Source organism: Dipodomys merriami, unplaced genomic scaffold (assembly GCF_024711535.1).
Source record: "Dipodomys merriami isolate MVZ:Mamm:240054 unplaced genomic scaffold, mDipMer1.0.p SCAF_26, whole genome shotgun sequence".
Lineage (NCBI taxonomy): Eukaryota > Metazoa > Chordata > Mammalia > Rodentia > Heteromyidae > Dipodomys > Dipodomys merriami.
Window position 1 is genome coordinate 420,904 of NW_027204048.1, and position 72,089 is coordinate 492,992.

The 72,089-nt window shown below is 43.1% G+C and overlaps 1 long non-coding RNA gene across 2 annotated transcripts; it reads left to right on the forward strand.

The window, feature by feature from the left end:
* Positions 1–34,415: 34,415 nt before the first annotated feature.
* On the forward strand, positions 34,416–58,481 carry LOC138836854 (uncharacterized). Of its 2 annotated transcripts, none has more exons than XR_011375095.1 (6): positions 34,416–34,910; positions 41,792–42,146; positions 42,591–42,814; positions 44,099–44,203; positions 56,337–56,560; positions 58,331–58,481. It is a non-coding gene; the product is annotated as an uncharacterized lncRNA (long non-coding RNA). The 2 variants fall into 2 exon arrangements; XR_011375096.1 differs by having other exon boundaries at positions 42,591–42,709.
* The last annotated feature ends 13,608 nt before the right edge of the window (positions 58,482–72,089 follow it).

Here is a 72,089-nt window from a genome sequence, read left to right on the forward strand (position 1 = left end):
GCGCCCTTGGCTTCCTATGGGACTCTTTCTTTTTTCTTTTTTTTTGGGGGGAGGGGTCCGGTAGTGGGGCCTGAACTCTGGGCCTGGGCACTGTCCCTCAGCTCTTCAGCTCAAGGCTAGCACCCTACCACTTGAGCCACTGCGCCACTTCCGGCTTTTTTCTTTTTGCTTATGTGGTGCTGAGGAATTGAACCCAGGGCCTTGAGCATGCAAGGCAAGCACTCTACCACTGCGCCACCTTCCCAGCCCTCTTATGGGACTCTTATCTCCTCTTCAGCACCAGAAAATAGACAAAAGAAATGGTCATTGGTGGAACTGTGCATCAAATTGTATGAGCTGCAAACCTTGAGGAAGAAAAACAACTAAACTGTTAAGAAATGAAGGAGAAAGATGGAAACAGGCCAGACTCAATCTTCCACAGGCAAGGACTGTTAATTGAGATAGAGCAGCGAGGAACAGCCTTCCCACAGGCTTGGAGCCTGTCATAGCTGGGACAGGAGCTAGGTTTTATGAAGTCTGAGCAAGGAGGCAGAGCTAATGAAAAAGCCACTAGGTCAAGGGAGTGGAGGCGGGGGACTTTTTGGCTGGGCCCATGGTGGAATGCCTACAGCTGGGCTTAGAGTGATTGCCCTGCTGGAGTCAGGCAGTCGGCACTTATCTTTGGTGGGTTGCCTGGTATCTGTATGCACCTGGGAAAACAGGGTGGAATCAATCCTTCATATTCCATCTAGAAAAAGAATTGGACTAAGAAGGGAGCAACATGTTATAGCAAGAACAAAGCAGAGTCTTATCACAAACAAAAATAGTGGGCACTTGCTAGGCAAGCGCTTTGCCACTAAGCTACATCCCAGCCCAAAAAATTATATTAAGTGAAGTAAGCCAAGCCCAAAGAAACATAGGTCCCATGGTTTCCCTTATTTGCAATATCTAGTATATGTATGAGTCAAGCAGAAAAGGTCGGATAAGGTGATGTTAGGAAAATGAACCCTAAGATATGTATCCAAATCTCTTTTTTCTTTCATGCGATTGTTTCTAATGCAATTATAAGATTATTTCTTTGTTGCTTTGTAAGTTCCTCCCCCACAGTATAACCCCTGCTTTCACTGTATTTGATGTCAGTATAATCTGTGGAGGGGAAGGGGAAAAACAAGTCTCTTAAATAAGGATACAGGTGGACCCATTGCAACAATGAGCAGTACAAGTTGTTATGTCGAAAGTGAACTTTACAACTTTGGTGGGGTGGGTGGGGGGAGGATGGGAAGGGGAAACAAAGGAGGAGGCTACAATGCTTGATAAGAAATGTACTCATTATCTTGCCCATGTAATTGAAACCCCTCTGTACAGTATTTTCACAATAAAAAAAAAAGCCAGAATTTCACCTGTGGCTAAAGCTGTAAATTCAGTAACCTTGAGGGGTAAAAAACTTATTACAAATTCCAGGCCCTGATTCCAAACCCTAGCACTAGCTCCCAAAGTTTTAACATTTTAAAAAGTCAAAATTTCTGCTTTGGCTTAAATTGTAGATTCTGCTAGTCTTGAATTAAAAAAAAAAAGAATTAAAAATGAATAAGGTGGTCAGGCCCTCACTTCAAGCCCTGCAAGTGACAAAGTGGCAGAGCAGAATTCAATCCATCTGAGCATGATGTATGAACTCCCTCTTAATGACAAAGAACGTCTTACATAAGGTCTTAAACCCCTTTACAGTCTCAGCATGTCTGATTGTGGCAGGCAAGACCTGGTCCACTGAGTACAAACCTATGGGGATTCAGAAGTAGAAGTCCACTGGCCACCCAAAGCTGGTTCATGTGTTTCTTTGACCCCTGGCTGGTTGCTTTACTTTTTCAGTGCAGGTTTTATATCTTATTCTTAAAGTCTTGGTGTCTGTCCTTGAGGGCTGTTGTTTTTTAACAGACAAGCAGGCTTCACACATTGCATCACAGCTCAACCACTTGAGCTTTTTTTGTTGTTTGGTGCTGGCCAGATATCATGCTGTTGAAAACTATGGAGAGAGGAAGACACTGACATAGTGATGGGACCATAGATGGCCCAGAGATACACAGCTGGGTGGGAGGGGTGGAGAGACCCAGATGCACTCAACCTACTTCCTATGAGCTCTGTCTCACTCTCTGATCTCATAGGTGCCATTTCTATACCCTCCATGCTTATGAGCCCCATACCCTGTGTGAACCTCTGGCCCCTTATTGGTGACACACACATACATTCGTCACACACACACACACACACACACACACCCTTGTTGGTGACATACACATACATTCGACACACACACACACACACACACACACACACACACACACCCTTCCTAAGAGCAAGCCTGTCAAAGTAACAACCCTAACATTCGACACACACACACACACACACACACACACACACACACACACACACACACACACACACACACACACACACACACACACACACACACACACACACACACACACACACACACACACACACACACACACACACACACACACACCCTTCCTAAGAGCAAGCCTGTCAAAGTAACAACCCTAACAATCTGTTGTGAGGAATCCTAATTGAGCAACTATGAAAGGTCAGTTTCAACATGCCAGCTTGAGTTTATTGAATATTTCTCCTTTCTTTGTGTGAGCAACTTTGTAGCCAGTTGAAACAGGAAGCAGGCATTTTCATGTGGATAATGGTGTTAGCAGGAGAGGGAGGAAATACTGGTTGTTTTCCTGAAGTGTTGTGAAATGTGTGAGAACTGAAGTCTTTACTTTTTAAAGTGTTAAGAATTTCTCTCATACAACCTGTTTATTATTATTATCATTATTTTTATATTCCCTGCTTGTCCTGGAGATTAAACTCAGGGCCTGAACACACTGTCGCTGAGCTTCTTTTTTTATCATCAAGGCTACCAAATCTAGCACTTGAGCCACAGCTTTTAAATGGCTTTTTTGCTGTTTAATTGAAGAGAAGAGTTTTACAAACTTTTCTTCCATCCAGGGCTGGCTTCAAGCTGCAATCCTCAGCTCTCAGAATCCTGAGTCACGAGGCTTGAGCCACTAGCCCCCAGCTCAGAGCCTGATTTTGATAGAATCTTGGGGCCTGGAGATCATTGAAGAGGACTTGAAGGCAAGGGCAATGTATTCCCTGGTGGGAGGAATAGCAGATGGAACTGAGTATCAGTGTTGGTCCCTTAAAATATTTCCTAATCCCTGGAACTCTGCAAGGGTTCAGTAACATGGAAAAATGGGATTTGGTAGATGTAAATATATTAAAAGGAAACTTTATCACATTACCTAAGGTGGGCCTCATGATAAGCTACTCAGGGTCTTTTTTTTTTTTAAGAGAGGAATGTCTGAGGGAAAGGAGATGTGACAGCAGAAGCAGAGTTTCGAGAGGTGCTGCTATGAGCCAAGGAATATGGGCAGCCTATGTAGACACTGGAAGAGGCTCTGCATGGGTTCTGCTTTATATCCTTCCAAAGGGAGACTGCTCTTCACACACCTTGATTTCCTCTGAGAGCCCTTAAGAACCCTGTGGGATCCATTTTGAATTTGTCATTTCCAGAACTTGGAAATGTTGTTGTTTGATTGTTTTATGCCACTAAATCGGTAGTCATTTGTGACAATAGCAACAAGACACTGACACATCCATCTTAGGATCTTGCGTTCCTAAAATTTACTACAGAAAACCAACAGACCCAATCCTTTGGGGGCATTTGTGGAAAATAGATGCTCTTTAAGAACATTTTAAAGAGACCTACTATACACTGTACTTGAAGTAAGAACTATACCTGTTACTCCTCATAACAATTCCATACTCCAGCACCACTACTACCTACACCATCAGTTCTCTATTCCTGTGTAACAAATGCTTACAAACACTAAGCATTTGTTCTCACTCAGTTTCTGGGAGTTAGGAATCCAGGAGACGCTTAGCATGGGGGTTCTGAGTGAGGAGCTTAGGAGATAAGTGTGAAAGTTTCCACTGGGGCTAGGGGTCATCTCCAGGCATGACTGCTTCCTGCTCATGTACTCCAATCATCAACTGGAAGCTGCAGCTCCTTGTCCTAGGGCCTTCTCCATAGACTGCTCACACATGCAGTTGTTTCACCCAGAGCAAAGGGTGAAAGACAGACAAAGAGATCTCACTCTGAGGGCAAGAGCCATTTATATGGCAGTCTCAGAAATGATAGCTTTCATTTGTACCGTGTTCTGTTCACTAGAACTATGATCTAGATATGGCCACATCTGAAAAATGAAAGTTCAGATGATTGTTACAGTTGGTGCACTTTTGACCTGGGACCTACTTTAGAGTGTGTTCCCTTAAGGGGAACTGTTCAGCTAATGGCTCATGGGTCCTGAAATGAAGGGACATTCTACACCTTATCTATGCTCTGTCATAACCAGTGTCTGAATGAGTCTGTGCCCAAGAAACCTGGTTTCAGAGAGGTTGGGTGTGCCTGGCATAGTCTGGAACCGCCCCAAGGCGAAGGGTCACTGAGTGGGACAGGAAACAAAAGAGCACAAGAGAAAGGTAAGGGCCAATCATTCTGCCACATTGGGAATTTGGCAGTCATGACAGAACGCTGAGGCAGGAAGATCATAAATTCCAGTACAGCTTGGGCTACATCACCCAATTCTATCTCAAAAAGGAAGGGAGAGCAAGACAAAGGGAGGAAAAATGCAACGAAGGGAAAGAAAAGGAGGAACTAGAAAAGAAAAGGAAGGGGTAAACCTAGGAAAGAAGGGAGGTAATTAGAAGAACCAATAATAGGGGAAAAGTATATGTTAGGATGTGTAAATAATCCTCATGTATGAACCAACAATGATAAATGACAGCAACTAAATATGGAGAGTTTTTAAAAGAGAATAAAGTAGTAGGTGACAATAATTGAGAAAATGAAATACGGTTATAGAGGAACAGCTCTCTGAGATTCTTCTCTGAGTGAATTACTGTTCTTGCAGGAGAAGCGGCATGGTTTTTTGAACCAAGTCTTGCTTTGTAGCCCAGGTTAGACTGGAACTCACTATACAGGCCAAGTAGACCTCAATCCCTAAACCTCCTGCCTCTGCCTTCTGCATCTGTGTGAATATAGCTTTATTTACGTATCTCATTTTAATGTTGTTGCTGTTGCCAGTCCTGGGATCAGGACACAGGATGTAGGCGCTATCTCTGAGCTTTTTTCTTTTCTTTTCTTTTTTTCTTTCTCTCTCTCTCTTTTTTTTTTTTTTTTTTTTTTTTTTTTTTTTTTTGCTTAAGGCTAGCCCTCTCCCACTTTGAGGCATGGGGCTACTTGTGGTTTTCTGGTGATTGTTTCATGGACTTGCCTGTCAAGGCTTCCTTGAAACCCAGATCCTCAGATCTCAGTCTCTGGAGTAGGTAAAATTACAGGCGTAGACAACCGGTGCCCAACTCATTATTTTCCTTAAAAGACTTGTCAAGTAGAATAAAGTAGGCCCATAAACTATGGGTCTACCTCTGGGATAGACTTAGTATTTTATGCTTGGCCAACAGAGCTACATAAAAACTGTCATCTATACATACCCACTTGCACGCTGTATTATATGATTTATCATTTATTTGATTCTTCATTTATCAATGTCTACCATGGAGCAAAATCTTCAGCTAGACATTTTTGTTGTGTTGTTATTGGTCATGAGGCTTGAACTCATCCTGGGAGCTCTCCCTGAACTCTTTGGCCCAAGGCTAGCATTGTACCACTTTGAGCCACAGTGCCACTTCTGGTTGTCTGGTGGTTAATTGGAGGTAAGAGTCTCATGGATGTCCCTAACCAGGCTGGTTTTAAATCACAATCCGCAGGTCTCAGACTCCTGAGTAACTAAAATTGCAGGTGTTTTCTAGCCCCCCCCGGCTAGAAAACATTGATACCTCTGCTGAAACTGCATGCTAGAGGCTCACACCTGTAATGCAACTACTCAGGAGGCTATAATTGATCTGAGAATTGCAGTTCAAATCCAGTGTGTAAGAAAGTTTGTAAAAATCTTATTTCCAATTTACAAGCAAAATTTCTCCAGCAGACGTGGTCCAGGTGGTAAAATGGTAAGAGTGTCAGCTTTGAGCACAAAGGCCAAGGGAGAGAATGAGGCTCTGAGTTCAAGCCCCAATACTGGCACAAAATTCAAAAAGAAAAGAGACAAGTGCCAGTATCTCATGTCTATAATCCTAGCTACTCAGGAGTCTGAGATCTGAGGATCACTGTTTGAAGCCAGTCCAGGCAAAAAAGTCCACAAGACTCTCATCTGCAATAAACTATTCAGAAAAAGCTGGAAGTGGCACTGTGGCTCAAGTGGTAGAGTGCTAGCCTTGGGAACAGAGTCTAGAGACAGTGCCCAGGACCTGAGTTCAAGCCCCAGGACTGGCAGTAAAAAGGAATAAGCAAAAGACAGTTGAGCAAAATGAATAATAAGGGGCTGGGAAGATGTCTCAGTGGTAGAGTGCTTGCCTTGCATGCATGAGGCCCTGGGTTGGATTTCTCAGGACCACATAAGCAGAAAAGCTGCAAGTGGCACTGTGTCTTAAGTGGTAGAGTGCTAGCCTTGAGCTGAAGAGCTGAGGGACAGCGCTCAGGCCCAGAGTTCAGGCCCCATGACTGCCCTCCCTCAAAAAGTCATAATAATAGTAATTAATAAATGTTTATATATACCACAGTAATCAATTATAAATGATCAAAATTGAAAGAAAAATATTCACTCAGTATGTATATTATTCTCTACATATGTGTGTATATTTATATACACATATATAAACTCACATATATGTAAGTTTACATCCTTGTATATAAGCAGTTAGGTTTTTCTATATTACATGGATGTAGTTAACTATAGAGAATTCTTCTTGTGTAAATATATTTATATATGTAAACATATACACATACGTAAATATAAACACATATGTAAATATATACATATACACATATATAAGCATCTTACTAGGAAAGAAAGCTAACTGATGAAAGTACCAGAATGTTTATTTACTAAAAGGTTTTGAAAGAAAAGAGCTGACATATCACCTTAAAAATAACTTGACTTGGGCTGGGAAGTTGGCTCAGTGGTAGGGTGCTTGCCTTGCATGCATGAGCCTCTGGGTTCAATTGCTCAGCACCGCACAGGCAGTAAAAAGCCGAAAGTGGCACTGTGGCTCAAGTGGTAGTGCACTAGACTTGAGCAGAAGAGCTGAGGGACAGTGCCCATGCCCAGAGTTCAGCCCCCACAACCGATAAAAAAAGAAATAAATAAAAATAATTTGACTTTTTAAATTTGTCAGCTGTTGCTGTGGAGTTGTTGTCTAAGGGGGTAGGCACACAGACTGCACACATGCTATGTTTGTTGGTGACACCAGGACTTTTGCAGTTTGGATTGCTGAGGCTGGGGTGGAGGCAGATAGCTCTATTTTTCATTTGTCACTTTTGTTGGCTTCATCAATTTAGAAGTGGTCAAGAACTTAAGTTCCTAATGTTAATTTTTTTCTGATTATTCTTGTTATTTTTCTATTGTGGAAATACTGTACATAGGGTTTACAATTATATGGAAAAGGTAATGAGTACATTTCTTATCAAGCATTGTTGCCTCCTCCTTTGTTTCCCCTTCCCATCCCTTCCATCTCCCACATCCCCCCACACTCTCCCCTCTTGACTCCAGGCAAAGTTGTAAAGTTCGTTTTTTGACATAATGACTTGTACATCTCATTGTTGCAATGGATCCACCTGTATCCCTAGTTAAACTATTTGTTTATTCTCTTCCCCTCCACAAATTATACCAACATCAAATACAGTGAAAGCAGGGGTTATACCATGGGGGAGGGAATACAAAGTAACTAAGAAATCATCTTATAAATATGTTAGAAACAATCACAAGAAGAAACAAACATTTGAATCCTTATCGTGGGGTTCATTTCGCCTCACATCAACTTATCCAACTGTTTCTGCTTGTCTCAGACATATACTAGTTATTGCATATAAGGGAAACTATGGGAACTATTTTTCTTTGGGCCTGTCTTTCTTCCCTTAATATAATTTTTTCCAACTCTTTCTATTTCCTAACAAATGAGGCAGTTTAATTCTTTCTGATGGAGGCATAGAATTCCATTGTGTATATATACCACATTTTCTTGATCCATACATCTACTGAGGGGCATCTTGCTTGGTTCCATGTCTTTTTTTTTGGCTCCATATCTTATCTATGGTAAATAATGCTGCAATAAACATAGTTGTGCTGGTAGCTTTAGTATGGTCTTGTTTGGGATCATTTGAGAAAATGCCCAAAAGTGGAATTGCTGGGTCAAAGGGGAGCTCTATGTGGAGTCTTTTGAGGAATGTCCATACTACTTTTCAAAGTAGTTGACCAAGTTTACATTCCCACCAACAATGCAGTAAAGTTCCCTTCTGTCCACATCCCCTCCAGCATCTGTTGTTATTAGAGTTCTTGATTATAGCCATTCTAACTGGGGTGAGGTGGAATCTCAATGATGTTTTCATTTGCATTTATTTTATGGCTAGAGAGGTTGAGCATTTCTTCATGTTTCTATTGCCCATCTTTCTGTCCTCTTCAGAGAAGTTTCTCTGTAAGTCTTAACCCGCTTATTCATTGGGCAGTTGTTTCTTTGAGGATTTGTTGTTGGGGGATTTAATTGTTTGAGTTCCAGGTATATTTTAGGTATAAGAACCTTATAAGTTGTACTGATGTGAATTTTTTAAGTGTATGTATGTGTGTGTGTGTGTGTTTCTGTGTTTCTGTGTATTTGTCTGTAGAATCCCAGCATGTTAGTTTGGGTTCAGATCCCAGAATGTCATGTTTAAATGAAGGAGAAAGAGTGTTAAATGTCTTTTGCTTCCTTGTGGAGAAGGTTGCTGCGAAATGGCACTGTGTGTGACAGAGGTGCTGCTTATTACTCTGTAATGACTAATGCTGATGGACTGCTTACCCTGTCCATCTTGACCACTCCAGCACCAGGCCAGCACATTTATTCTCTTTGAGTGATGTGTTTTTCTGGTCTCTACAAGAGACTGCATTGCTATCCGAGTGTTTTGTGAGACCATTGTAATGTGGACAGTTCTTTCAAGCTTTCCACAAGCATCTGATCATTGCATAGCTCTGAAATAGTCTCAGAGAGAGATAGCATGGGGTCTTATCTTCTTCTTTTGTTGTTGTTCTTGTTTTATCAGTGGCAGGGGAGGATGTTGAACTCTGGCCTGGGTGCAGATCCTGAGCCCTTCAGCTCAAGGCAAGCACTCTACCACTTGAGCCACAGACCCACTTCTGATTTTCTGGTAGTTAATTGGAGTGTCTCATGGACTTTATTGCCCAGGCTGGCTTTGAACTGTGATCTTCAGATCTCAGTCTCCTGAGTTCCTGGGATTACAGGTGTGAGACACCAGTGTCCAGTTCATCTGTCTCTCTCACAGAGAACCTGAAGCCACCTCTGCTGCTCTGGGACAGTGGATGATGTGTGCACAGAGCTGACCACACAATGGAATTCTTTACAGTTTTTTTTCTCCTGTCCTCCTCTTTCTTTTTCTTTCATGCTTATACTGAGGCTTGAACTCATGCTTAGGTGCTGTCCCTTAGCCTTCACTGCATAAGGTTGCTGCTCTACCACTCAAGCTAAAGGAGGACTTTCAGCTTTTCATGCTTAAGTGGAGATAAGAGTCTCATGGGCTTTTTTGCCCAGTCTGTCTTCAAAACTCTCAACCTCAAATCTTAGCCTCCTATGGGATAAGGATTAAAGGCATGAACAACTGGTGCCAAGCTTCCTTTCTTTCTCCTCCTCAACCTTTTCCTTGTTCTCTGCCTTAGAGGAGGCAGTGGATCCTCTACGGAGGATCCACTCTGGCTTTTTGGAGGTGATTGGAGATAATTGTCTCATGGACTTTTTTCCTGTCTCGGCTGCCTCCAAATCATGATCCTCAGATATCTCCTGAGTAGCTAGGATATCAGGCATGAGCCACTGGTGCCTGGCTTTCTATTTTAATTTTATTTTAGTACTAGTACTGGGCTTGAGGTCTAGTACATGTGCTGTCCCTTAGGTTTTTTGTTTTTGTTTTTGTTTTTTTTTTGGATCCGATTGTGAGCCTGAACTCTGGGCCTGGGTGCTGTCCCTCAGCTCTTAAGCTCAAGGCTAGCACTCTACCACTTGAGTTGCAGCGCCACTTTCAGCTTTTATATTTTTGCTTATGTGGTACTGAGGAATCAAACCCAGGGCCTCAGGCATGCAAAGCAAGTGCTCTACCACTGAGCCACCTTGCCAGCCCTCCCTTAGGTTTTTTACTCAAGGCTGATAGTATACCATTTGAGCAACATGTTCACCTCCAGTATTTGGCTGGTTAATTGGAGATGATACTCTACATTCGGGAGCTTTTCTTTCTAGGTTGGTTTTGAAATGGGGCCCTCAGATGTCTGCTTCCAGAGTAGCTACGATTAGGTACATGAGGCACTGGTACCAGATATCAGTAGTACTTCTTGAGAGAGGCACATCATAGATATGAAAAAGAGGGGCATGAGTCATGTGATCATTGGATTGGGGAGAGTGTCTACCAGGGTATAACCAGGGAAGAATGGTTTACGAAAACAGGACAAAGCCTGTGACTGTGAGGGTAAAGGGATGGAAGGGATGCGAGGGCTGAGTAGTGGCAGAGATGAGGATGCTATGATGGATCCTGGAGGCCTAGGGTATCCTGAGGGCATTACTCCTAATGAACTAAAACACCCTTGAGCCTTGAGCAGAGTGGTGACATGACCACTTTTAACAAGCATCATCCTGACGTTCAGCCATTGAGAATCAGCTGCAGAAGAACACAGATGGAGGTACTTAAGTTACTCACTTGGCCATGTGAAGAATTGATACTAACTTTTAGTGTGAGACACACACACATACACACACAGAAGTTGGGGCTGAGGAATGGGGCACTTCCAACTTTACAGCATGCTGCCTCTTCCACCTCAAGAGATGCTCACTTCCAGGTGTGGACACGTGCACATGTGCACATGTGCTTGCGAAGAGACTGGTAGAGTTATGCAGAGAGTCCAAGAGAACAGATACCACAGAACAGAAACAGAAAATTTAGGACACCCCAGAGCTAATAGCAGAGGCGTCTACACCAGACTGAGAAAGGAGGGAAGATTAGCTAGAATGAGCTGCCAGGATCCAGACATAAATGATGAAAAGACATTAGTAACTGGGAACAAGTAACCTTAGGAGGAAATAGTGGAAGAAGTCAGGGCAATACCATGTGGGAAGCTCTGGAGTGAAATAAGGGAGAGTTTGGAAACCAGTCCAGAGTGTGAGCAAGGAAATGGAATGTCATCATAACCATGAGGGGAAGAACAAGTAGCCTAAGGAGAAAATAGTACAAGAAGTCAGGAGCCAACCCAGATGCCCCTCAATAGATGAATGGATCAAGAAAATGTGATATATTATGTATTATATATTACTTATATGATATATAATATGTATATACTGGAATTCTATGCCCCCATCAGAAAGAATTACATCACCCTATTTGTTAGGAAATGGAAAGCCTTGGTAAAAATTATGTTAAGTGAAGTAAACCAGGCCCAAAGAAACATAATTCCCATGATTTTCCTAATTTACAATAACTAGTATATGTCTGTGACAAGTAGAAAAGGTCATATGTACATATGACCAGATAAGATGAAGTTAAGTGAAATGAACCCCAAGATAGGGACACAAGTGGTTTTTTCTTTCTTGCTATTGTTTCTAACATATTTATAATGTACCATGTGTGTTTTTTATTGCTTTGTATGTTCCTCCCCCATGGTATAACCCCTGTTTTCACTGTATTTGATGTTGATGTAATTTGGGGAGGGGAATGGAAAAAACGAAATGTTTAAATAGTAATACAGGTGAACCCATTGCAACAATGAGATGTACAAGACGTTATGTCGGAAAACAAACTTTACAACTTTGGTGTGGGGTCGGGGGGAGGCCGGGATAGATGGGAAAGGATGGGAAGGGGAACAAAGGAGGAGGCAACAATCCTTGATAAGAAATGTACTCATTACCTTGCTCTTGTAACTGTAACCCTTCTGTACAGTATTTTCACAAGAAAAAAGCTTATTAAAAAACAAAAATAAAGTCAGGACCACACCATGTGGGAAGTTCTGAAGTGAAATAAAGGAGTTCCAGAGTGTGGGCAAGGAAAAGGAATATGGTCATAACCAGGAGGGAAGAAAACCTGAAATACATTCTTAATCGTAGGAGTGGCAGGTCCTTGTGTGGACAGTGTTGGCTTAGCGATCCTTTGTTTGGTCTCTGATTACTAGATATTTCTTGCCACCTGTAGATTAAGTGGAGTAAGCCGTGCTGTCTCAGCATAGCTTCAGGAGGGGTTTGGGGCCTATACTTGTCCTACATTGGGATTCAGCTGTTTCAGCATTTCCATATGACCTAGAGTCACCTTATGCAGGCGCCACCTTATGCAAGTAGCTTGAAGAAGTGGGTGAGCATGCATGGCCTTGTGAAGCCATCTTTGCCTCTTTTGCAATGCACTCTCTCAGCACTTAGCCTCTTAGAGCATCAACTACAATTTCTCATGACTCCGTGGGTTTACTGGACTTAACCGTGTTCTGATTCCTGCGGTGTGGGCTGAGATCACTCTAATGGTCCCATTGCACAGCCCCATTCACTTTCTTTTAGAACACAGAAGGCAAAACAATCTAACCCCAGCAATCAGAAACTTAGTTACAGTTGGCCACTAGCCAAAAACATACCATTTAGCCCAGGCTGTGTCGAGGCCACTTTACTTTTGAAATAAAAGCAGCATACAGCAGAAGTTTGGCTGTATTAGGTGATTTGTTTCACATCATAAAAGGAAGCTTGTAGTCCACAAACTGAATATAATTACAGAACTGACAGCTAGGAGGCAATTAACCCTTCTCTCATTTCCCCTTCCTCTCTGCCAGCTGCAAAGTGTCATTTTTTTGCTTTCCTTCCTTCTTGTCCTAATTGGACCATTGCAGTAGAGTGAAAAGTGGCCCATGAGAAATTAGAACAATGTCACCAAAGCCCCTTTGATCTCAGGGACACGGAGGGGAGTTTCTGCTCTTGGACAGGGAGGAGCTGGGTGTGGTGTTGGTGTCACAGCAAGATTGTGGCAGCCATCTTCATAGCTCCACGATTGAGGTATGTTGCTCAGTGTGTCTGTGTCTCCACCTCTTCCAATTCACAGGGCTCTGTTACTCTTATCTGAGGGGAAAATTCTATGTGACACTACGTATAATGGCAAAGAAAACATCATTCTGTGTCTGCAAAATGGGTTCCTTTCAAAGGTAGTGATGAACTGGCTTGGAGACCTAGGACCCAGAAATCAAAAGGATACAGATTTCTTAAAAAAAATAGTATGTTTACAGCTGTAACATATTATTTTTTTAAGAAATCTGCCAGTGACTCATGTCTGTAATCCTCACTACTCAGAAGGCTGAGATCTGAGGATTGCAATACAAAGCCAGCAGGGCAGAAAAGCCTATGAGAATCTTATCTCCACTAAACTACAAAAAAAAACCAGAAGTAGAACTATGGTTGAAGTGCTGCCTTGACCAAAGTAAGCTCATGGACCATGGTGAGGCCCTGAGTTCAAGTCCTGGCACTGGCATCAAAAAAAGAAATTAGCCAAGCAGACTGACACCTCATACCTGTAATCCTACCTATCAGGAGGTTGAGACCTAGAGGATTGAGGTTCAGAATCAACCTGGAAAGAAAAATCATCCATACTCAATTTCCCATTACCCAGCAAAACATTGGGCTGGAGGACTGGTTCAAGTGGTAAAATGTTAGCTGTGACCCAGAAAGGATCATGGTTCAGGGTTAGACCTGGCAGACAAAGCTAGGCATGAACCCCTGAGTTTATGCCCCAGTAGGCATAAGAGAAATAAATGTTCATGCTTGTTATTACTGTTACTCAGCAGGCAGAGAGAGCACAATCACAAGTTTGATGCCCTCCTACATAGAAATAGCAAGGTTCTTGAAAACAGAAGGGTCTGTGGGACATAGCTCAAAGTAGAAATGTAGGAGAGTCCTTGAATCCCATCTGTAGTAATGAAAAATGATAATCATGGTAAGAAAAGTTTAAATGGGATGGTAAGTATGAATGCCCAGCTTCTCATGGGAATTGTCCCTTTCTCTCTACATGAGCTCCTCAAGTGCAAACACAGGCTCAGCAAACAAGCTCCAGTCCTTGGCCTCCAGTCTGGGGCCTCTGGCCTCAGGTCTTCAGTCCCTGGACAATTTCTTGAAAGCAGTTACAAAGGATGCCAATACCCAAGATGGAAGGCAGGGGTCAGAATGTCACTTCCTTCCTGGCTTTGTTTAGTGTCACACTGAGTCTTTTCCTTGTTTATTCTACATGCTAGATTTGCTAGCTATTCGTTTTAAACATTAGAAAAACAACCACCAAGGAACAACCTCCTGCTTTTGGAGTTGAGAAGTAAGGAGAGATTAAGGGAAAGTTAGAGACAAAGTAACTTTTCCAAGTCATTGGCTAGCTCTCAAGATGGGGCTAGAACACAAATTTCCTCAATCCCAGCAGGAGTTTTAGATTGGTAATTAAGCTCCTCCAGAATTCCTTTCTCCTACTTAAAGATAATTATGGTCCCAAATCTCATTACATTAACTGCATAACTATTCCATCTGTATGCTTTTTTTTATTGTTGTTGGTCCTAGAGCTTGAACTCTGGGCCTGGGCAACTTGAGCCTCTCTGTGCTCAAAGCTATTCTCTGGGCTCTACCACTTGAGCCACAGCACCATTTCTGGCTTTTTGTGTTTATGTGGTGCTGAGGAATTGAACCTAGGCCTTCATGAATGGGAGACAAGCACTCTACCACTAAGCCACATTCCAGCCCCTCCACAGTGCCTTTTGATCCATCAGGGTTGTATTTCTTCCTTAAACTAACACCTTCAGTTTGTGTTGTTGCTGTGGTTTTATTTCTGTTGTTTGTTTCTGACATTGTCACTTGCTTTCTGGAAAACTGTAGAGGTTAATCATATGTGAGATATTTTCTGCCCTGCCACTGTGGTTGAGGCTATGCACAAATGCCAGCTTTATAGCAAGCTGTATGAGAATAAAAAGATGGTATATGAAAAATAAATACCTAGCACTTTTGTGATTTAATAAGCATCTTGTTCTTCAGCCTGCTTTATAAACTGATTGACTGTGTCATTTTCCTTATGAAATTCGATGTTCCTTTTTATTTTATTTTAAAAGGGACAATTTATTTAAAAGGGACAATTGGATAATTAATTAGATCAGAGTGTCAAACAGGCAATCTGTGGCTGAACAGTGTTAGTTTAGCTGCTTTGTGACTACAAAGTGTGGCTGGAGAGATTGAAAGTGTTGTGTGAGTTGTAGACTTTTGGCTGCTCCAGCATGTGGGTATTGCCCTAAAAAGTGTCTGACTGTGATTGGTGGTGGTCCTAGCATGTGTGTAGTCCACTAAACAATAATGGGCTGTGATTGGTGGTTGTCCTCTGACCTCTATCAGTTCCATGGTATACTTGTTCATTCATATGTCTTCTCTGCCTGGCTCATGAATGACATCCATGACCTTCACCTTTGTTTACTCTGTGCTCCTGGGATTTGCTGCCTCTTCCTCCCATCCTCATAACATCTCCCGCTTTTGAGGCACAGAAGAGGTCACCAGCCACTCATGGCCAATCCTAATTATTTCAGTAGGTTGAGATCTGAGGATCATGGTTCAAAGCTAACCCAGGCAGGCAAACCCCAAGTAACTCTTGAATTCATCTGAGAAAAGCCTGATGTGGAAAAGGAGGTCTGGTTCAAGTGGTAGAGTGTCAGCCTTGAGGAGAAAAGTCAATTGAGAGTTTGAGGCTGTGAGTTCAAGTCATAGTACTGGCATACCAAACAACAGTACTGTTGAGGGAGAGAGAAGAAAGAGCAGAGTGCCAGAACCTTCACTCAGTCACTTAAAGTATCCCGGGGCACTTTACTTGCATTACATGTCCTGACTCCAAATAGGACCAGTTTCAGAACAGTATCCAAAATAACCTGGATATGATTCACGGTAAACTAAGCTCATGAGTTTTAGGGTTTTGTTGCCTGAGGGCAAATGCACACAAAGTAGTAGTAATCATACTTTTAATTATGTGATTAATCAGTAGGCATGAATCAATAATCAGAAGTCATAGTGAAGGATGAACAGTAATGTTTGAATGAACAACTGTTTCTTGGATACAGTCATGTCTTATCACTCAGGTTGCAGGGATCTTCACATGCCCCTCCAGTGACTTACCATGACAATAACATCTTAGCTTATTCCTTGCTGTGCTAAAGGAGAGGGAAATGTGACAATGTGGAACATGCCAAGTCTTCCAAAAGAAACAAAAGAACCCGAAAGCAAAGTCACAGTTCTGTGTGTTCTGTAGCAGTGTGAAGATCACATTTTACCTCCTCCAGATAAAAATGAAAAGCAGAGGGACAAGGAGCAGTAGTTTATAGAGCAACACTCCGGTGCCACCTCTGAATGATCCCCACCTTCCCTTGCCAACTTGCAATAAGCCTGCCAAGCCACATGCAATCCACAGAGTTCTTTTTTGGGGGGAGGTGTAGTACTGGGGTCTGAACTCATGGCCTCACAAATGCTTATCAGGTTTGTTCACTTGACTGGTGCTCTACCAGTTGAGACATGTCTCCTGTTTTGCTTTTTGCTGGTTGCTTTGGAGATTAAGTCTCTGGGACTCATCTTCCCAGGATGGCTTTGAGCCATAGTCTTTGGATTTCCGACTCATTCGAGAGGCTATGATTCCAGGGATGAGCTGTCAGCACCTGGATCACAACTAGTTTTACAATGTCCATTAGGAGGACCAAAAAGACTCAGAAAGATTAGATGACTTGTATAGATCATAGAGATAGAGGGTCACCCTGACCCGGGAGCCCCCTTCTGTCACCTCTGCAAAGGGAGGCCTTGATTCCATGGCCTTTGCAACCCTTCCAACACAGCATCTTATTTAGAGTGGTGTTACTTTTCACATCTACGGGGATAATTGCGTGCCACTGGTAAACTCTGGCCCTAATTACTAACAGAGATGTTCTCACTACTCCCAAAATAAACACCATGAAACAAAGATTATATCTGTCTTTGCTATAGACAATCCCCCAGTGACCAGAAAAAAATCTTTACACTTAGTTGACAATCTGAAAATATTTGTCAACTAAATAGATGTTTTTATGATAACTAAGTGAATGCTTTAACACAGGAGAAATTGTACATTCTTAAAGGGAGCATATGTGTTTTGAGACCTATGTCTTTGCCAAATCAACTTAGGACTGAAAGCTCCTGCAATTGCTGGGTGAGCAGGGAGAAAAGGGCTTCATAAATCACCATAGATCACACCAAAAGCCCTGTGCCAGGCACTGTCTGAGGACCTCCAGGGATTCCGTTGTTGCTTACCTATGACCACCAGGTGGCAGTGTATGGTATCTCAAGCCTAGAGTTGAATTCATTCTGTCCAATGCCATCTGACAGCCTTTGCGTGGTCTTATTCCTTGGAGATGTCTTTATGGTGCTTATGAGTACGAAATGAGATTCCTTTCTAACTACTGCATGGAAAACTAATTGTGTTCTTGTTCTTGCTGAATATTTAAACAGGGAGGTTGAGAATTGAGTTCAGTTTAATAGAGCTGAAAATGACATCATGCACCATGTAGGAAGACCTGCTTTACAGATTCCTCTTTAAGACTCCATTTGGGTGAAACCCATCTATGCATGGAAGGCTCCTGGCTGGCCTAGGAACAGCACCAGGCTTCATGTATTAGGAATTACTTTTTTCCAGGCTTCAGGAATTACATTATTTTTTTTAAATGTAGATGTGCACTGGTTTCCCTAAAATTGGTGGCAAGAATGGGCTTAGATAAATATAGTGTAGCCAGATTCAGATTATGGTTGATGAATTTACAATCCCAGCATAATCCTTGATCATCAGTAGGGTTGATTTGAGATGCAAAAAGACCTTTAATTATGGTGGAGAAGTACAAGTGTCAACTATGTAGTCAGGAGAATTGATTTTAGTCTCAGTTCTATATGACACGAGCTCTGAGACCTCACCTCTCTAAGTATCAATATTTGTGGAGAAAAATGTGCTAATAGTGCCTTTTCACAGGGCTGCCTCAAGGCTAAAATGAAATACATGCCAGTATCTCTTCCCTCTATTTTCATTTCTTTTTTTCTTGTCAGACAGTATAGCACCCTGTTTACCTATGTTGGCCTGAAGCACATGATCCTCCTGTATCTTCAGCTTTCCAAGTGCTGGGATTACAGGAACTTAGTACCATGCCTAGTTTACAGATCAGTATTTTCTTTCTTTGAATTCTTCACAAACAACTCTCCCAACGTTTGACATATCCAGGTAACAACTTAAGTAAATAACACGTGTTATTTGCTTGTTTTATTAACTTTAAAAACTATCAGAACAATCTGAACAATCTACCTTGCTGCTCTCAGTCAAGGAAATACTTGTAGAAATCTAATTTCAAGGTAATAATGCATTTGCTTATTGTGTGATAAATGGAAAAACATCTCAGTGTAGTTTGGCTATAGGTTTTTATGCATCCACTCATAAAATTAATGGACTTGTGTAAAGTAGACTAACCTACAACTTTGAACTGAAGAGGTAAGTGGCAGTGCTTTGGCCCAGAGTTCAATCCCCATGACTGACAAAAAGAACAACAACATCAAATACAGTGAAAACGGGTTATACCATGGGGGACGGACATACATAGCAACAGAGAAAATCTTATAAATATGTTAGAAACAATAGCAAGAAAGAGAAAAACAGTTGAGTCCTTCTCTTGGGGTTCATAAAAAAAGATATACAAAAAGAACAACAGCAACAACAACAACAAAAACCCAAACAAAAAAAATCATCATAGGTCTTATAAAACTCAATACCTTTACCTGTATTTAATGTCACAACTTTGATTCCACATCGATTTGTGCATAAACATTTCAGTTCCTTAGCATGTCATTTAGTGTTAAGTCAATAAACAGCTGTATCTTAAAATAGAAATTTGCATTACATGTTTGGTAGGTCTTCAGTGTTCCAAGGGTAAAGTTGGATGTTTGGAGAAATAAGCTACACATTCAATTGAGAAAGGTTGATGGGTCTTTTTATTTTATTTTTGTGGGGTTAAACTGAGAGCCTCACATTCTCATTTGCTTTTTTGGTCAAGACAGCACTCTTCTACTTGACCATTCTCTATTTTTGGTTTTTTTTTGGGGGGGTGGGGAGGGTCCGGTCGTGGGGCCTGAACTCTGGGCCTGGGCGCTGTCCCTCAGCTCTTCAGCTCAAAGCTAGCGCTCTACCCCTTGAGCCACAGTGCCACTTCTGTCTTTTTTCTTTTTTGCTTATGTGGTGCTGAGGAATCAAACCCAGGGCCTCAGGCATGCAAGGCAAGCGCTCTCCACTGAGCCAACTTCCCAGCCCCTGATCAATTTTATTTTGATTAATTTAAAAAGAATGAGGTCAAGTAATTTCTGTATTACCTTCATTAATCCAGCAACATTTTTGAAGTACTTAACTATGCTTGTAGATTATGCCAATGTCCGAAGAAGGGGGTGTGAATACAAATATGAACTGTCCACTTCCTTTTCTCTTAAGAGAGAGGGCATGAACATTTCAGCATAGGGTTGGATATGAAACTCTGGTTGGTCTCAGTCCCTCTGGTTTGCTGTCATGATCGGAAAGCTCATGGTAGGTACATGAATGAGCCCGACAACCTTCTAGGGAACTTGGTTTACTCAAGAAGGTGGAAGGATGCATTTGGTTTACTGGTTACAGTGCACCAGTTGCTTAAAAGCTGGATTGGAGTAGAGGAAACAAAATAGAAACCATAATGACATGTCTGAGAACACCAAAGAGCGGCTACTTGGGGATGATTCTTTCACATGATCTGGTAGCAACAGTGCTTGGGAAGTCTTCCTGGAGAAGGTGATATCCTAGAAGATTTTCACCGAGAGTGATAATTGGAGGAAGAAGTGTCAGACAGAAAATTGGGGTATGAGTGCTGAGCATTTCAAAATCCCCCCAGCAGAGTTGAGAGGTGTGTGGAGAGAATTATACACTGTCTTGAATTTCTACATGTTAAAATGACAAAGCCAGGAGATGGTGGCTCCCACCTGTAATGCTAGCTATTTAGCCATATTTAATTTTTAAAAAAAGAGAGGCCATATACTAAGGGAGCGAAGTGAGGACTAAATACTGAGCTTGAATAAAAGGGTAAAAGTTTGCAAACTTACCAGGAAGGATGGGCATGATAAAAAGTATGAAGATCATATTAAGAAATTATGAGCTTCTTGGACTGGGAATGTGGCTTAGTGGTAAAGCGCTTACTTACCACCATGGATGAAACCCTGGGTTTGATTCCTCAGTACCACATAAATATCAAAAGCTAGTAGTGGAATTGTGGCTTAAGTGGTGGAGCACTAGTCTTGAGGAAAAAAGAAACTCAGGAATAGTGCCCACACCCTGAGTTCAAGTCCCAGGACTGGCAGAATAAAAAGAAAACAACAAAAACAGAGAAATTACCAGCTTCCTCTCCTGGAATTGTAGAGACTCCAGATTTCACAGTAAAATGAATTTTCCCAGAGATGCTTGGCTGCTTGTTTAGAAGAGCAGAAAGAAGTCTGTCGAGTTGAACCAAGTTCATGTGCTAACACCCGGGGAGAGAAAACAAGAAAGGATCAGTCTTATGATTCTAGGATACATCCTCATTTTTATCTCCTACCCTGGGACTTTTAAGCCCTCATTAATGACAGTTCCCAGAGAAGTTTTCCTGTTCCTTTTTGGCTCCAAGGCAAATCAAATCCCTACTATCACCCAATATTTTCTTCTCTTTTCTTTCTATTTGGACTTTATTCACTTGATGATGGAGTGTACCAAGAAAGTCACCATGACACTTGAACAAGTAGAAGTGAGTGGGAATGTGCATGGTACCCTGTAGGCTTGAAAAATACAAAATCTGTGCAACGTTCAGCATTGGTCCTGGCCAAATATACAGCATGCTCATCCCTCTGTTGATATCCAAAGTATGAGAAGGTTGAGCTAGGAATGCAGCAAACTGTCCGCCAGTGTATGGAGTGTCTACATCTTCTTATAAACACACTATTTTTGGATATACAAAATTGAAGAAATGAACATCAGTGGGCCTAGTTTCTGGACTAGAATCCAGGAGTGTGTGTTCTTGCTCAGTTCTTTGGATCAGCCCTGGTGTTTTACCAATGGATCCATGCATCTAATCCAGCATTTTGGTGATTAGTGCTGCCCAGGATGTTTTGAATTGTGATCCTCCATGTTTCAACCTCCAGAATAGCTAGGATTAGGGGTATGAGACACACATTTCATATTCTTAACTCTAGAAAGCCAGTATGTGGGATGAATGAATGAATGGATTATTTCTTTTCTGTTTACTGTACTTCACTATATAGTCGATATTGGTTCCATGTTTCCTGGACTTCTCCAAAGTAGCTTATGCATTTCATTAGGAGGAACTTAAATGCATGCATAGTCACAAACTATTCCCCAACCCCCATCCCCATCCCCAGTACTGGAGCCTGAAATCAGCACCTGGGAGCTGTGTTTGAGCTTGTTTTTTTTTTTTTTTGATGTTGTTGTTTGTTTTTATTTTGCTTAAAGCTAGCATTGTACTACTTGAATAACAGCTCCACTTCAGGCCTTTTGGTGATTGGCAATAAGAGTTCGCTTCAAACTGATGTTCTTGAATAGCTAGGATTATAGGAGTGAGTTACATGCACCCCAAACAAACTTTTTTTTAAAGACCATTCTTTTTTTTTTAATTTAATTTTATTTTATTTGTGAACATACTGTACAGAGGGGTTACAATTGCATGGGCAGGATAATGCATACATTTCTTACCAAGCATTGAAGCCTCCTCCTTTGTTTACCCTTCACATCCCTTCCCAGTCTCCCCCTCCCCCCCAATCCTTCCCCCCCCCCGACGTTGTAAAGCTCGTTTTTGACATGACAACTTGTACTTCTCATTGTTGCAACAGGAAGACCATTCTTATTAGCATGTAATTAGTTGTCTAAGGAAAGGTCTCATGATAGTTTCATACATGCATCCAATGCATCTCAGTTAAACACTCTCTCCATCAATTTCTTTTGTTCCCTTCTTGAAACAAATGTAGGCAGGCACTGGTGGTTCATACCTGTAATCTTAGATACTGAGAAGCCTGAGACTGGAGGATCTTGAATCAAAGCCAACTGGGACAGAAAAGTATGTGAGAGACTTATCTCCAATTAATTATCAAGAAGCCAGAAGTAAACCTGTGGATCAAGGGATAGAACAATAGCTTTGAGCAGAATAGCTCAGGAACAGGGCCTGCTGGATCCTGAGTTCAATGCCCCCCTCTACCAAACTCAACAGGTTTCATTGTCCTACTTTAATACACTCATAAAGCATTTGTACCATATTCACCCTCATTCAGCTTCCCTCTTGGCCTTCCCTCATATTTTACTTTCCTATCATTCATTTTGTTTTCATTTTTTAGTGTAACTTAGGGCAACATTGGGCTTTCTATATGCCTTTTCGCCAGTACATATATTATAATTTAATCTGATTCACCTCTTTTATTACTTTGTTTCCATATCCTTCTACCACCACATTCAGTAGCTTTCAGTGTGTCTTCTTACACCATTTTCATACCTAGTCACAATGTATCTTAATCTTATTTATACCCTATCATTCTCTCTCCCTTTCATTCCAATATAGTTCCACATTTAAATCATGTTATCTAGTCATGTCTATAAAAATGTTTATATCTAGATATGCATATCTTTCTAAGTCTAGATGGGTAAAAAAAATGTGATACTTGGCTCTTGGAGCTTGGCTAACAAATGAGATACATCCTCCCCCGACCCCCATCCTCTCTTAGACCTATAAATTTATTTTGGCTTTCAGGAAAAGCAAAGCTCCTAAAGCAGAGCTACTCAAGAGGCTGAGATCTGAAGATCACAGTTGGAAGTGAACTCAGGTAAGAAAGACCATTAAGACTCTTATTGCTAATTAAACACCAAAAGGCCAGAAGTGGAGCTGTTATTCAAGTGGTAGAGCAAAATTAAAACAAAAACAACAACATCAAGTAATTGCTTGGTTGCATTCCTCTTCATAGAGTAGTGGACATGAGTGTGGTTGGATCTGGGTTCCAATTCTAGATTCCACACTTAAATACCTGACTTGTAATTTTAAGCTGCAATCCTGTGTGTGTGTGTGTTTGAATAATAATAAATAAAAGACAATTCTTAGGATGATTATTAAAAATAAAATGAACCAATGTAGATAGATTTGGGTGATTCTTACACCATAGAAAACCAAGATTTGGAGATTTCAAACATGTGTAATTATTCTCTGCAACAACAGGTATCATTTTTTGCATTCAAAAAGCATTACTGATGTGTTCTTACAGATTTTCTATATGGGAAAAACATGTAAGAATTGATTCATAGGCACTTTTTGTTTGTTTGTTTTTTGTCAGTCATAGTGCTTGAACTCTGGGCCTGGGAGCTATCCCTCAGCTCTTCAGCTCAAGGCGAGCACTCTACCAGTTGAGCAACCATGACACTTCCTGTATTCTGAGTGACTTATTGGAAATACTAGTGTCATGGCCTTTCCTGTCCAGGCTGACTTTGAACGGCCATCCTCAGGTCTTAGCCTCCTGAGTAGCTAGGATTACAGACATGAGCCACCGGCACCTGGCTCATAGGCACTTTTATAAACACTAAAGTACTTGAACTGTTGAATCAGGTCAATCGACTTGGAATGGACAAGGTTGACAGATTGCTTGCTCTGTGAGAGTTTTTTTTGTGTGTGTGTATCATTTATCTCTATGATTTAGAAAGCCTGTGCTTTTATACATCTTCAGACACACTTATCAGAGATGGTTAATCAAGCCAGAAGCCAGGGGCCATCCCCAGATGCTAGTCAGCGCCACTTTGAAACTCACTCTCTGAGCTGACTTCCATCCATCACTCTTCTTTGGGGACAGGTTTCTGCAGAGATATAGTACCTGTGAGTCTTGGCCTCATCTGGTCTCAAACTACTCTGTCATAAGAAACCTAGCCAAGGACCTCTCTTTCTTCACCCATCTTTCTGGATGGAAGTTAAGATTTCTGTCTCACAAAGCAAAAGGCCATACTATTTGGAACCACAGTCTCTGGTCCTGCATGCAGTAAAGCGAGTTCAGAATGTAACATCCCCTGCTGCTGACCTTGTTACAGCTGGATGTGTTTTACCAAGGTTGTCTCATCCTCTTTCTGGCCATTGTTTCAATCACTGCAGGGCACTCATCTTCAGTGGAAAGATGCAGCAGCCTGGTTCTGTTGCATGATAGGAATGAGAGACTTCGCTGGAGGAGACTGCCTGCTAAGCCATCACAGTTGGGAAAAAGTCTATACTTTTTCCATTTGGGACATGGTTTCTGCATAGTCTGAAGGAATAGCCATCTGCTGCCCTTGGGTATTATTTTCTCATTGGGGAAGTTGTGCCCAGCTGATTATTATTCAGAAACCAAAAGAGATAGATTCAAAACCTGGACTTAAGTCAGAGTCATTTCCAGGCTTGACTACTTCCCACTCATGTCTTCCAGCTGTCATCTGGAAGCTGCAGCTCCTTGTCATAGGGCCTTCTCCATAGACTGCTCACACATGCATTTGTTTCACCCAGAGCAAAGGGTATAGGAGAATGAAAGAGAGCAGGAGAGAGCAAGAGAGAGCAGGAGAGAGCAAGAGAGAGCAAGAGAGAGAGATGGTTCTGTGAGAGCAACAGCTATTTATATTGCAATCTGAGAAATGATATCTCTCATTTCTTCCATGTTGTTCTATTCAGTAGAAATGATAACTAGACATGGCCATATCTGAAAAATGAGAGATTGCAGGCAATTGTCAGGACTGGTATGGTTTTGAGCTGGAACTTCCTTTCAGAGTGTGTTCCCTTAAGGGGACCTGCTCAGCTAGTGGCTCATGGATCCTGAAATGAAGGGACAATCTACACCTCATCTATGCTCTGTTATATTCAGTGCCTGAATGAGTCTGTGCCCAAGGTACCTGGTCTCAGAGAAGGTTAGGTGTGCCTGGCACTGGTTAGAACCACCCTGAGGCTAAGGGCCACTGAATGGGACAGGAAAAAAAGGAAATTCATAAAAAAAGCTTAAGAGACATAGAAGACATGAAACAGCCTAATGTGTGTAAAGAGTTTAGGGAATCTAGGGAGAACTTTATGGAAAAAGATAATGGGCCAGTATTCTCTGCATTGGGAGTTTTTCAGTCATGCCAGTGTACTCCTGTAGTACTGCCAGTTAGAGGCGGGAAGAACATAAATATCAGAATAGCTTGGGTTATATCACCCAATTCTATCTCAGAAAGGAAGGGAGGGACAGACAAAAGGGAGGAAAAAGTGTGAACAAGCAAATGAAGAGAAAAGTAGGAACTAGTAAAGAAAGGGAAGGATAAACAGGAAAGAAAGGAGGGAGAGAATTTGAAGAACCAAGAATAAGGAAAAAGTATATATTGGGATGTCTAAATAACCCTCATGTATGACCCAACAATGATAAATGGCAGCAACTGCTTAGGGAGACTTTAAAAAAAAGAAAGAATAAAGTAGTAGGTGATAATATTTGACCAAATGAAATAAGTAATCTATAAATGAACTTCCTGGGTGTTTTAGGGTAAGAGGGTTTTGTGGGTTTTTTTTTTTGGAACTAGGTCTTGCTATGTAGCCCAGGTTGGGCTGTAACTCACTATAAAGGCCAAGATGGCCTCCATCTCTGAACCTCCTGCCTCTGCCTTCTGCATTCTGTGTTTGTGAGTATGGCTTTATTACACCCAGCTCCTTTTTAATGCTGTTGTTGTTGCCAGTCCTGGGACTGGAACATAGGGCCTGGGTGCTGTCCCTGAGATTTTTTGCTTAAGGCTAGCTCTCAACCACTTTGAGGCATAGAGACACTTGAGGTTATCTTGTCATTGTCAAGAAGAGTCTCATGGACTTTTCTGCCCAGTCTGGATTCAAACCGAGATTCTCAGATCTCAGCCTCCTGAGAAGGTAGAATTACAGGTGAGAGCCGCCAGTGCCTGACACATCAATAATTCTTTTCCCTTAAAAAACCTGTCATGCGGAGAGACTAGAAATCTTCCTATGTATTTGTCATGAAAAATCAAATGTAAGAAAAACTCTACTAGCCACCTGGTCACTTTTCAGTAGATGAATATTGAGCCCAACTAAAAATCATTGTATTTTTAAAATGGTATCTATGATTGTGTCCCTATAGACTCATCTATTTAATTTAATAGCTTCTTATCAGCATTGTTTGCAACTATAATATTGAATGTCTTTCACCTAAAATTTATCTGTAAATCATAGAAACTTGCTACATGGTAGGAGAATAAATGACGAAATGATTAAATGCAAAAAAAAAAAAAAAAAGACCTGTCATGTTGCTGGGTAATGGTGGCTCATTCCTACAATCCTAGCTACTCAAGAGGCTGAGATGTGAGGATAGCAGTTGAAAGCCTGCCAAGGTAGGAAAGTCCATGTGACTGTTATCTCCAATAAACTACCAGAAAACCAGAAGTGGCACTGTGGCTCAAGTGGTAGAGTGCTAGGCTTTAGCTGAAGAACTGAAAGACACCACCCAGGTCCAGAGTTCAAGCTCCATGGCCAAAAATAAATGAATAAATAAATGAAATAAAGAATAAAAGACCTCTCAAGTAGAATAAACTTCAGGTCCATAAAATAGAAATCTGCTTCTGAGATAGACATATTTTGTGTATGGTTTTTATTAGAACAATTATAGATATATTAAAATTCGAGACAACAGTACTAAAAGATATAAAAGCAAGATACTTTATTTCTAACCAGTGAGGGATAAATAAAGATTTAAAAAAGTGAGTAGGTGAATCAAAAACAGTAAAAAGAGGTACAAAACAGCACAGGAACCCATACAAACTGGAATCAGAAATGAGAATGGCATATGTGGACAAAACTATGACTTCATCTTGGATGTCTGGTTTCTCTTCTCAAGTGGAAAGAAATTTTGAGTTGAATCGTTACAAAGTCTCCATATCTCAGGCTCTCTTGCAATTAGATGTAGACCATGCTATGTGAAAAGAACAGTGTTGTAATTTCTGTACAGGGATAGTCTCTGTAATAACCCGTGGCACACCAATAGTGTGGCCCCATGGTCCGGCCTGCTGGAGGGGGAGCAGCATCAGAGTCAAGCCTCACAACTACACAGACCCGGCCACTGGACAGAGCAGGTCATTGAGAGGCTGCTGTCACCACCCCAAGGGGCACTGGAGGGGCCTGCTGTGCCTGGGGCATGCCACCAAAAGGGGCAGGGCATGCTCCTGGAGACATCCACATAGGGAGCTGCCTATTGGGATTGGACTTGGGCTGCTTGCGGGAGGATCATGAATATCAGTTTGAAACCATTAGTGGGGAAGGGGTGCAGCCTATCTGGGGGTATATAGGCTGCATGCTCGAAGGCTAGTGGGGAGGTTAGGGGGAAAACACACTGGGAGGGAGGAGGGAGGAGTCCTGAGGACACCTGGACTCCTGTGGAGAGGGGAGTCAGGAGGAGACCAGGGGTCCTGAAGAGAGGAGAGTAAGGGAATGACCGGGAGTCCTGAGGCAGGAATTGAGTGTGGAGGAAGGAGAGGAGTGGGAGTGGAGGGGGAGAGATGGCAAGAGGGGAAAGCCTGCCACATTAGGGCAAGGCAGACTTGTGGAGGACAAGGCAAGCCTTGAGAGACCATTTGGGGCTTCTTTTTTTTTTTTTTTTTTTTTTTTTTTTTGACCAGTTGTGGGGCCTGAACTTGGGCCTGGGCACTGTCCCTCAGCTCTTCAGCTCAAGGCTAGCACTCTACCACTTGAGCCACAGCACCACTTTCGGCTTTTTTTTCTTTTTGCTTATGTGGTGCTGACGAATCGAACCCAGGGCCTCATGGATGGAAGGCAAGAGCTCTACCACTGAGCCACCGTCCCAATCCTTCAGGGACTTCTTGAGGGGCCATTTGGAACATCCTCCTGAGGTCACTCAGGGCCTCCTTGAGGGGCCTGTTGGGGCCTCCTTTGGAGGTCATTCAGGGCCTCCTCTGGAGGCCATTTGGGACTCCCTCTAGAGAGGCCTGTGGACAGTGGAGAGGCCTGTATGTGGGGGAGGAAGGGAAGAAATGGAAAAGCTTTCCCCTTTGGAGCTTTGGAGCTTTGGAGCTTTGGAGATCTGAGGTTTGGAGGTTGGCAGACTGACTAATTGGTGGTTTGAAGACCAACCAATAAAAGTTGAGAGTGTCAGGACTGCCTATTGGAGGTTTGGAGGTTTGGTGGTTGAGGCTGCTCTTGGTTCTGAGTAAAAGGACAAGGTAGTCTCAAGACACCTTTCTGGTGTAAATAGTGTAAATAAACTTCTTTTGTTCACTTCTCACTGTGCCTCCAGGGATTGTCTCGCTCTCTGGGGTTCATCAATACCCCACTGGGTGATGTCCTCACAGGGGCCATCCTAGGATGGCTATCCTAGGATGCCCAACCCTGAAGAAAGATGAGGGCCACTGGCCAATGTCCTCATGGTTCCCACATGGCTGCCATGGTAGCATTAAGAGCATCCGCCCATGTGCCCAGTGTCATTGGCAACAGACTTCCTGGCCCAAGTACCTAACTGCCAGTGGGTGTGCACTGGGCTCTGATTGGTCCACTTCCTCACTGATGTCAATGGTCTGACTTGTGATTGGTCCATTTGCCCCTGACATCACAGGGCATTGTGAGGCGTGCCCAACAAGGTATATATGAGGCAGCTGCTCTCCAGCTTTTTCATTACAGTGCTGGGAGCTCTTACTTGGTGACCTGATGGACTAACTCAGAGCTACTTGATTGCTTTCTTTGGGTGTGGGGTGGTGGTGGTTGTGTTGTTTGGGTTTGGGGATTTCATTTACTCATCTGGGGGATGTGTTTACTTGTTAGTTGGTAGTTTACTTTCCTCAAGATTTATTAGTTCCCAACTTCATTTAGATTATCTTAGGTAATTCTTAAGCTTGATCACTTGCTATCCCAGGGACAAGGTGTTAATGTACAACTTTAGTTCCTCCCCCAAGGAAGAGGAGATCATTGTCATTGCACGGTACAACTTGACAGAGATTATCGGTTACGGCAGCTGTGGCTATGTGAAGCTGGCCCATCACCGCCTCACAGACACCACAGTGGTGGTCAAAGTTCTCCCAAAGAAAGATCTGAAAAGCCATGAGATAGAAAACGAGGTAGCCTTTGTGAAGAGTGTATGTCACCCACACATCATCCAATTGTTCCAGGTGATAGAGGATGAAGACTGTGTGTACCTTGTCACTGAGCTGGCCACTTGGGGCCATCTCTTGGGGTGGGCTCAATAAATCCCCTTGCAGACACCTATTCAAGTATGAAGCCAAGAGGTTGTTCAAGCAGATCATGAGTGCCGTTCACTACCTTCATGAGAATGGTATTGCACACCTAGACCTGAAGTACGACAATGTCCTGTTCAACACCAATCACAATGTCAAGGTCAGTGATTTTGACATTAGCATCAGGGTGACCCCAGGGCAGTTGCTAAAGGGGTTTGTGGAGCCTTGCTATTCCACCCCCTGAAATGTTCCTACAGAACATGTTCAATGGGTACAAGATGGACATTTGGGGACTTAGGCATGCTTTTGTATATGATGACAATGGGAAAGTTCCCATTTGAGGGGAATGACTCAGATACGGAAACAAATCCTAGAGGCAAGGTACACAGGTCCCCTTTACCAACTGCAATGGGACGTGATCTCCTTCCTAAACTGCTGACTGTGGGCTTCAATCTGAGGCCTGCTATTGAGGAGATAATGGAGCACCCATGGCTGGCTCTAGGTGTGGGATTTGGCTTGCTCCTGATGAGCCACTGCCCAGCAAGCTGGACCCCATTATTGTCACTGTCATATGCAACATGGGGGACATGTAGCTGGTATTGAAAAGACAATCCAGGACAGAGCATTCAATGAAGCCATGGGCACCTACCTGCTCATTCAAGAAAACTTAAAGGAGAATACCAGAAGTGTGGAATCAAAAATGATGCCTTTGGCTAGTCCACCATGCACAACTCCTGAGGACAATCCCACCAGCCCTCTCCCTCCACAAAAAAGAGACACCTTTTCTGCAGGACGTAACGCCTTCAGCTTGTCCTCAAAATTTCAGTTACCTCTGAAGAGAACCTGAAGTGCCAGTCTGCCTGTGCTTCTGCTCTACACCCTGCAGAGCTCCAGTTCCAGCTTCATTTGGGGCCCAGATTCTTTTAGCTGGTTGGGCACACTAGACAGTTTCCACTCAGTAGAAAATGGGCTTCCCTCTGGGCATCCTCAGGGTGAGGCCATAGCCCCCAGATGGAACATTAGACAGGGCTGGAGGAGGGTGGCTAACAGGATAGTCACCATTTTTCGCAGACTCTGCTGCTGTGTGAAGGCCCCAAAGTAATGTCCACAGATTGAGAGCAAAGCTGTCCCAGAGAAAGCGGTGCAGAACTCAAACAGCACAATTGAAAGCCACCAGACTCAGACCTTCGGGGTGACTCTAACTGGGGTATGGAAAAGCAGATAGATGTGGAATTGAAGAGCTGCAGGTGGGAAAGGAGTCGTGCAGGAAGTTCATACTGTGGAGGTCTCAGGCCAGCATGGCCAGGTTGTGTGACAGCTGCTAGGGGATTCCTTCTGGAGAAAGGACAGCTGACATCACCAAGGCTTTCCAATGCTGAAAGGTAAGCTGAAAGGTGGGCTCAAGCTTCTGAGCTGGGCATTTCCACATCGATCCCTTACTTAAGAGTATTGTCACTTTATTGAACAACCTTTCCCATTTGTCCCCTGAACACTAAGGTGTTTTTGTCCCAAATGCTTCAGGTCATCTCACCTTCTAGGTAGGTTGTTTGTGTCCCCACTTGCTAGTTTATTTATTTAGGTTTTTTTATTGTGAAAATACTGTACAGAGGGGTTACAATTACATGGGCAAGATAATGAGTACATTTCTTATCAAGCCTTGTAGCCTCCTCCTTTGTTTACCCTTCACATCCCTTCCCAGCCTCCCCCCGCCCTCCCACCTAATCCTCCCCCCACACACACCAAAGTTGTAAAGTTCGTTTTCGACATGACAACTTGTACTTCTCATTGCTGCAACGGGTCCACCTGTATCCTTATTTAAACGACTTGTTTTTCCCCTTCCCCTCCACAAATTATACCGACATCAAATACAGTAAAAGCAGGGGTTATACTGTGGGGGAGGGACATACAAAGAAAGAAATAATCTTATAAAGGTGTTAGAAACAATCACATGAAAGAAAAAAAACCTTAGAGTTCATTTCCCTAACATCACCTTTTCTGCTTGACTCATGCACATACTAGATATTGCAAATAAGGGAAACCATGGGACTTATGTTTCTTTGGGCTTGCTTACTTCACTTAATATAATTTTTTCCAAGTCTTTCCATTTCCTAACAAATGCAGCAATGCCATTCTTTCTGCTGGAGGCATAGAATTCCATTGTGTATATATTCCACATTTTCTTGATCCATTCATCTACTGAGGGGCATCTGGGTTGGTTCCATATCTTAGCTATGGTAAATAATGCAAAAATATTTATTTAGGTTTAAAGTGAGGCCCTTGAGCTTGGTGGTATAGTTATCCGTGGGTCTGAGGGGCAGGACACATCCTGGACTCTGCTTCTCCTTCCACAGTCTCTAGGTGACTGGGTACAACTACTGAGCACACTAGTTACATTGGCTGGGTTGGAGCATAAAGGCAAATCTTCACTGAGAATGGAAAGGTACCTGTCTCCATTCACCCAGTGCACTGTCAATGGTTTCTGCCCTTACTTTCTTCCATTTCAATGCACTTTCCTGCATGTGTGATTTCTCTCTAAATCTCATCATTATCCCAACATAAAACCATCATCCAAGCATCTCTTCTTTCAGAGTTGTTTATTTTCTCACAATCAAGAGACCCTATTACCTAGACAGGTTGTTTGGAATTGCAACTCCTCCCGGGAGCTACCATTTTCTCTAAGGGGAACCAGAAGGCTGGGTTAGCTGAGTTTCAAATAAGAGAACAGTCTGACCAACCAGAGCCACTGTTTAGACTGGCCAAGGATATGAAGTAGAATAATATTCCTTCCTTGAAGGTAGAGGTGGAGAAACCTGTGAAGGAGCAGGATTCCTGAGAAAGTATGGAGATACAGTGGTGCCTCTGCATGGACCCTGCCTGGGATGACCGCATCTGGACAGGAGCAAAAATTCGGTAAGTTTGGATATGACCTCTACCACTGGGTTATTTGTGTTGGTTTAGCCAGGGCCATGAGATTTCCACAGACAGTTTTTAATGCAGGCTGATGCGTTATGCCCTTGAGTGACACATGTGTTACAGAGAAGATTTGGGCACACCTGGCTTTTGCTATGTGTGCACTGATGTCAGGAGGCTAAGCCTGCAGAGCAGGCTGATGAGATTTTCTGCAGGAGGTGTGATCAGTGATCCAGCTCAGAGCTATTCAGGAGCAGATCTCCCCTGAAAGAACAAAATGGGATTCTAGTAAGAGTCCCAATAAGGGCTACAAGAGGGAAAAGATGGGTACAAAGTAAATGACAGGGTGGACACTAAATGTAAAGGAGAAATGACAAGTGGCAAGTTAAGAAGGGAGCTGAGGAATCCTGAATTCCACATGGGCCATTCTTCAGCCAAGAAAGTGATTGGGAAGTAATTAACTGTTGATTTGTAAGATTTCTCAATTGCTATTCTTTTATTTTTTTCCTTTTGTTTGTTGTGTGTATGTTTGTGAGTGTGTGCTGCTACACCTCAGTGTTTTTTGTCTTATGCTCTGTATCCTTTGCCGTCTCTGTTCTCTCTCCACTTTTCTCACCTTCTCCCTGCTCCCACACACCATTTCTCTTCCTTTGTTTTCATTCCTTCCATAACTACTCCTATTCTACTTCTCCTGTTCGTCTTCTTGCTGTTCTACTACTACCCTCTACCATTCCCTCTCCCTCTCTTCCCACTCTTGAATCTGTCTCTCTCTCCCTCCACCTCCCTCACTCTTCCTCTCTCTCTACACTTCTCTTTTTTCCTCTTTCCCTTTCTCCCTCTCTGTCTTTCTCTTTTTCCTATCTCTCAGTTCTTATGGATATGTCTGGTTGTCTCTGCTTAAGTTACACTTCCAGGCTTGCATTTCTCTATTTATTTGAAGGTAGAGTCTTCCCAGACTTGTTGTAAATGCAATCTTCAAGGTGTCAACTTGGGAGATAGATAGGATTACAGACAAGAGCCTACAGCATCAGGGAATGCAATTGGCTTTGTTAATCTGGTGTGGCAAAGGTTGGTTTCTCTATTTTGAAAGGGGATTTGTGTATTTATGTGAGGGACAGCTGTATAAGAGTCACCTTACAATTGGTTGTGGAAGGAAGGGGGTAATGGGTTGGTGTAAATGGGACAGGGAAGGATGACATGTGCACTGTACAAGTGCTCTGAGAGGTGTCAGATTCTTAGTAGAGACTCTATGAGTCCCCAGAGAGGCCCCCTTTCCCAGAGCACCCAGCTTGGGCATGGTGCTTCTGTTTCCCAGTAAAGACTTTAGGCTTCATGGAAGAATAGCAGAGCCCAATTTTTCTTCTTGGGGAATAAAGAATGCTATCGGAGCCAAGTTTTAAATATTTGAAATTCTGAACATCAAGAGGCCATTTTTGGAATCACAAAGTGTATGAATTAAAATATATTCCCTTCCTTTCAGCTAGAAGTGATCAAGGAACAGGAGACCTGAGGAATCATGGAGATAAACTGGGACATAGCCTGGATGGACTTTGGTTGTACATGGCCCACACTTGTGGATGGACCCTGCCTGGGATGACTGCCTTCCCACAAGAACAAAAATTCAGTAAGATTAGATATGAGCCTTCACACTAGAATATTTGTATTGGTTCACCCAGGGCATTAGAATTGCACACAGAGGCAGTGCTGAGGATTGATGCTGCCTTTGGGTGAGAAGTGTGTGATGGGGAGGAGTTGGGCAAACCTGGCCTTTTCTATGTGTACACTGGGTCAGGAGGCTGAACCTGAAGAATAGACTGATGAGATTAGAGGCAAGAGGAGGGCTGGGGCTCCTGGTAGATCAGTGGTAATGCTCAGAGGTATTTGGGGAGCAATGCTATTCTCAAAGTATGAGATGGGTTTCTGGTGAGAGAAGCAATAAGGGTCCAAATAGGCAAATGATGCATAACTGGTTTAAGACAGGGTTGATACTGATACTGAAAGATAGCTGAGGAGGAAAGTAAGGAATGCTGAAATCCTCATGGAACAATGTACAGTGAATAGGGTGGGTGGGGAGGGAAGTACTATTAATTTCCATGATTTCTCAATGCTTTTTTAATTGTCTTTTTGTTTGTTGTGTGTATGCATTTGGGAGTGTGCTGGCTTGAACTCTGTTCTTTTCTCTTTCTCAGTCTTCTTTTCCCTCTGTGGCCTTTCCTTGGGCCCTCCTCCCCTTTACTGTCTCTAATCTCTCCTTTTTTACACCCCCATTCTTCTCTTCTCCTCCCTCTAATTATTCTCTTCTTCCTATCCCATTCCTTCTCACTCAATCCTTTCTCCTGAATTTGTCTCCTTCTCTCTGTCTGTCTTTAGGTATGTATCCATGTCCCTCTGTTTTTCTCTCTGTCCATTTTCCTTCTCCCCCTCAAGCCCCCTGTTTCCCTTTCTCTCTCTTGAGTGTGGGTGTGTTTCTGGCTGATGTTCTACCAGTGGAGTCACTCTCCTAGGCCTGATTTTCTACTGAGTTGGACATGGAGTCTGCTCAGGCTGGCTTTATCTACAGTCTTCTCAGTGTCAGCGTGTGCAGGTGAGCCTCCAGCACCTAGACTTTGTGAATCTGGTACAGCACTGGTTTCTCTGTTATTACAAAAGGAATTTGTGTACTTGTATGAGGGACAACTTAGAAATGTTTGGGGAAGGAAAGTATGTTGGGTTGGGCTGCATGCGGAAAATGGACAGATAGAGAATTACACTTGCATAATACAAGGGTTTCAGCACTGAGACTTGTCAGATTCTTAGGAGAGAACCTTTGAGTCCCCAAAGATGCTTCCAGTTGACACCCCCTTCCCCAGAGTACCAGGCTTGGACATGGTGCTTCCTTTTCCCTGGCAGTTTTCAGGGGAAGCCTCTAGGTTTCATGGAAGAAGAGTAGGGCCTGATTATTGTCCTAGGGCACATAATGTGGAGGAAGCTGAGTTCCAAATACTACCACACTATAAATCTCCAGAGCCCATTTTTGAACCAAAAAATGTAGGAAATACAATACTTTTCCTTCCTATCAACGAGAGGTGGAGAAACCTTTGAATGAGCAAGAGACCTAAGAAAGCATGAAAATATAAGAGCATGTGGATGGAGATGAGTACCTGTGGACATGAGCGGAAATTCAGTAAGATTGGATATGAACCACCACCACTGTAATATTTGTTCAGCAGGGCATTAGATTTATACACAAAGGAAGTACTGAGGGTGAGTCTGCCTTTGGATGACAGGTGTGTGATGGGGAGGATTTGGATACATTGGACCTCTGCTGTATGTTCACTGGAGTCAAGAGGCTGAGCGTGCAGGGCAGACTGATGAGATTTGCAGCAGGAGAGGTTGAGGCTCCCAGTGAAACAGTGCTATACCTCTGGGGTATTTAGGGAACAGAGCTCCTCCCAGAGAATGAGATAGGATTTTTGTGACAGAAGCACTGAGAGCCAAAGTATACAAGAAATGGGCACCTTGCTGATAGACAGGGTTTACCCTGATGCTGAAGGAGAGCTGAGAGGAGGAAACTAGGGACTTCTGAATTCCACAAGGATCAGTGGTCAGTGAAATGGGTGGATGGGGAGGGAAGTACTGTGAATTTCCATGGTTTTTAACTTCTTTTTGTCTCAGGGGTCCTGAAATGAGGGAGTAGACTTCAGTTCATGTCAGTGGGTTTGGCTTGAGGCTAGTTTCTAGTAGTCCCAGGGCAGTAGAGAGGGTGCCTAATCACTGCTTCATTGGGTGGGATTTCAGTGTTGGGTTGCATTATGGAGATGTGGGAGAGGGGCATTGTGGACCCTTGGGGCTGTGGGCAGGGCCTTGTGCCAATCAGGAGGCAAGTCATTTTATGATTCCATGCCAGTTTTATGGGGCCAGATGAGCTCACTCTCCAAAACTCAGGCCTTCCTTTGACTTTTCAATTGACAGTGTGATGCATGTGCATGCATGGAGTCCATTTGGCTCAGCACTTGGAGAGAAGATGAAAAGTTGGCCTGAGGATGAGGGTTCCACAGGTTAGCCACAATGTTACACAGACCATTACCTAGGATGGGTTCATGGCTCGCAGAGAGACTTGGAAAAACTCGAGTGAGGAGTTCAGGTGGTATGGAAAGGTTTCCCAGAGAAGGAACAGGTTATTTGGTGTGTGTACACCATCTTCATATGTAAGATTGAGGGGCACAAAGCTTCAGGCAAAGGGCTTGGAAACACAGGTGGGGAGACCACAAGGCAAGGGTGACAGGGGCTGTGGAGAGGAGTCATGGGAAAACAGTGGGAAAGAGCTTTGACCATGTATGGCAGTATACTTGTTGAATAAATGTGTGAGGGAATAGGTAGGCTTTCATTCAATGGACATTTACTGAGTGCCCACAGGATGAGTGACATCATGCTGAAGACTAACAGAATGCTGAGAACAGCATAAAAATATCTCTGTGAGTTTACACTCAAGCATGGAGAGTGAGAATACCCAAACTTACAAAAGTACTACATAGTATATATGAAAAGGAAGATTAAGGCAGAAAGAATCAGGATGAGTGTTGGAAATACTCTGTGTTTTTGTGTGTTTGCAGATGTGTGTTGTGTACACATGTGCACAAGGTTGTATTTTTAAGTATCAGAGTAGACCTGTTTGGCAAGGGGGTTTTGGGGAAGGATAGGGGAGTGAGCATCTGGGTGTCAGGAAAAGCATTCCAGGCAGTTGGAACAGCAGTGGCCCCCAGCTGGTACAGTGCAAATGCCAGTGTGGCTGCAGTAAGGAAGCCTGGGCTCAGTGGAGAGAAACAGGATCAGAGAAGTCACAGGAGCCTCTGGGTAGCAGAGGCTCTCCACTTCACCAAAGGAGGCTGTGAGCAGAGGGGTGACCCACCATGCTTCAACAATGTCCTGTGGTTCTCCTGTCTACTCAAAAGCCACATTTCTTCAAATATGAAAGGGTGTGTGTGATATTGGTGTTCCTCTGCCTGTATTACTTCATGAAACTGAGTGTCCTCCAGATCCATCCATAGTGTCTGAGTGTTGGTTTCTTTTTTTCTGGTTCCTTTTTGGTGCTTGAATTAGGGCCATTATGTGGTCCCTGAGCATTTAGCTCAAGGCTAGCACTTTCCACTTTGAGGCACAGCTCCATTCCTGGTTTTCTGATGGATATTTGAAGTAAGAGTCTCATGGACTATCCTGCCTGGGCTGGCTTTGACTTCAATCCTATCTCATGTGTAGGTAGGATGACAGGCAGGAGCCACCTGTACCAGGCAGATTTATTTTTATTTTTTTAGGCTGAATAATGTACTATATGTATGTACTGTCTTTTTATTGGTCCAGTGATGGACACTTGAATGATTCCCTATATTATTGTGAATGGTGCTATAATAAACAGAACATGCATGCAGATAAAGTATTCTATGGCTGGCTGCTGACAGGTCATTATTCAAATCTATTCTGGGTAGGAAATTGCATGATCCCAGAAAACTTGGAAGTGGAGCTGTGGCTTAAGGAGTAGAGCACTCACATTGAACAGGGAGCTCAAGTCCACATATTGGCCTGTGCTTGCACCCACACACACTCACATACACACAGAGAATTATATGCTGTGGGTTGTGTTTACAAGGATGATTTTGGGAGGGACATGGTAGGGCGAATGGGAAGACCAGCTAGGGCCAGGGGCAGGGGCCTAGGCTGCAGTGGTGTCATCTAGGCAGGAGAAATGGTTCTCTTCTGGTCATGCAAGATGACTATCTTAATATTGATACTTTTTATAAGCAAGTAGTAATCGTACACAGGACATGACACACACTGATCAAACAAACCTCACCTTTCCCCTTTTCATTCCTCCTTCCCAACCTCTGGTCAGCACTAGTCCATGGTCAACATTGTTCTCTACATATCTGAGCGATCCTGGGCCATTTGTCTCCATAACTTTACTTAATCCTTGCCTCCATTGTGCTCCAAATGATAGCTTTCCAATCACTGTTATGCCTGGAAAATTCTCCGTTGTGTGTGTGTGTGTGTGTGTGTGTGTGTGTGTGTGTGTGTGTGTGTGTGTGTGTGTGTGTGTGTGTGTGTGTGTGTGTGTGTGTGTGTGTGTGTGTGTGTGATAGACATTTAGACTGATTCTATACCCGAGCTGGTATAAATAATCTTGAAATAGACATATTATAATTGTACTTGAGCTCATGTGTTTAGAGACCTTCAAACTGTTCACCATAATGCTTGTATCAATTTACAACCTGTCTCTCTACATCCTAGCCAGCATATGTTATCTTTCTATCCTTTTGATTTTTTTTAAAGTTTTCCAGCATGGCTAAAGACACTGGACATTTTTTCAATATTTTTGGCTATTTGCATTTCTTATTTTTGGAAATTTCTATTCAGATCATTTACCCCTGCCTGTTTTTTTGCCAGTCCTGGGTCTTGAACTTGGCCTTGGCACTGTCTCTGAGCTTCTTTTGCTTGAGGCACTCTACCACTTGAGCCACAGCTCCACTTCTGGCTTTTCTATGTAAATGAAACTGAGGAATCAAATCCAGAGCTTTGTGCATGCTAGGTGAGCACTCTACCACTAACCCACATTCCCAGTCCTATACAATTACTTATAGATAATAGATAACAAAAACCTAATTAGGAAAGATTCCACCTTCCTTCAAGAGCCATTAAGAGTTCCATGCTGCATCATAATGGTTAGTAATGACTTATTAAAAATAACACCCTGGGAAGTGTTCCACTTCCAGCCATTGACAATGGTGGCTGTTCCATAAACATATTTGGAAAGTAATGTCACTGAAACCTTTTAAAAATGAAATAAAATACGAAATAAAAAGATTGCTGTGGGCTAACTCAGAAACGCATAGAGTCCTTCACAGAGCAATGGCAGATAGGAACTTGAACTACCAAGCAGCAGTTGTGGTAAGGTCTCAGCCCTTCAGACCTCATGGTCTCATCCTAAGGTTAAAACTTGGCATCTTTTTAAAATCCTATTTGTGCCAGGTACTGGTGGCTCACACCTGTAATGCCAGTTCCTTAGGGGACTGAGATCTGAGGTTCTAGGTTCAAAGCCACCCTGAGTAGAAAGCCCATGAGACACTTATCTTCAGTTAACCACCGGAAACTGTAAGTGGCATTGTGGCTCAAAGTGGTTGAGCATTAGAGCTCAGGGATAGTGCCCAGGCCCTGAGTTCAAACCCCACACATGGCCAAAAAACATGTGAACATCAATTTGTTTGGTTTTAAAACAACGTAAATGATTTCAAATTGATGTCATTTAAATTCCAAAGCAAATGACTAACACTTCAGGAGACAAGAGGCAGGATCTCTACCCCACCCTGACTCAAAAGGCCTTGAAATTGAGTCATGACAAAATGTGTAACAACAGCCAGTATAGGACAGGGTGGACTGGCAAATCCTCTTGTCACCACCTAGTCAAGTATGAAGCCAGGAGGCTGTTCAAGGAGATGGTGAGTGCTGTGCACTACCTTCACAAGAATGGATTCACACACAGGAACATCCTGTGGATGGCAAATGCAATGCCAAAGTCAGTGATTTGGGGCTGAGCATCAGGGTATTGCTGGGGCAATTGCTAAAAGGGTTTTGTGGAGCCTTGATATTCAGACCTCTTGAAATGTTCATATACAAAATGTATGATGGCTATAAAGAGGACATTTGGATCCTAGGTATGCTTCTGTATGTGAGGACAGCAGGAAAGTTGCCGTTTGAGGGGAGGAAGATGGCAGACATGGGTACACATCCTTGAGGCCAGGTACACAGCTCCCCTTTATCTATCTGAAGAGACATGATCTCCTTTCCAAACTGCTGACTGTGGATGTCAATCAGAAACCCATGGCTGGCTGTAGGTGTGGGGTTCGGCCTGCTTCTTGATGAGCCACTGCCCAGAAAGCTGGACCCCATTAGTGTCACAGTCCTATGTGACATGGGGTACAACATTGCTGACATTGAAAAGGCAATCCAGGACAGAGCGTTCAATGAAGCCATGGGTACCTATCTAGTTATCCAAGAAAAGTCAAAAGAGAGTGCCAGAAGTGTGGAGTGGAAAATGATGCCTTTGGCTATTCCACTGTGCCACAACTCCTCAGGAACTTTCCACCAGCCCTCTCTCCACGAAGGAGAGTCAGCTTAGCTGCACAACTTAACACCTTCAGTTTGTCCTCAGAATTTCAATTGCCAGATGATGACAAACAGTTGCCTCTGAAGAGAGGCCAAAGTGCCAGTCTGCCTGTCCTTCCCCTCTGCTCCCCACACAACTCCAGTACTAGCTTAACCTGGGGCCAGGATTCTTTTAGCTGGCTGAGCAGACTAGAGAGTTGGCACTCAAGTAGAAAATGCCCTTCCCTCTGGGCAGGCGCAGGGGGAGACCATAGCCTCCAGCTGGAATAAGTGATGGGGCTGGAAGAGCGTGGCTCACAGGATAGTCACCATTTTTCACAAACTCTGCTACTGTGTGAAGGCCCCCAAAGTAATGTCTACAGCTTAAGAACAAAGCTGTTCCAGAGAAAGAGGTGCAGAACTCAGCCACAGCACTAAGGTGTGGAAAAGCAGAAAGGTGTGGAATTGAAGAGCTGCAGGAGGGGAGGGAGTCCTGCAGGAAGTTCACACTGCTGTGTGCCCAGTATCCCCAGCAGAGGTCTCAGTCCAGCATAGCCAGGCTGAGTGACAAGTGCTAGGGGATTCTCCAGCTAGCATTCCTTCAAGTGAGAGGACAGCTTTCAACATTTGAAAGTCAGCTGAAAGGTGGCCTCAAACTGTCTGTACCTTCTGAGCTTGATGGATCCACCTCAATCCCTTACTTTCAAGTAATGTCACTTTATTAAATAACTTTTCCCAATTGTCCCCTGAACACTAAGTTGTTTTTGTCCCAAATGCTGCAGCAGGTCATCATCTCACCTTCTAGATATGTTGCATGTTTTCCTACTTACTTGCCTAGTTTGTTTACTTAGGTTTACTTGGGCTTCTTGGTATAGGAGCAGGGGGATCTGAGGGGAAGGTGGCATCCTGGCCTCGCTTCTCCTTAGGCAGTCTCTAGGTGACTGTGTACAACTATTTACACTGGCTGGGTCGAAGCTCAAGGGCTCATCTTCACTGGGAAAAGAGAGGGACCTGTCTCCATGCACCATGTCAGTAGTTTCTGCCCCAACTTTCCTCCATTTTAATGCAGTTTCTTGTGTGTTCTCTCTAAACCTAATTGCCATTCTAACATAATGCCATCATCCAAAAGTCCCTTATTTCAGACTTACAGTAAAATAAAAACAGTAAATTTTAAAGACCCTATTTCCTATACAGATTACTTACAATTGTAACTGCCCTGGGAGTCCAAATTTCTCTAAGGGGAATCAAAGTGCTGAGGGAGCTGAGTTTCAAATTTGAGAACATTCTGAGCAAACAGAGTCCCTGATTACACTGGAAAAGTGTATGAATTAAGCTAATTTGCTTTCCTTTCAGGTAGAGGTGGACAAACCTGTGAAGAAACAAAAGACCTGAAAAAAGCATGGAGATATAATGGTGTCTGTGGATGGACCAGGCCTGGGATGACTGTGTCTGCACATGAGCAGAAATTTGAATGAATCTGTCTCTCTGCCTCTGTCTCTGTCTCTCCTCTCTTTCTCTTTCAGTTTGCATGTACATCACAGGTGCTCTACCACTTGATTCCAACCTCAAAGCCTGCATTTCTATGGTCTGTTCTTGCTGGCTTTAAGTGCAATGTTCTGGGTGTGAAGTTCTGGAATAGTTAGGATTTCAGTCTGGAGCCATGCATACCTGGCAATACTTTTGACCTTGTTCATCTGGTGAGACACAGGTTGGTTTTTCTAATGTGGAAAAAGAGATTTGTGTACTTATCTGGGGGACAGCTGTGTGAGGGACAACTTACAAATGGTTGTTGAAGGAAGGGGGTGGTGGGATGGTGTGTAGAATTGAGAGGGAGGCAAGGCATGTATACTGTTCAAGAGTGTCTGCACTGAGTGTTGGGATATCTTGGTAGAGATTCTAGGAGTCCCCTCAGAGGCCCCCAGGTGTCACCCCTACTCCAGGGCACCATGCTTCAGCACGGTGCTTCCTTTTTCCTGGCTTTTCTCTGTTGAAGTCTCTAAGCCTCATGATAAATAGCAAAGTACATTTTGCTCCCCTAGGGGAACAAGACTACTAGGAGACCTGAGTCTAAAATATTAGACCATTCTGAACATCCAGAGCCCATTTTTAGCTCCACAAACTATATGAATTAAAACATTTCCCTTCCTTTCAGCTCCAGGTGGAGAATCCTTGGAAAGAGCAGCAAGATACATGAGAGAGTATGGAGATATATTGGTGCCTGTGGATTTACCCTGCTTGATATGACTGCATCAGGACATGAGCAGAAATTCAGTATGTTTGGATATGATCCATCACTGGATTATTTGTGTTCGCTTCGCCAGGGACATTAGATTTCCACATAGCAAGTGCTTTGGTCTGATGCTGCTTCGGTGACAAGTATGTAATGGGGAAGAGTTGGGCCCACCTGATCTTTGCTATATGTGCCCAGGGGTCAGGAGGCTGAGCCTGCAAAGCAGACTGATGAGAATTGCAGCAGCAGGTGAGCTGTGACTCCTGGTGGATCAATGATCCAGCTCAGGGTTATTTGGAGAACAGAGCACAGCTAAAAGGATGAGATTGTATTCCAATGAAAAGAAGCAGTGCGGACCAAAAGAGGGCAAAGGATGGGCACCTTCCTGATAGGCAAGGTTGACAATGATGCTGAAGGAGAGCTGAGAGGAGGAAGCTAAGGACTCCTGAATTCCATATGGACCAGTGTCCACTAAAGAGAGTGGGTGGGAAGGGAAATCGTGTTAATTTCCATATTTTCTCAGTCCTTTCCTTTTCTTTCTTTTTGTTTGTTTTGGGTATATATTTGTGAGTGTGTGCTGGTCCTGGCACTTGAACTGAGTGATTTTCTCTCTGTGTCTCCTTTTCTCGCTCTTCTTTCTCCCCATTTCCTTTCCCCCCTTTTCCAGCTAACTTCCCTCCAGACCATTCATCTGCTGCTCCTCATCCTCTTTTCCTCTTCTCGTTCCTCTTCTCTTTCTCTTCTCTTCCCTTCTACCTTCCTCTGTCCTCATGAATCTGTCTTTTTCTCTCCTGCCTCTCTAGATCTTTCTCTTTGAGTTTGCATGTTCATAACCGGCGCTGTACCACTTGAGTCACACCTCCAAGCCAGGATTTTTCTAGTTAATTTAAGATGAAGTCTGCTCAGGTTGGCTTTAACTGTGATCTTCTGGGTGTTAGCTTCTGGAAGAGTTAGGATTACAGGCATGATCCACCACCATCAGCAACACTTTGATCTTGTTAAACTGGTGTAGCACAGGATGGCTTCTCTGATGTGACAAAAGTGATTTGTGTAGTTATCTGAGGGGTGTCAGGGACACCTTGAAAATGATTGGGGAAGGAAAGGTGTGGTGGGCTGCTGTGCCGAATGCACAGGATGAGAAGGACGTGCACAATTGAAGGTTGTGAACACTGAGTGATGTCCTATCTGGGTAGAGATTCTGTGAGTTCCCAGAGTCCCCCAGCTAACACCTCTTTCCCCAGACTTTGGGCATGGTGCTTCCTCTCCCTTTCAGTTCCCATGAGAAGACTCTTAAAGCCTCATGGAAGAATAGCAGAGTCCTGTTTTTGTTCTTGGGGTATCAGAGTGCTGGGGAGCAGCATTCTGAACATCCAGAGCTCATTTTTTAATCACAGAAATGTATGAATTAAAATAGTTTTCCTTCTTCTCAGCTAGAGGTGGAGAAATCTGTGAAGGAACAAGAAGCTTAAGAAAGCATGAAAATATAGGATGGACCCTGCCTGGGATGACTGCATCTGGACATGAGCAGAAGTTGGGTAAGATTGGATGTGATCCTCCACCTCTGGGTTATTAGTGTTGATTCAGCCAGGGACATTAGATCTGCACACAGAGGCAGTTGCTGAGGGCTGATGCTGCCTTTGGTGACAAGTGTGTAATGGAGGAGTTAGGCCTTTGCTATGTGTACACTGGGATCAGGAGGTTGGGCCTGCAGAGAAGACTTGAGATTTGCAGCAAGAGATGGGCTTGAGACTCCTGGTGAATGAGGAGTCCAGGTCAGGGCTATTTGGGGTGCAGAGCTCAGCAAACAGAATGAGATGGGATTCTGGTGAGAGAAGCACTGAGGGCCACAAGAGGACAAAGATGGGTACCTGGTAAATGACAGGATGCACACTAAATCTAAAGGAGAAATGACAGGAGCCAGGTTATGAAGGGAGCTGAGGACTCCTGAATTCCACATGGACCAGTGTTCAGTGAAGAGGGTGGGTGGAAGGAAGTACAGTTGATTTCCATGATTCCTCCATGCCTTTTTTCCCTTTTTGTTTTTGTGTGTATCCTTGTGCTGGTACTGGGGGGGCTTGACCTCAGTCCTTTTTTCTTATTCTGTTTACTTTTCTTTCTCCTTCCTCTCTTCCCTTTTCCCACATTCCCTCCTCTACCATCTCTCTTCCCTTGTTTTCTTTCTCCCCATAACTTCGCCTATTCTACTTCCTCTATCCCACTTCTTGTTCCCTTCACGCACACTTCCACTCTCTCTCCTTCTCTTCCTGCTCTTGAATCTGACGCTGACTCTCTCTGGTTTCCCCTCACTCTCTTACACTTTCTCTTTTTCAGCTTGCATGGTCATGGCTGGTACACTATCACTTGAGTCACACCTCCGGACTTGCAAACCTCCAAATAGTCAGTCTGCAAACCTCCAAAGGGGAAAGCTTTTCCTTTTTATTCCTTTCTCCTCTTGTATCTGCCTCTCCAGTGTCCACAGGCCTCAGGCCTCAGGCCTCTTCACAGGCCAGCCCTGCTCTGCTCTGTTCGGATAGGAGCCTCTTGCTGTCTCTCTCTCCCCAGCCCCTGCTCCTCAGAACAGACAGCCTATATATAGGCTGGGCCCCTCCCCCACTCCAACAGCCCTAACAGTTTCAACCTCCACTCATGCCCTGCCCCCACGAAGCTCACTGTTCCATCGCTTCTTGACCCCACCCCCCTACCTCCTGCTACAGCTAGGCACAGGGGAACAATGAGCTCAGCATGTAGGGGGAGGCAGATGCCTTTGGCCCTGCTTTTTATTACACTACCACTACATGATAGCTTCAGGCCTGCATTTTTCTAGTTAAGTGAAGATGGAGTGTTTGAGTGTTCCCAGACAGGCTGCTGGGATAGTTAGGATGACAGGCAGAGCCTCCAGCATCAGGCAGTGAATTTGACTTTGTTAGTCTGCTGTGGCATAGTTTTGTTTCTGTGTTGTTATGAAAGGGATTTGTGTACTCATATGTGAGGCACAGCTGTGTGAGGGACGCCTTATAAATGGCTGTGGGAGAAAGGGGGTGGTGGGCTGGTATACAAATTGATAGGGAGGAAGGGAGGGACATGTGCACTGTACAAGAGGGTCAGCACTGAGTGTTAGCTTATCTTGGTAGAGAGCCAGTGAGTCCCCAGAGAGGCCACCAGCTGACACCCCTTCCCAAGAGCACCAGGCTTTGGGCATGGTGCTTTACCTTGGCAGTTCACAGAGGAAGACTATTGGCCTCATAGAAGAGTAGACCCTAATTTTTCTGCTGGGAGAACCAGCGTGCTGATGAGGGAGCTGATGTTCAATAGTCAATCATTCTGAACACCAAGAGTCCATTTTTGGAATCACAAAGTGTATACATTAAAATATACTCCCTTTGGTTCAGCTAAACCTGGTGAAATATATGAAGGAACAGGAGACCTAAGAAGGCATGGAGATATAGTGATACTTGTGGATGGATGGGGCCTGGATGGACTCTGCATGTAGGCACATCTTGCCTGGGCTGACTGTATTCCCACATGAACAGAAATTCAGGAAGATTAGATATGAGCCTTCACCACTGCGATATTTGTGTTGGTTCAGCCAGGACATTAGCTTTGCACAGAGAGGCTATACAGAGGGCTGATTCTGCCTTTACATGACAAGCATGTGATGGGGAGGAGTTGGGTAGACTTGCCCTATGTGTGCACTGGGAATAGGAGGCTGAGCCTGCAGAGCAGACTGATGAGATTCTCAGCAGGAGGAAGGCTGGGGCTTCATTGGTCCAGCTCAGGGATATTTGAGTAGCAGTGATTCCCTCAAAGAATGGATGGGATTCTAGTGAGAGAAGCAATGAGAGTCACAAGATAGCAAAGATGGGTACATGGTGAATGACAGAGTACACAGTAATACTAAAGGAGAAATGACGGGAGAAATGAAGGGAGCTGAAGAATCCTGAATTCCATATGGACCAGTGTTCAGTGAAGAGGATGGGTGGGAGGGAAGTATTGTTGATATCACTATTTATCAGATTTTCCCCTTTTTCTTTAGTTGTGTGTGTGTATGTGAGTGCGTGCTAGAGCTGGGGCTTGATGTCTGTGCATTTTTTCTTATTCTCTGTTTCCTTCACTTCACTCTTACCCCTTTTTCCTCCTTTCCCCCATCATCTCTCTTCCCTCCTCTTCTAACCTATACCATCTCCTCCTCTACTTCCTTTTCCCCTCATCTTCCTCTCCTCTCTCCCTTCCATTACCTCTCTCTCTCTCTTCCTGTTCTTGAATTTCTCTAAGACTGTTTGTTCACACAAGGCTAGAACTCTACTACTTAGAGCCACAGTGCCACTTGGTTTTCTGATGGTTAATTAGAGCTGTCTCACTTTCCTGCCAGGGCTGGCTTTGAACCAGGTACTCAGAGCTTATCCTCCTGAGTAGCTAGGATTTCAGATGTGAGCCACCAGAACCCAGCTAGAGGTGAACTTTTCATTCAATCCTGACCTCCTGCACATGAACTGCAACACAGAAGTGCTTTTCTGTCATACCTCCATTCAACATTCCACATTTCCTCTATCTCTTGTGCAACATTCCCATATTCCTCTTTGCACCTTTCTGCAAAGTCATCTAAATCTAATTATTAGGTCCTCTCTCAATTTTCCAAAGCACTAGCTAGCATTCCCATTCACTAGCATCCCCTTTCATGTAGTTATTTGCTAGAAAGTAAAAGCTTTGAGTCTAAGTGGCTTTGGTATTTCTTGAGGGGATATCTAGCAATTTGGTTATCCTAAACACTGTGCTGAATGAATGAAAATATCATTCTACTTGGTGATAGAAAGTTTGAGATTGAATCTCAATTTTTCTAGAATCTGATCACAGCCTAAACTGCCACTGGAACATCCCTGAAAATTTCCTAGAGGTGGTATTTTCCTTTCCAGGCTTTCTATCAGAAGTCTCACCTTACGGTGAATATACAAGTCTGCCAACACCACAAAAAAGCAGTTGGTTTCAGCCTACTCAGTGAGAGGGGGAAAACACACTTGAGTTTTATTACAACCCCTCCTTTATTGTGCAGAAGTGGGAGAAAAGGATAGTTGTTACTGAAATACTGTCCAATGTAAGAAGACAAGCAGGACTCTTAAGAGTTATATCAGACCTTGAATCTAAGGCACTGGTAGCTCACACCTATAATCCTAGCTACTTGGGAGGCTCAGATTGTCAGGATCAGGGTTCCAGGCTTGCACTGGCAGAAAATTGGGAGATGTTGGCTCTTGGGGCATATACCTACTGTCTAAGCTACAATATGAGGCTTAAAATAGGGAGATTCAGCTGGGCGCCAGGGCCTCACTACACTTGTAATCCTGGCTATTCAAGAGACCTAGATCTGAGGATGGTGGTTTAAAGCCAGCCCAGGCAGGAAAGTCTGTGAAACTCTTATTTCCAATTAACTACTCAGAAAAAAACCAGAAGTGGTACTGTGGCTCAAGTGGCAGAGTGCTACTCTTGAGCAAAAGCACCTCGGGTACTGGGCCCAGGCCCAAGAGTCCAAGCCCCAGGACCAGAAAAAAAAATCACTCATTCCAGTGCATTACAGACAGGTAATGAGACTCAATCATAAAAGTAGTAAAATCCAAAGCCAGGTGCCAATGGCTCAGGCATGTTACCCTAGCTAGTCAGGGGGCTCAGATCCTTGGATTGCAGTTGAAAAGCAGCCTGGGCAGGAAAGTCTGTGAAACTCTTATCTCCAATAAACTACTCAGAAAAAGCCAGAAGTGGTACTGTGGCTCAAGTGGTAGAGTACTAGCCTTGAGCTAAAGGGCTCAAGGACAGCAACCCAGGCCCAGAGTTCAAGCCCCAGGACTGACCAAAAAAAGAAACAAACAAAAAACTAGTAAACAGTGCAGAAAGCCACACTTCTCCAGACCTGAAGAAAACTTATAAGACTTAAAAATTATCTGAAGAGGAAATAAAAAGGCCAATAGACACATGAAGAAATGTTCAACTTCTCTAGCTATAAAAGAAATGCAAATCATTACAACATTGAGATTCCACCTTACCCCAGTTAGAATGGCTATTATCAAGAAATCTAATAACAACAGATGCTGGAGGGGATGTGGCCAGAAGGGAACCCTACTGCATTGTTGGTGGGAGTGTAAACTTGTTCAACCACTTTGGAAAGCAGTATGGAGGTTTCTCAAAAGACTCCACATAGAGCTCCCAACAATCCCACTTTTAGGCATTTTCCCAAAAGAGAACAAACAAGGCCTTACTAAAGCTACTAGCACAACTCTGTTTATTGCAGCATTATTCACTATAACTAAGATATGGACCCAACCCAGATGCCCCTCAATAGATGAATGGATCAAGAAAATGTGGTGGTATAGATATACAATGGAATTCTGTGCCTCTGTCAGAAAGAATGACATTGCCCCATTTGTTAGGAATGGAAAGACTTGGAAAGAATATTAAGTGAAGTAAGCCAGGCCTAAAGAAACATAGGTTCCCATTGTTTCCCTTATTTGCAATAACTAGTGTATGTCTAGGACAAGCAAAAAAGGTAAAAAAACTATACATATAACCATGATTTTATATAACATATAAGATGATTCTAAGTGAAAGAGAGGGAGACAAAAGGTTTTTATCTTTGTTGTTGTTTTTAATGTACTTATAATGTACTACATGATTTTTTTTGTTTCATTTATATGTTCTTCCCCCACAGTATAACCCCTGTTTTCACTGTGTTTGATTCCGGTGTCCTGCATTTTGTATATACATTTTTCTAATTTGGAGTGGGGAAGGGAAATAATAAAATGCTGGAATAAGGATAAATATGTATAAGACACTATATTGAAAATGAACTTTACAACTTGGGTGGTAGGGAGGAAAAAGGTGGGGTAGGAAGGGATGGTAGGAGAAAAATAAAGGAGGGGTAAAAATGTTCCATAGAAAATGTAGTCATTACCTTAGTGTAAACCCCTCTGTATAGTATCTTTACAATAAAAATATTTTTTTAAGCCAAACTTCCTTTTTTTTTAAGTGCATGTGGTGGCTCATGCCTGCAATACAATAGTAGTAGATGGAGATCAGGAGGATATGCATGATTCAAGGTCAATCTTGTCAAAAAATAAAAATAAAAATAATTTTTAAAAGAAGCTAGCAAGATCCCATATCATCTTTGAGAAAAGCATTAGTAGAATTATCATAATAATTCTAGCTATAAGGTCGTCCTGAAAAATAACTAAAGCAAAAGAGACTGGGTACATAGCTCAACTTGTAGGCTAATAAGTGCAAGGCCCTTAGTTCAAATCCCAGTCCTGTCCAAAAAAGAGAAAGTATCCTTGTTATCAGATCAATATTAGTATTTGGGGGACAGGCCATCTAGCTGAGGCAAGAGGCACCAGGATGGGAGGGGGAAGAGAGCAGCCAGGAAGGCTAGCAAGATGCTAGCTTCCAACTCCAGGAAGAAGCTCCCCCCAGGCTGGGCAGGTGGGAAGGGCACGTCGGGTGGGAGGGGCACGGGACATCTCAGCAGGGAGAGTGGGCGGGCACTCACGAGGACACGCCCCCGATGCCTCACATCACAGCTCACTCCAGAGTTTGCCCCACCCCCACCCCAGCACCACGCCCAGAGAAAGAAAGCTTGGGGCGAGGCTTCGCTGGGACATGTTCCCTGCCTTACATCATAGCCTCTCTCCCTGGCTTCCCCTTCCTGTCCTGCCCCTGCCTACTATAGTGAGCTTTTTCTGCGGAGGAATTTCCAATGCTTTGGGTCCAACCCTGCGCGCGGGCCAAGGGCGACGGGGGCGGCACGTGTTCCGGGCCGGTGGAGAGCAGAACACACCAAGCTGTCTCTGCTCAGCTGCTGCCTGGCCCCACCTGTAATCCTGGGACTCCTGAGGAAGAGGAGGAGGATCCGGAGCTCCTGTCCCACCCGGGGCAAAGGTGGGGACCCCGGATTCCCAGGGCTTGCAGGGGGAAAACCCCGGACCTGGGGGGATTGAGCCGTCGGGCCGGGCCTGGGTGCGCTTGGAAGGGCGCTGGGAGGGGCGGGAAGGTGAAGGTGCGTGGGTTTTTGGCCGGCCTGCCGCCCGGCCGGTGACACCCGGATTCCCAGGGCTTGCAGGGGGAAAACCCCGGACCTGGGGGGATTGAGCCGTCGGGCCGGGCCTGGGTGCGCTTGGAAGGGCGCTGGGAGGGGCGGGAAGGTGAAGGTGCGTGGGTTTTTGGCCGGCCTGCCGCCCGGCCGGTGACATTGACCTGTGGTGCGCATGGGGAGATGCAGGTCGGCAGGTACTGCAGGGAGCGGTCCTGCAGCTCTGTGCTTTGTGAAGCTTCCAGAGGAAGCACAGCTGTGGGGCCTCTGGAAGTTCAGAGCTTGGAATGACCTCGGGTCATGTTTACATCGGGTTTGTTTCCAGCTATCTTTTTTAGTCTTTATTCACCAAAGACAGTGTTTACAGTTAGACTATGAAGAAATCAGATCTTAAAAGAATTGCATAAAGAAATGTTCTTGGTCTGATTCCTTTGCTCAGAATAATGTCTTTTAAAGTTTATGCTGTGACGGAATCACCACTTCTTCCCTGTTTATTGCTGATGATGCATCATTTTTATCGTATCCAGTTGTTAGCTGGACTTTTTTGGTTGATATGAATAATGCTGTGATAGGCATTTTTAAATCCTATTTTTTCTATAGTTAAGCAGTTGTACAAAGGAGTTGCAATTTAACACATCAGTTTGTAAGTACAATGCATCTTGATCAATATTACCTCTTCCATAGTTCATCCCGAGAAGTAATAAACATTTACATTCAAAGTTAATAAAATGGACTTTGTTTCAGGTGAAATATGATATATCTGAAAGAAAGGATGTCAGTTCTGACTTTTCAAATGCTGATGAGTTGTCTAAATGTTATCTCAGACTTGATTCTTTAACTCAGAAGGTTAGATTGGTTTTAGTTCCTAAATTATTATTTATTTCATACTAAGTCATTTTCTTTTACCACCTTTGTTATGTGAATTTTTAGCCCGGTTTGGCCTTGAACCACAATTCTTCAGAACTCTGCTTCTTCCCTAGTTAGGAGTGATTACATGTAGGAGCTATTGTGTCCAATCAGAAATGTCTTTTTTATCCCCTTGTCGATTGCAGGGCTTGAACTCAGATCCTGGGTACTGTCCCTGAGCTTCTTTGTTCTCATAGCTAGCACTCTACCACTTGAGCCATAGCACCATTTCTGGTTTTTGAGTGGTTAATTTTGGAGATAAGAGTCTCCCGGACTTTCTTGGCTAGCCTGGTTTGAACCATGATCCCCAGATGTCATCTGCCTGAGTACCTAGGATGACAAGTGTGAGCCACTGCCACCATGCTTTTTTTTTTCTCCTGCTTGTAGTTGTACTTCAACACAGGGTCTGGGGACTGTCCCCTAGCTTTTTCACTCAAGCCAATCTACCACTTGAGCCACAGCCTTATGTCTGACTTTTTGGTTATTAATAGGAGATAAAAAGTCTCAAGGACTTTCCTACTCAGGCTGGCTTTGAGTCATGATCCTCAGATCTCAGTGTCTTGAGTAGCTAGGATTATAGACATGATCCACACACTTAGCTCCAGGCTAGAATTCTTACATTAAATTTGGATGCTCACTAATGTTGAACTTACTATATTCTACAGATTAATGAATGTGAAAAGAAAAAGAAGGAAGACTATGAAAGTCAAAGCAATCCTGTTTTTAGAAGATTCAGTCAGTAAAATTTTAATTAAAGTTAGAAAGCTTGGACTTGTGAGTATTTGGTCAAGTTAATCAGCATAGTGAATATTTCTACTGTAATTATTAAAGAATAACTAGAATTGGTAAATAAAGGATTATTATGCTTTAGTAGAAAACTACCTCGCTCTTTCCCAAAAGCAGTTCTTTCAGAATGAAAGGTACAGCCTGGTTTGCTATGTTTTGCAGCAGATCACTCATCTTTTTCTTACCATTGAACATTAGTTTAATCATGTGTGTTGCACTGGGCCACTAACAGAGGTGAGGAGTGGAGTGCTAACCCTGTCCTGACCTCAACTCATACCTCATTACTACTACTACCTCTCCTCTTCCTCTTCCTCCTCCTCCTCTTCCTCCTCCTTCTTCCTCCTCTTTCTCTTCCTCCTCTTCCTCCTCTTCCTCCTCTTCTTTTTCCTGTTTCTATTCTTCCTCTTCCTCCTCCTCTTCCTCTTTTTCTTCTTCTTTTTCCTTTTCCTCCTCCTCTTCTTCCTCTTCCTCCTCTTCTTCCTCATCCTCTTCTTCTTCCTCTTGTTCTCCTCTTCATCTGCTTCCTCTTCTTCTTCCTCTCTTCTTCTTCTCCTTCTTCCTCCTCCTCTTCCTCTTCCTCTTCTTCCTCTTCCTCTTCTTCCTCCTCTTCTTCCTATTCGTCTTCTTCCTCCTCCTACACGCTTTTCTTCCTCTACTTCTTCCTCTTCTTCCTCTTCCTCCTCTTCCTCTTCTTCCTCTTCCTCCTCTTCCTCTTCCTCCTGTTCCTCCTCCTCCTCCTCCTCCTCCTCCTCCTCCTTCTTCTTCTTCTTCTTCCTTCTTCTTCTTCAATCTTCTTCTTCTTCTTCCTTCTTCTTCTTCTTCAATCTTCTTCTTCCTTCTTCTTTCATTCTTCTTCTTTCGTTCTTCTTTCTTCTTCTTCGTCCTGGGAGTGGAACTCATGGCCTGAGCACTGTCCCAGAGCTTATTCTACCATATCTATGTTTTTTTTGTATATGTGCATCAGGGTTTTGTGTGTGTGTGTGTTGTGGTTTGAACTTAACTTTTTTTAAAACTTTTATTGTAAAGAGGCAGGACTGTGACACTGTGTGCCTCCCACTGCATCCCACCAGGTAATTTAGATCACTTGAGGATGGCCAAATTTGCCAGTTTATCTACTGTAAAAATTCTCCTCTCCCTTTGTGACTGAGTGATGTGTAGGAAAACACATGAGGCTGTGGAAATATCCCATTCCTCACACCACTGACAGTTTACTTATGTATTTACATATTTCTTCATGCCTGAACTGGCTACGGGATTCCTGTTGTATTCATTGGGTTGTAATTCCACTCCTGTCATGGTTTTGATGTGCAAATGGATCCAGACTTGACCAGTGGGAGCCCCTTCTAACATACTTTTATTAGTGCTTGCCAGTCCTGGGGCTTGAACTCAGGATCTGAGCACTGTCCCTGAGCTGCTTTTGCTTAAGGCTAGCACTTTACCTCTTGAGCACAGTACCACTTCCAGCTTTTTCTCTTTATGTGGCACTGAAGAATCAAACCCAGGGTGTCATGCATGCTAGGCAAGCACTCTACCCCTAAGCCCTCATTAGTGCTTTTGTTGTTCACTCATACACAAGATCTATGTTAATAAACATAGTTTTTTTTAAGTTCCTTTCATCCTCTGGCTTTTGAATCAACTATTATCCTAGGAGCTGTAGCTGAAAGGCATTTAGAAAACAACATCTGAGAATTAGGTGTGTTCTTTGCTTTTGAGACATGACTGTTTCTAGACCCTTTTGGTGAAGAGAACTGGAGACTACATGCAATGAATATACAAAATATATATGCATGTATATGGGTGTACATTAATATATACAACTCCATATATGCATATTTACACATACACAAACTTAAATTTATATTAATTTCCTTTAGTAGTTTAGAAATGTAAACTCAGAGCCTCTTTCTTGCTTGGCTAGTGTCCGACTAATTGAGCCCCCCCTTTAAGCCCTGCTTTTTGCTGGTTATTTTGGAGGTGAAATCTAATAAACTTTCCTGCCTGGACTGGTCTCAAACTGTAGTGTCCAAGCTCTTAGCCTCCTGAATTTCTCAACTTCTGATTAGATATTTGTGTGCCAATCTATGTATATATATCCATCTATGTATATTCGCAGTCATGAGTTCACACTGACACCTCCAACTGCTGTCTCACCCCAACTAGTTCTTCCAGTTTTTTTTCCTTTTCCATATTTGTAACTGCTAAGAAACCCATTACCTATTATTACCCTTGATAGGATTACTTACTGAGTCATTCATCCTATTTGTAAACAATCTCCTGTGATTGCCTGTGATGTTGTAAAATAATGTATCTGGCCTTTTCCCTGTGGTTCCTGACATAGAAATCCAAAAACTCTCATGCCTTCCTGAGTAAGGGGGTGGTAGGAGTATCTTTTGTTCTACTATTTGGTCATTGACCCTGGTTCTTCAATCAGTGCTTCTAAGACCTTAGTAATTTCCTGAGTTATAGTAGCATCTACCCAGAACTACGAAATCCTTCGTAATTTCCTGTTACAGAGCATGTTTTATTTTTATTTTATTTTTTATTCTTTTTTGGGGGGGTCCAGTCGTGGGGCCTGAAATCTGGGCCTGGGTGCTGTCCCTCAGCTCTTCAGCTCAAGGCTAGCCAGAGCATGTTTTATTCTAAGAGGAGCAACCCTTGATGTACTCCCGGATAGCTTCAGTTAGAAGGCTAATGCAGAAGGGTCTTGAGTTCAAGGCAAGCCTGGGCTACAGTAAGACTGTTTTAAAAAATCAGTCTTAATAGGGACAAAATTTTTGGATTCACTCCTAATTATCTTTTTGGTTTCACTGTATTTTTGTCATGTCGTAACATTTGCCAAGGGATTCAAACCTGCCTGATCAACCCTGTCTGTCTCTGTCTCTCTGTCTCTGTCTCTCTCACTGGTCAATATCCTCGTGGTTTCCACATGGCTGCCATGGTAGCTTTAGCAGCGTCCTCCCATGTGCCTAGTGTCCGGTAATGGTCCTCTAGGCCTTATGGAAGAGTAGTAGAGTCCCCCAAGCTCTCACAGAGAATGGATTCTTGGACCATTTACCAGTCCCTTACACACTAGTTCACTCATTTCAGGAGGCATGACTAGCACTGTGTGCTTCTGTGCGCCCAGCAGGCCAGGCAGAGTCCTCCGTGTAGCACAGCCAGGCCGAGTGCCTGGTGCTACGGGATTCTACAGCTGGGATTTGGGTCAAAATACATCTGACACTGAGCTGGCTGAAAGCTAAGTGGAAAGGAGGCCTCAAGCTGTATTTACCTTCAGGGGTGGTGGGGGTTGCAGCCTGATTATATTCTACACTGACAACCCTTCACCTTTGTCCTTTCAGGTATTTTTGTCCCAAATGCTACAGCAGGTAATCATCTTACCTTCCATATATGCTTCCTATCTGCTTATATACTTATTTGTTTTATTTATGTTTGAGCTGAAGCCCATAGATCTGATAGTCAGAAGGCCTCCTGGACTCTGCTTCTCCTTCAGTGGTCTCTAGATGACTGGGTCTAACTCCTGAACACACTAGTTACACTGGCTGGGTTGGAGCATAAGAACAAGTCTTCACTGGGAAATAAGAGGGACCTGTCTCCATGTACAATGTCAGTGGTGTCTGCCCCACTTTCCTCCATTTCAATTCCATTTCTTGTGTGTGTGTTTTCTCTATAATCCTCGACTCATCGCTATCCCAACATAAAGCCATCATCCAGGAGGACCCGATTTCACATTTATTTGCTCACAGTGGTAAAAGATAAAGCATATATTTGAAAGACCCTAATGCATACACCCTGAAGTCATTATTGCAACTTCCTCTGTTAGCCCAATTTTTCTCCTCAGGTAAACAGAGTGCTGTGAGTGCTGAGTTTCAAATATGATGCAGAGGAATTAAAATACTTTCTCTTCCTTTCAGTGAGAGATGCAGAAACCTCTGAAGGAGCAGGAGACCTGAGAGAACATGGAGGTATAGTGGTGCCTGTGGATGAACCAGGCCTCTGTGGACTTTGTCTGATGATGGACCGTGCCTGGGATGACTACTTCTGGACATGAGTGGAGATTCAGTAAGATTGGATGTGACCCTCCACCACTGAGTTATTTGTGTTGGTTCATCCAGGACCATTAGATTTCCACACGGAGGTATGATGCTGTCTTGGGTGACAAGTGTGTGATCGGGTGGAGTTGGGCATAGCTGAACTTTGCTCTGTGTGCATTGGGGTCAGGAAGCTGGGCCTGCAGAGCAGACAGATGAGATTTGTAGCAAGAGGAGGGCTGGGTCTCCTGGTGGACAAGTGGTGCAGTTTAGGGTTATTTGGGAAGCAGATCTCCCCTCAAAGAATGAGGTGGGATTCTGGTGAGAGAAGCAATGAGGGCTAAAGAGGGTAAAGGATAGGCACCTGGTGAATGACAGGGTTGATACTGATTGTCCAGTGTTCAGTGAAGAGGGTACATGAGGAGGGAAGTACTGTTAACTTCCATGATGTTTCTATGCCTTTAATTTTTTTCCTTTTACTTGTGTGTACGTATTTGTGAGAGTGTGTGCTGGTACCAAGGCTTTATCTCAGTGCTTTTTTCTCATTCTCTTTCTGTTTCCTTTTCCTTCACTTTTCTCTTTCGCCTTTTCCCATCTTTCCGCCCATCTACCATTTCTCTTCCCTCCTCTTCCTCTACCCCATACTGTCTCCTACTCTACTTTCCTTCACTTCATTTTCTTTTCATCTCTGTCTTCCATTAACTCTCTCTCTTCCTGTTCTTGAATCTGTCTCTAACTCTGTCCATTTCTCTGTCTCTCCTTTCTCTGTGTCTGTGCCTTCCTTTTTCTTTCTCCTCTCTTTGAGTTTGCATTTTCATGCCTGGTGCTCTACCACTTGAGTCACACCTCCAGCTCTGCATTTTTCTAATTAATTCAAGATGGAGTCTTCCCAGATTGTCTGTAACTGCAATCCAGGTGTCAGCTTCTGGGATAGTTAGGATTACAGGCAAGATCCTCCAGCATCAGGCAGTGCACTTTACTTTGCTAATCTTGTGAGGCACAGGTTGGTTTCTCTGTTGTTATTAAGGGATTTCTGTGCTTATCTGAAGGACAGCTGTTAGTGACACGTTAAAAATGGGTGTAGAAGGAAGGTGGTAATAGTCTGGTGTGCAGAATGGACAGGGAGAAAAGAACATCTATAGTGCAAGTGTATCAACAGCCTTAGAATGTCAGAACATATGTACACTCAAGAATATGTACACCCCCATTTCCTAGTGAAAGAGCAAGCAACTCCCTTTGCATGATGGATTAGCAGCTTCCTTCTCTCTTTACCAAGATGTCTCAGAAGCACACAAGCAGATGGCTACTCAAGAATTCCTCTGGAAATCAGCCTTCTGCAAACCCAACATGATGTGCATGTCGAGAGGGAATTAGGAAGCAAAATGTGCTCTTTTGTTCCTTCCAGTTCAGCTCTCAATGCAGAGCAAGATGGGTCAGAAATGGTCTCTTCCCAGTGAGACAAAGACTACCAGGAGACATGGCCTTGCTGCCCCAAGAGCTGCAGCTGCAGCTCAGAGTAAGGGAGTGGGCTTCAATTCATATCAGTGGGTTTCGCTTAAGAGGCTAGTGTCTTGTAGTCCTAGGGCAGTAGAGAGGGTGCCTCATAGCTGCTGTACTGGGTGGGATTTCAGTGTTGGGTTGCCTTATGGAGACATGGGGGAGGAGCAGCATGGCCCCTTGGGGCTGTGGACAGAGCTGTGTGCCAAGCAGGGGGCAAGTGATTTTATAATTCCATGCCAGTCTTGTCTCAAGGGACCAGATGAGCTCATTTTCCAAAATTCAGGTCTACTTTTGACTTTTCAATTGACAGTCTAATGCACATGTGTGCTAGAACTCTCCTAAACCTTTGTGAACAGCTGGAGTGTTTTTCCCGGCAGGTGAAGGGGACAGGACCAAAAGTTGGGTCAGAGAATAAGGCTCCCACAGTTTAGCTGGACTGTCACATAGACCATTACCTAGGATTCTAGCCAGCAGGATACAGGATCAGAGCTGGAGGAAAGACCTGGAAGAACTGAAGAGTGAGGAGTCAATGTGGGATGGAAAGGCTTCCCAGAGGAGGAGCAGGTGAGCTGGTGTGTGCACACCATCTCCATGTGTGAGATCAAGATGCATGCATAAGGCTTCAGGCAAAGGGCATGGAAACACAGGAAGGGAGAGAAAGAGGCAAAGGTGAGAGGGGCTGTGGAGACGAGTAATGGGAAAGCAGCGGGAAAGAGCTTTGACCATGTGTGGTAGGATACTTGTTGAATAAGTGTGTGAGTGAATGGGAAGGCCTTCATTCTGTGGACATTTACTGAGTGACCACGGGGTGAGAGACATCATATTAAAGGTTGATACATTGCTGGAACAGCACAAAAATATCCCTCCTTGTGAGTTTACACTCAAGCATGGAGAATGACAGTACTCAGACCTACGAAAGTACTACAGAGAATACATCAGAAGGAAGATGTAAGGCAGAAAGTAGGATGAGTGGTGGGAATACTCTGTGTGTGTGTGTGTGTGTGTGTGTGTGTGCATGCATGCGTGTGCAGCATACTTGCACAAGGTTGTATTTTTGAGTAGGGTATCATAGAGTAGATCTCTTTGGCAAGGGAGGTTGGGGGAAGAATGGGGAAGTGAATAGCTGGGTGTCTGGGGAAGAGCATTCCAGGCAGTAGGAATAGCAGTGGCCTCGTTGTCCTGGGCTGCTGCGGAACAGTGCAAATGCCAGTGTGGCTGCAGTGAGGAAGCCTGGGCTCAGTGGGGAGAGGCAGAACCAGAGAAGGCACAGGAGCCTCTGGGCAGCACAGGCTCTGCACTCCACCAAAGGAGGATTATGAGCAATGCTCCTGTGGTTCTCCTGTCTGCTCTAAAGCCACATTTCTTAGTCTTCACATATGAAAGGGTGTGTCTGATATTGGTGTTTCTGTGCCTGCATTATATCTTGAAGCTTACTGATCTACTGTGCAGTCTATATTGTTGAAATTGTTTTCTTTTTGTTTGCTTGAACATACATAGTCTAGGGCACTGTCTCTTAACTCTTTTGTTCAAGGCTAGCACTCTACCATTTTGAACCACAGATCTGTTTCTGGTTTTCTGGCAGTTAGAGAAAAGAGTCTCATGGACTTTTCTTCCCAGGCTGACTTTGAACTTTGATCTTCAGATCTCAGCCTCCTGAATTGGTAGGATTACAGTGTGAACCTCCAAACCTGGCTGTTTTTGTTTTCTTAAAGCTGAATAATATACAACTGAATGCATATACTATGTTTTTATTGGTCCAATGATGGACACTTGAATGATGTCCTATCTTTATTGTGAGTGGTGCTACAGTAAATGGAACATGCATGCAGGCAAAAAGGAAACTCAAAACAAAATAAGTATTCTGTCACTGGAGTCTGATGGCTCATGAAATCTTGCCTTGGTAGGAAATTGCATGAGACTTTTTCTTCAGTAAACCACCAAATAGGTGGGAATGGAGCTGTGGCTCGAAGTAGTTGAGCACTAACCTTGAGCTAAAGAGCTCAGGGACAGCATCCTGGCCTCAAGTTCAAGCCCATACCACCACCACCAAAACCACTAAAAAATATTTGTGAAAATCAGCCTTCACACATCTTACCCCTTTTGTTGTTTGGTTTGGAAATAACATACTTTCAAATTGACTACATTTAAATTCAAAAGCAAGTGACCAACCCTTCAACAGAAAAGCGAGGGTGGGGTGGGGGTGGTCTTCAGCTACCCTGACTCCAAAGGCCCTAAAAGGAGTGTGACACAAGGAGAAAGATCCACAGCCAAATATATACAGGTGTGTTGTTGGGAGAGAGACCGCAGGACTCAGAAGTAAGTTCTAGCTATGCTCCTGAGACTCTAGTCTCCATTTTCTGATTGAAGCTTGGTACCTTCCATGCGTAGATGGTTTTCACCCACATGAATCTTAAGAGGAATCTATAAGTCGTTCATAAACTGACTTCCCACTACAGGGTATTAGGTCAGTGTCAGCCCTATTGAACTTCTGAACCTAATTCTCAGCATCACTGTTTAAACATTCAGAGAGAACAAGACTTGTTTTCCATGCAGTAGTTAGAAAGCAATCTCATTCCCCAGTCCTAAGCACCATAAAAGACATCTCCAATAAATAAGAGCACACAAAGGCTGTCTGATGGCATTGTACAGACTGAAATCAGCTCCAGGTTTGAGCAAGCATGCACTGTCCCCTATTGGTCAGAGGTAGGCAACAACTGACTCCAGGGAGACCTGAGACAGGGTGATGATTTATGAATCTCTTTTCTCCCTGCTCACCCAGCAATTGCAGGGACTAGGTTTGCTCTGTTTGAGAAAGCAAAAATTTCAAAACTTACTTTCCTTTCTTTGAGATATTGGCTGTTGACTATGTTACCACATCGTTTATTTACTTATCCTAAGCACATTCATTTATTCAGCAAATATTTTCTGATTGCTGCTAGTCATATGCAGACTCTCTGGTTACTAGGAGTGTCTGGAGGAAAGATAGATATAATCTCTGTTTTAGTGTTTATTTTAGGGTTCCAGAGAACATCAATGTTAGTAATTATGGCCAAAGTTTATCAGTGGCAAGCAAGAGTGCTAGGTTAGTATTTATTCCTCCCTGTAGATCTGAAACATGGAGGAAGTATGATATTCTTCCCACAAGGCCATCATTCTGGCCTTCTTGTTTGTTTTGTCGATTGTGGGGCTTGAACTCAGGACCTGGGCATTGTCCCTGAGCTTTATTTCTTCAGGGTAGCACTCTACTACTTTGAGCCACATCCCCAATTCCAGTTTCCTGGGGGTTCTTTAGAGATAAGAGTTTCAGGACTTCCTGCCCAGGCAAGCTTTGAACCATGATCCTCAGAACTCAGTCCCCTGAGTAGCTAGGATTATAGGGATGAGCTGCCAACTCCAGGCTTCCTTTGTTATTTAAAATAGAATCCCCTAAATTGCAGAAGACTTTCAATTAAAGTTGATCCAAATCCATTAGATGGCAGGATTGCCCACTTTAATGCCAAGGTATGCAGGGTCCCAGATTCTCCTTCACAACTCAACACAGAGTATCAGCCCCTCTGACAATTCTAGGATGTTCCCTTAATTTTTGTTTAAATCAATGATCAATCATTAAGAGTCAAGTGAATCACAAGTTTCCTCTCCTCACAATCCTTTATGTAGCTGGAGGGAGGACAGATTGCTAAGAGTGACAAGGGGCAGGTGTAGAGGATTTGTTTGAGTTGGAAACAGAAGTTAGTCTAAAGCTCTGGCATGAAAAAGAACTAGGAGCCAATGGCTCATGTCTGTAATCCTAGCTACTAAGGAGGCTGAGATCTGAGGATCACTATTTGAAGCCAGCTTAGGCAGCAAAAATCCATGAAACTATCTCCAACAAACCACCAGAGAAGTGGAGCTATGGCTTAAAGTAGTAGAGTGTTAGCCTTGAGTAAAGAGCTCTGGGACAGACCCCAGGTTCTGAGGTCAAGCTCATGACCAATAACAAACAATGCACCATGGTGGCATTGGTAAGCTTTGCTTTACTACAGTAGCACACTTGAAACAACTTATAATTGAAAAGGTCCACCTGTATCCCTAGTTAAATGATTGGCTTTTGCCCTTCCCCTTCACAAATTATACCAACATCAAATACAGTGAAAGTAGGGGTTATACTATAGGGGAGGGACATACAAAGCAACATAGAAATCATCTTATAAATATGGTATTTTCACAATAAAAAAAGAAAATCAAAATGGAAGAAAGAAAGAAAGAAAAGGTCCCTTAGCTCCCTACAAGTCCAAGATCAGGTAGTCTTGTGCTGTTGGCCTCTGGCAATGATTGCATATCCTGATAGGAACACGTGTCAGAGCAGATGCTCAGATGACAAGCAGAATAGGGGAGCAGGAAGCTCTTGACCTGAAGACCTCCCCATAAAGACTCAACTCTTAAAGGACCCATAGCATCTTCTAGTCTTGCTGCCTTAGTGATTGAATCCTTAGCACATTCATTACCCAAACTATTTGTCAGGGTGAGACCTTGAGAATTTTAACGTCTTTGAGACCATTTTTAGTCTCACAAAACTATATGAATTAAAACATTTCCCTTCCTTTCAGCTACAGGTGGAGAATCCTCTGAAGGAGCATCAAGATTCATGAGAGAGCATGGAGATATATTGGTGCCTGGATGGACTTTGTCTGGATGGAGCCTGTTTGATATGACTGCATCAGGACATGAGCGGAAATTCAGTATGTTTGGATTTGATCCATCACTGGGTTATTTTTGTTGGCTTCGTCAGGGGCATTAGATTTCCACATAGCAAGTCCTTTGATCTGATGCTGCCCCTGCTAACAAGTATGTAATGGGGTGGAGTTGGGCACACCTGATCTTTGCTATGTGTGCACAGGGGTCAGGAGGTTGAGCCTGCAAAGCAGACTGATGAGATTTGCAGCAGCAGGTGGGCTGTGACTCCTGGTGGATCAATGATCCAGCTCAGGGTTATTTGGAGAACAGAGCACAGCTAAAAGGATGAGATTGTATTCCACTGAAAAGAAGCAATGCAGACCAAAAGAGGGCTAAGGATGGACACCTTCCTGATAGGCAAGGTGACACTGATGCTGAAGGAGAGCTGAGAGGGGGAAGCTAAGGAATCCTGAATAACACATGGACCAGTCTCGAGTGAAGAGGGTGGGTGAGAAGGGAAATAGTGTTAATTTCCATATTTTCTTAGTCCTTTCCTTTTCTTTCTTTTTGTTGGTTTTGGGCATATGTTTGTGAGTGTGTGCTGGTCCTGGCACTTGAACTGAGTGATTTTCTCTCTGTGTCTCCTTTTCTCTCTCTTCTCTCTCCCCTTTTCCAGCTAACTTTCCTCCAGGCCATTCATCTCCTTCTCTTCTTCCCCTTTCCCTCTTCTCTTTCCTCTTCCTCTTTTCTTCCTCTTCTCTTCCCTTTTCCCTTCCTCTGTCCTCATGATTCTGTCTTTTTCTCTCCTGCCTCTCTAGATCTTTCTCTTTGAGTTTGCATGTTCATAGCTGGTGCTATACCACTTGAGTCACACCTCCAAGCCAGGATTTTTCTAGTTAATTGAAGATGGAGTTTACCCAGGCTGGCTTTAACTATGATCTTCTGGGTGTTAGCTTCTGGAAGAGTTAGGATTGCAGGCATGATCCACCACCATCAGCAATGCTTTTAACCTTGTTAAACTGGTATAGCACAGGATGGTTTCTCTGATATGACATAAGCGATTTGTATTGTTATCTGAGGGACAGGTGTGTGAGGGACACCTTGAAAATGGTTGGGGAAGGAAAGGTATGGTGGGCTGCTGTGCCGAATGCACAGGGTGAGAAGGACGTGCACAATTCAAGGGTGGCTCAAAGTAGTTGAGCACTAACCTTGAGCTAAAGAGCTCAGGGACAGCGTCCTGGCCTCAAGTTCAAGCCTCCCAAGTAGCTATGACATCAGACAAGAGCTGCTGATGTCTAGCAGTATTATTAACTAGTTTAAAATTTGTTGCGACGGTACAGAATCCTGGAATCAAAAGTATTAAAAGCATAAAATCTGTTCAGTGTGATTGTTTTTCTAAGTTTTTATTTTATTGTAAAGATGCTGTACAGAGGGGTGACAATTACATGAGTAAGGTAATGAGTACATTTCTTGTGGAACATTGTTACCCACTCCTTTGTTGTTCTCCCACTATCTCTTCCCTCCTGCACTTCACCCCCCACTCTGAAAGTTGTAAAGTTGATTTCCAACATGGTGTCTTGTGAGTACTATTGTTGTAATGGGTCATCCTTTGTCCTTCTTTCAGCATTTTGTTTTGTTTTCCCCTTCCCTTCCCCAAATCAGATAAAAAAGAAACAGCAATATGAACAGTGAAAGAACCATCCAAACAGACTCCTTGTACAAGAATGGGTCCAGGAGTCTCATGTCTCCTGTCCATCCTGCCCGTACTAGTCCAGTATGTATAGAGTCTTGACTCCTCCCTCTGAGGCATGGCCTGGTCCAATTGGTGGGTCTAGGGTTAGATATGTGCTGCAGGGAGTCTCCTTGGTTTCTCTGTCTCTACTGAGTCATTACTACACTGAGATTTGCATGCATCATCTTGCTGGGTCCTGCCCCTCAGGCATCTTGTTGAGTCTTCTCTCTGGTCCTTGCTGTTATCCTATCCTAGCCAAGCTGCTCAGGCACAAAGCTACTTAAGAGAAAAATCTCCTCTTAAGTAGCTACCATATTAGGAAACAAGGGGCAGAGAGAGTGGCAGATTGACCTTAACTCCCCAATGTCTCTTCAGACTAACAGCAGTAAACATTGGTGGAAAAATGAGTCTTCATTCCATCTTTCTACCTCCAAATTAAGCATATTTCTTCATCAGTCTTTCTCTTACTCTTTCTCATTCTCATCTTCACTACAACTTCCATTCTTCCATGGCCTTTTAGCCCCCCATTGCTTCTACCATGCCCCTAATTTTCTTCTTTTCTTCCATCCATTCCTCAAGCTTGCTCGTGATTCCCAAAGGTAGGGCTTGGAAATATTCAAGATCTTGAGAAATAGAGAGGTTGATGGCCCCTATATTGAATGAGAAAGAGGGGGAGTAGATAAACCTAAATGCAGTCTTTAGCATGCAGAAACATTGGCCCAGAATTGTTTCGGAAAGCATGATAATGTTCTCTCAACCCTTTTTACTTATTTATTGTTGCAAAAGAGAAGTGTAACCTTGGAGATTTGAAGCAATTGAACTTCCAAGGCATAGTCCTAGATATCAATATCACTTCCAACCCATTTGCACAGTTGCCTAGTAACATGTGAGTGAGTCCCATCCATCTCTGACCCACCTGCATGGTCTTGCAACCTCTCTCCTGTGGGAGTCAGACTTGGGTTAGCCACAGTGCCAATCCCATTATTAACTGCCTTCTTTGCAAGTGAAAACAATGTTTTAAAAAATGCGCACAGGGCATAAGAGAGCAAGGCATGATTGGCTCTGAGAGATAAAGTGGGCTGAAGCTGTATTACAAAACTGTTACTTAAACAGAGTTGACAACTTCATCCATAGTCACTCTCCCTTGAGGACCGACAGAAACACAGACTCCTGTAAACAAGTCTGGCAAAGAAAGCTACGTGGATGTCCAGTGATTCTGACCTTTTATTCTGTAGATGAGACAGCTGAAGCTCTGGCAGGAAAGGGGACAGGTCCCATGGGGACAAAATCCAGCTGGTGGTGTGTCCATGCAGTGATAATGCTCCCTTGTCATCCTGGTGTCATCTCTCAGTCTGTCCACATCCAGTTGTTGTGAACTCCTGGAGATGTCACAAGTATGTGACATCTCCATCCCTTCCATAAACTCCTTTCTCCAACTTTCCATCTTGTCTTGATTCCAGTAGGAATGGTAGGCATCTCTAAGGGAGGTATATCGGGCCACTGGACAAGTCAGTAGCACTATGTTTTTTTTTTTTCACAGAATACATTTACCTGATGTGGAACAAATTCTGTGTGTATCGATGAGGGAAGGAGTTGTTGGAGGGAAGGCTGGAGCTGGGAGAACACCAATGAGGATTTACTGGGATAATTCAGGAAGGATGTGATGGACTGCTGACACAGTAGCTGCAGGAGAAAAGATGGACAGTGTTCCCTTTGTGGGTGCTCAAGGAAGAGATAGCAAGATAATGGTGAAGGACCTGAGGTGTGGTAACAAGGGTTAAAAATTTGACCTTTACTAGCCGGGCGCTGGTGGCTCACGCCTGTAATCCTAGCTACTCAGGAGGCTGAGATCTGAGGATCGCGGTTCAAAGCCAGCCCGGGCAGGAGAGACCGTGAGACTCCTATCTCCAATAAACCACCAGAAAACCGGAAGTGGCGCTGTAGCTCAAGTGGTAGAGCGCTCGCCTTGAGCTGAAGAGCTGAGGGACAGCGCCCAGGCCCAGAGTTCAAGCCCCATGACCGACAAAAAAAAAAAAAAAAAAAAAAAAAAATTTGACCTTTACTGAGTCCTCATCCATTCCAAATTAGCTAGTGTGAGGATGCTAATATTTGATCAATATTTTTTATGAAATGTCCCTCTACAGTCTAAACAGTCATTTTACTTAAGTCAAATGATTGGGAAGCTCTAAAGAAGCATGTAAGGCCTGGTGCCAGTGACTCATGCCTGTCACCCTAGCTACTCAGGAGGCTGAGATCTGAGGATAGCCATTTGAAGCTAACCTGGACAGAAAAGTCCCCATGAGATTCTTATCTCCAATTAACCACTAAGAAACTGGAAGTGGCACTATACCTCAAGTGGTAGAGTACTCACCTTCAGTAAAAGAAGCTCAGAGACAGTGCCCAGGCCCAGAGTTCAAGCCCCAGGATTGGCTAATTGTGTATACATGTGCATACATATATCTATATACATACATGTATATCTATATACATGTATATAGATATGTATATGTATATATATAGAAACATTAACACATATATAAAAGCATACAGGAAGCTATGGGCTCATTAATAGGAATTATGTGAAGGAAAAACTTTTTTGGACATCCCAAGTCATTCTTAGACTATTGTTCCAACATATAATGAACCAAGCTGGATGCTGGTGGCTCATGTCTGTAATCCTAGCTATTCAGGAGACAGAGATTTGAAAATATAAGTTCAAAGCCAGACTGAGGAGGAAAAGATATGAGACATCTGTAATTAACCAGCAGAAGTCCTGACTGTGGAGCTGTGGTTCAAGTGGTACAGCAGTATCCTTAAGTAAAAAAGTTCCAGGACAAAGCCCAGGCCCTGAGTTCAAGCCCCAGGACTGGCATGAAAAACCAAACCAAACTACACAGAATAATCATAGGGCTGCTATCACAGACAGCTCACCTCTATACTCCATGAGCAGCTGGAAGAAATCTCCAAATTATCAAAGCCACCATATTGGATAATCTCTTTTTTCCCTAAAGAATTCATGTTATGTAATCCAAGACTTCAGTCAAACAAGAATCTTACTTTAAGGCTCATTTAAAGTGGGTATATTCCCAAAGCAATCAGAAGGTAAGGTAGCTAGAAAGGATTTCTCTCTCAGTAGTTGGAAGTTAAGAAAGAGAAGAAAGAGTGATACTAGAAGTTCTCTTAATGGTCCTCCTGGCTCATGATGTGTGAAAAGAATCACTTGAATTTATGTGTAACAAGGAAAGACAGTATTGTTAATTTCTAGAAAGCCAATTAATGAGATTTCTGAACCAGGAGCTCAGCCTCTAATCCCAGCTACTCAGGGGACTAATTATTAAGAGGGACTGTGGTTCAAAGCCAGCCTAAGCAGGAACGTCTGTGGAAAATTTTTGAGAGTTTTATTTCCAATTAACCACCACAAAGCCAGAAGTGGAGCTGTGGCTTAAGTAGTAGAGGGACAGCCTTGAGTAGAAAAACTAAGGGAGAGTATGAGGCCCTGAGTTGAAGCCATAGTACTGACAAAATAAAGGAAGGGAAGAAGGGAATGAGGGAGGAGGAAGGGAGTTAAGCAGAGGAGGAAAGAAGGAAGGAGAGTAAAATTGAATAACCAATGATAATTACCCATAGCGATTCAGGAATGTTCTGTGTTGTAATGTGTTGTTCTGTCACTAGAGGGCAGCATTGAGTTTCCTAATGCAGAAATTACCAGGACAAAATTGTGAGATCCTGTAGAGAGCTTATCAGAACTAGATCCTAATTTTTTGCTCCACTAATTGCTCATTGCTGCTTTGCATCATTTTGAACTAAGTCTATTTAAAATGTGGTTCATATTTATATAGTAGTTACAGGCAACAACAACAACAAAAATCTTATGAAAGTCTCCCCAAGTGGGAAGCTAGATGGCCTTATTGAGTGGGGAATATTCAAGCAAGTTTTCGTTATTATCTAGGGAAATAGAGGGCAAGCATGATTAAGATTGAGATTGTGTAATATGAATTCGGCTTCCATCCATGTCTAAGTGTGATCTTTCATGATAAAGGCTGGCTTATGTTTTCTTCCATATCAGATGTTCCATGGGCATTATTCTAGCATCCTGGCTGGGCAGGGGATATTTTCTTTGGTCCAAACCACATGAGAGTCAGTTCATTGACATGAACTCCTTACAATGACACAGATCTTGAATGTTTCTACTTTTCTATCATCATTATCTAATTTTAAAAAGAATGAGTATGGGGGTTTTTTTGCTTGTTTTTGTTTTTTATTTTAGGCTAGAAACCAGTGGCACACACCTGTAATCCTAGCTACTCAGGAGGCTGAGATCTGAGGATCATGATTCAAAACCAGCCAGGGCAGGAAAGCCCATGAGACTCTTATCTCCAATTAACCATCAGAAAGGCCAGAAATGACTTTGCTTTTGCTGTGGTTCAAGTGGTAGATCATTAACCTTGATCAAGAAAGCTTAGGGACAGCACCCAGGCCCTGAGTTCTAGCCCTAGGATTGGCATGCACACACAAAAATGTTCAATGTTTTCAGAAGTAGTGATGTGCGACTCAAAGCAGTAGAGAGCTAATCTTAAGCAAAAAGAAGCTCAGGGATAGCACCCAGTTCAACAACAACAAATACCCACACATATACATTGAAGCCAGTTCAAGATTTTGTCTTCAGATTTATTAGTATGTAACTGTCTCTTCTAGTGCACAGACAGTAAGATCTCTGCTTAGTGTCTTCAAATGTTTTAGTCGGTAAACCCTGGGGGTTCCCACTGTGTGACATTCACATGCAGAGGGAAGGCCCCCCTTTCCTGCAGCTTCCTGTATGTTCCAGCAGCTTCTGTCACCTTCTTGCAGCTCAGGCAGGCTCTCCCCCAACCCCCACCCCACCACCCCACCACCCCACGACCTCTCCCCCCCCACTAGCCTTATTCTTTGAGGTCTCCTGCCTGGGACTTTCTGTATGAGCTCTGCCCAGTCAGAGTCTTGCAGATTAAGCAATGCCTTGGGTAGGGTTATATCCAGAAAAGTTCGTTCTCCCATAGCCCAACTACTTCTCTCTTTTTTTAAAAAAAAATCATTTTGGCAATTCAAGGTCCTTTGTGGCTGAGTGCTGGTGGCTCACACCTATAATCCTAGCTACTCAGAAAGCTGAGGCCTAAGGATCTTGATTCAAAGCCAACCCAGGCAGAAAAGCTTATCAGACTTTTCTCTCTAGTTAACCACCAAAAATCTAGAAATGGAGCTGTGGTAGAATGCCAACCTTGAGTGAAAAACTAAGAGACAGTGCCCAGACCCTGAGTTCAAGCCCAGGTACTGGAACAAAAATGAAAATCTTTTGTCCTCTATTTGGTTCAGTGTTTAAATACTGTCTGAAGGAAGGGTAAATTTCTTAGAATCTTATTATAAAGATTAGAACATCACTCAAGTGATATTCCTAGGTTGTAAGATGAGTTGAACTAAACAGAAATAATGGCTTACAGATACCATGTCTCTGAGACACAGACATAAAATCTAAACCTTCTAGCACTTCTTTGTATATTTGAAAAGATACATAGAAAAATAATTTCAGTAGTCTTATTTTCTTCAACTCAACTGATTGCAAGTGTTACTATTCCTACAAATCACCAGTACAACATTAAGATACTTTTCATTATTTTTACATTAAACCTACAGTACAGATAATGGATTTTCAGCAGCCTAATTTAGGTACTAATCTTCAACAGTTTAAAAGAAATAATGTACTATGAAAACCATAGTTAAGTTCAGTAAAAATCTTTGTATTGCTTCTATTTTAGTTGGGCTTCAACTCAAGGCCCAGGTACTGTCCCTTAGCTCTTTCGCTCAAGGCTAATGTTCTATCACTTTGAAATACAACCCCACTTCTGGTTTTCTGGTTAATTGGGGATAAGAGTTTCATGACTTTCCTTTTCAGACTGGCTGTGAACTACAGTCCTCAGATCTCAGCCTCCTGGGTAGCTAGGATTACTAATAGGTATGGAAAACTGGCTCCCACCTGTTTAAAAATTTTAAGGGAAGTCAACAGAAAATAAAATAAAATTCAGTCACATGTTAAATGTCTCCAGCTGCATGTGACTATTGGCTGTCATAGTGGACATCATAGGCTTGGATGATAAGAAAGGATTTTGTTTATTTATTTATTGCTAAGAAAAGAAGCTTTGCTAGAGGACTGAAGTATAATGTTACAGAAATTAAAATCTAATTTGCATGTAATCTTACCTTTTAGGAAATGCAAGAAATGAATTATGTCTTTTAATATTTTAATACCTATGGGACGAAAAAAGTTCTCTATGTGGGAGGCTGAGTATGGGAGAATTGTGATTTGAGGACAACTTGGGCAGTAAAGTACTGTGGACATTAATTCCATGGAGAGGAAGCTGGATGGGGTGGCACACACCTGATGATAGCTAAAAGTAGGCAGATCTTTCCAGGGTACATGCCAGGGTGGAAAGAAACCCAAGGCTTAATAGCAACCAGTGGGAAATCTGGGCAGGCAGGCTGGGTAGGACCATGCCAGCCTAGGAAATACAAGACCCTGAGTTCAAAGTCTATTACAGGAAAAAATAATCTCCCATTTTACAAAAATCTTTTGCTAACAGCAAAGCCAAATTAGCTTGCATAATGTACCTCATTTGTGTGCACAATATGTCAACAAATTATTGTTATTTTAATAGAACACATTGTTCTTTCTATGAATTTGTCCTTTTGGGAATCATATTTAATAATATCTGTAAAATATGCAATAATCTCTGTAAAAAGCCCACTGTGAAAGTGTTCCTTTTGTTGTTGTTGGCTGAATAATTAGAATGATCATGTTGACTGTTTAGAAGGTGACCCTTTGGTATTGTGGCTATAATTGCCTTCACTCCCAAGACAGAAGAGTGCTTGAATTGGCAGAGGTGAAATTCCAGCTCAGTGAAATAACTCCCTTCTCATAAATGGTGATTGATTTGATAGAAAATAAAGCCATAAACTCAGAATTTCCTCAACTGCCTCTTAGATGGAAATCATACCCTAAAAGTCTTTTTTGATTTAATTTCCATAATTTCAAATCTATGATTTAATGAGTCATTGAATTGTTTGTAGATTTTATTGTTAAATCTAATCAAGTCTACTTATGCCAAATTTCATCATCCTCCAAATAAAGGGGATAATCTTATGTAACCCCCACAAGTGAAACTCGAAGAGTCTAGGATCTTAATGCAGGAAACTGTGAAGATGCCCACTGGCTGTGATGTTGCCTTGCATCATCTGGAGAGAGCCCAAATGGTATGCAAATGCAACAGATGTGGTTACACTCACATACGTACGTGGCATCTGGGGCAAACAGAAAGATGAGATATGAATGAAGAAGGAGACTATTAGAGAAAAGCACAAAGGTCAGGAGAGAGAAAAGGGAGCAGTAGGGAAGGTAATGAGGTGAACGTAATCAGCATATATAAATAGCTTTAACATGTCATATATGTAAATATATTTGCATGCATATATATTATATATAATACATAGTACATACTATGTCATTTAAATTCTATATATCATGTACGCATTATATACTATTTAAAATATATATAGCATATGTGTACCATATATAATATATACACTATAGTATAAACAGTATGTATGTATACTATATACTACACAGAGTATATATTACAACATAAAGTACTTTTTATATTACTGTATATAGTTATACTTACTATTTAAACTATATACAGTTATATAATATATATAGTATCTAC